The sequence below is a fragment of the Nicotiana tabacum genome, chromosome 11 (genome assembly GCF_000715075.1).
Source record: "Nicotiana tabacum cultivar K326 chromosome 11, ASM71507v2, whole genome shotgun sequence".
Classification (NCBI taxonomy): Eukaryota; Viridiplantae; Streptophyta; class Magnoliopsida; order Solanales; family Solanaceae; genus Nicotiana; species Nicotiana tabacum.
In genome coordinates, this window is record NC_134090.1 from 168,747,133 (window position 1) to 168,819,221 (window position 72,089).

Here is a 72,089-nt window from a genome sequence, read left to right on the forward strand (position 1 = left end):
GTAACATATTCCTCAGCCATTCTGCTTCTTTTCCAGCAGCTGCTAATGCAATAAATTCAGATTCCATAGTAGAATGGGAAATACATGTTTGTTTCTTGGATGCCCAACTAATGGCTCCACCGCCTAGAGTAAATATCCATCCTGATGTGGATTTATTATCATTAACACTTGTAATATAACTTGCATCAGAATATCCCTCTAATACCTTAGGAAAACCATTATAGCAAATGCCTAAATACTTTGTATATTTTAAATATCCAAGTACTCTACTTATTGCTTTCCAATGATCATTACCTGGATTACTGGTAAACCTTGAAAGTTTACAAACAGCAAATGCAATGTCGGGTCAAGTGCAATGCATTGCATACATCATACTACCTATCGCACTTGCATATTCCAACTGTGTTACTGCTCTTCCAGTATTTGCAGTTAGCTTAATACTACAATCATAAGGAGTATTATACCCCTTTATTCCTAAATGACTAAATTTAGTAAGGATTTTATCTATATAGTGTGCTTGTGACAAAGTCACTTGCTTGTTATCTCTTTTGACCTTGATTCCCAAAATAGTATCAGCTTCATTTAAATCCTTCATTTTAAAAACTGAGGTTAGATACTTCTTGGTCTCAGTAATTCCTTGTAGATTCGTACCAAAAATCAGCATGTCATTAACATATAAACAAATTATTACTCCATATTCTTTTGTAAATTTAGAGTAAATGCACTTGTCTGCATTATTATGTACGAATACGGTTGATAGTATTACACTATCAAATCTTTCATGCCACTGTTTAGGCGCTTGTTTAAGACCATAAAGAGACTTTATCAATTTACAAACTTTCTTCTCGTTTCCCGGAAGAACAAAACCTTCAGGTTGTTGCATATATATTTCTTCACTAAGGTTCCCATTTAAAAAGGTTGTTTTAACATCCATTTGATGTACGTAAAGATCATAGATAGAGGCCAAGGATAAAAGGACTCTAATGGATGTTATTCTTGCAACAGGAGCATATGTATCAAAATAGTCTATGCCTTCCTTTTGAGTGAAACCTTTTGCAACTAATCTTGCTTTGAAGGTTTGGACAGAACCATCTGTATTGTACTTTCTCCTAAAGACCCACTTACAACCTATAGGTTTTGATCCAAGAGGAAGATCAACCAAAACCCAAGTGTTGTTGGATATAATTGAGTCCATTTCATCATTAATGGCCTCTTTCCAAAAAGCAGCGTCTCTAGAAGACATTGCTTCTTGAAACGTCTTTGGGTCTTCTTCAACATTTAATACAATTGGAATTTGATTACAAACGTTTGTCCTATCTCCTTCAACAAGAAATACTATAGATTGTGAAGAAATAAAATCAGAACCAAGATGTTTTTCTTTTCTTATTCTTTGGCTTTTCCTTGGTTCTATCTGCATATCATCACTTCTTTCCTTAGTTTTAATAATTTCAGAAAGCGACAATTTATTAGCATCAATACGTTTTCCATTTATTTCAGTCATTTCATCAACATTGTCATTTATAAATCTATTTTCAATAAATTCAACATGTATAGATTCTATAATGACATTAGATTCTAGATCTAGCAGTCTATAAGCTTTGGAGTGTTGTGCATATCCTACAAAAATACTTTTAATTCCTCTAGGACCCAATTTTGTTCTTTGATGGTCAGATACTCTATAATAGGATATACACCCCCCACACTTTAAAATAATTTAAATTTGGTTTTCTACCATTCCAAAGCTCATAAGGCGAAATATGCATACTTTTTGAAGGTACTCTATTTAAAATATAACATGCAGTTAGTAGTGCTTCACCCCAAAAATTATGTGGCAGATGTGCATTAAGTAACATAGCATTAACCATATCCACCAAAGTTCTATTTTTTCTTTCCGCTAACCCATTTTGTTGAGGAGTATAAGGGGCACTCATTTGATGTATTAGGTCATGCTCTTCACAGAACTTATTAAATTCGTTAGGAAAATATTCTCCGCCTCTATCACTTCGAATAATTTTAATTTTCCTACTCCTTTGATTTTCCACAACAGACTTGTATTCTTTAAACTTTTGAAAAGCTTTGTCCTTAGTTCTAAGTAGGTAAACATATGTAAATCTAGAGAAAGTCGTCTATAAAAGTAATAAAATATCTTTTGCCTCCTCTAGTTAATTCTCCATTTAATTCACACAAGTCTGAATGTATTAAATCTAATAGTTCTGTGGATCTTTCAACTTTACGAAATGGTTTCTTAGTCATCTTTGCTTGTATGCAAATTTCACATTTTATATGTTGAGTTTTACATGAGATATAACCATTTTTGGACATATAATTCAAGGAGCCAAAATTTAAATGTCTTAGTCTAGCATGCCATAAACAAGAATCAGACTCAACGATGTAAGCAGAAACATAATTTATTTATTAATACTCAATTTGAACATGTCGTTACAGTTATAGCCTTTTCCAACAAAAACTCCATTCTTAGACACTATTACATGATCAGACTCAATAACTATCTTGAAGCCTTTATTTGACAGCAAAGCAGCGGACATTAAGTTTTTCTTCATATCAGGAACATGATACACATTCAGTAACGTCAACTTCTGGCCAGATGTGAAGTTAATCTCAATACTTCCTTTTCCAGCAACATCTGCCGCAACATGGTTTCCCATCAAGACTTGTTCAGAATCCTGCACTTCTGCATATGTCTTGAACATCTTCTTGTCATAACAGACATGAATAGTAGCACCCGAATCCAGCCACTAGTCTTGAGTATTTGTAGCAGCGGTAGCCACATTCAACTCTGTGACCATACCAATTTGCATTACGGAAACCATGGCAACCAGTCCTTGGGCAGAATTTTCCACTACGTTTGTCTTTTCAGAATTTCCAGATTTTTTAATCTTTCCAGACTTTTCGGTATTGCCTACATTGAAATTTATTCCTGCCTTTCTATATCTGCAGTCCCGAATCATATGGCCTTTCTTTCCACAATGATGACAACTAAAGTTCTTTCTCTTTTTAAAAGAAGACTTTTTGGAAACTTTCAAACGTTTGTTCCCACTTCCTGAATCATTCTGACTGACAAAATTGACTGCGGAACTCGAAGGCTGACTAATAGCATCACGAGCACGAGTCTCACTTTCAATTTGAATGTGAGTACGAAATTGTTCCACATCCATTTTATCCATAGAATGTAGGATTTTCTTTCTATAATCATTCCAAGAGGAAGGCAATTTCGAAAGAATAGCACCTATTTGAAGTGCATCAGGAATTTTAACTTCAAGATCACTTAGTTTTGATACTAAGATTTGCAGTTCATGAATCTGATCCATTATAGGCCTAGTATCAAATATTCTAAATTCAAAGTACTGCAGAGCCAAGAATTTGTCAATACCTCGTTTTTCATTCTGGTATGCAGTTTGTAGAGCAGTCCAAATCTCTCTTGGCGACTTCAGATTGCAGTAAAGATCATAGAGTCGATCTGTCAAAGTATTCAGTATATGGCCGCGACACAACAGTTCATCATGTTCTCGTTTCTTCCTTTCTTCCTTGACTACGTCAGAATCTTCTGCTGTGGGCTCAGGCATCGGAGGCAAGGCAGAATCAAGAACATAGTAGATATTGAGAGCGGACAACAAGAATATCATCTTGTCTCTCCAACGGGTAAAGTTCGTTCCATCAAAGCGATCAAGATTGATGAACTCCTTCGGATTCTCAATAACAGACATCAATTTCTCCATAGCAGAATAACTCTTTAAGATTGTTAGAAAATAATAAACAAAATTGGCTTTGAGGCGTGAAAATCGACTGTCCTTAAAGAGTTATCGCCTGTATACTAATTTAGGGAAAATACAAAACGATTCTCTTCAGGATACAACAAAGCCTGCAATAACACTTGTGATTTTCTATTCCATTTCGTTGGAATTCTTGTGTATTTATAGGCAACCAACAGACCCTTTCAGAAAAGATGTCTTGTTTCACAAACAGACACGACTATTTATTCGAATTTTGAATTTAAAATTCAAATAAATTTGATTTTATTGTTAAAAAATAATTAACTTTAGGATCTCGTGCCTGTTGAGTCAATCTCGTGCCTGTTGAGTCAGTCTCGTGCCTATTGAGTCAATCTCGTGCCTGTTGAGTCAGTCTCGTGCCTATTGAGTCAATCTCGTGCCTGTTGAGTCAGTCTCGTGCCTATTGAGTCAATCTCGTGCCTGTTATGCGCTATTTCATAATGATCAGTTCCGAGGTTAACAGACACGGTACGAGAAAGAAACGTCCCACTTCCAACTTGCCAATAACAAACTATCTTGCATCATTTTATGAGTAGCCTATACCGGTAGAATGGCTGAGAGTTGTACAGTTGGATGCAAAGAGGATGAGTCATATATTTACATACGCATAAAATTTATAAACAACCTCTAAAAGTTATTTATAGAGGTTTTTATTTCTCTTAATTGAATTTCTTTAAAGAATCTAACCATAAAGTCTTCGATACCAACAATATCACATATGGCATTCATGGCATAACCAATGGTTAGCCCCCTATATTGGCATTAAGTTGCTAGCAATGACTAAAGTAAATCATGATTGATTTTCTACATCACTAGCTTCAGAAATTATTTCATCTTCATTAGCCGATCTCGACATATTAGAAATAAATGTGTCACTATTACCAACAATGACATCTCATTCAATGAGATTCAAGAAGAATTGTTGGATATTAGGCTATTTTTTCTTTCAAAAGTACTTTTCTCTTTTATTTATGTTAGAAATTTTATGAATGTACATTCTTACCTTTTTTTATTTACATTTGGAATTGTAGGAATGTAGTTTTCCTCTTTATATTTTTTTTTGCAAAGTGTTAGATTTATTTAACTTCAAGCGAATGAATCATCTTTACTTCTTTAAAGAAATTCTCAATAGTATATTCCTTTAAATTTCAAAGTTAAGTAATATTCTTTCATATAAGTTAATTTAAAAGTATATGTGTCTCATTATTTTATCTTCTTGATTTTATATTAGCTGACATAAAATATATGCGCAATGCATCGGCATTTTTTTATGCACGTACAATGTATGTGCATTTTATGCATGTACCTGCGTATGTGCATTTTATGCATGTACTTGCGTATGTGCATCTTTTTATGCATGTGTGCCTATATTTATAAAGACTAGTATTTGTATAAGCATTAGACCTTCAATGAGATAAAAATTTTGAAAAAAATTATTTACATTATAAAATCAAAGAAGGACCCCTCAAGAAAATAATACTATTCGATACACTTTGGTGCATTTTCGATATAGATCTCATGCAATATTACGTGAATCACCATGACATAGGAATGCCAGGCTACATCCAATGATTGCTAGGCCTGTTGATGCCACCACATTATTTGGAAACTTAAGGATACTTCCAACTAGGTGAAGTATCGATCCAAGAACAGGTACTGATTTCTGCTCCAAGATTACATCCACCCATGAGTGGCCTATACATATGGAATGGCCGAAGCTGCACGGAGGATGCAAAGAGGATGAGTTATACATTTATATAGGCAGAAAAGTTATTTGTAGAGGCTTTTATTTCTCCTAAGTGAATTTTTTTTAGAGAATCAAACGATGAAACCTTCAATGCCAATAGTACCACCTGTGACATTTAAGGCATAACCCATGGTTAGCCCCCTAAATATTAATATTAAGCTGCTAACATAAGTAAATCGTAATTGACTCTCTACATCACTAGCTTCAAAACTATTGTCACGCTCCGAACCTGGGCCTGGATGTAATATAACATCCGGTGCCTTTACTAGCTCTGCTGAAATTGCTAATTTACTGTTTCTACTCAAAACTTACTTATTATTCTTCTACTAACCATATGCTTATATCATGTTTTCTTGTTCTACTTTGAATAACTAAAGTAAAGCATAAGGTTATTCCTAACTTCCCTCACCATCTGACCCTATTCTACAGTTGCATACTATCCATTTTTCTTTTTTATGTACATCGTTCACACTTAGGAAAATTTCATCTATCTTAAATAAAATTAGAATATCTAACCCCAAACTTTTTATACGATGCAAAATCATATCAGACTATAAACATCCGGGGTACACACTTAGGTTATATAATCTAAGGGGGAACTGCCATATATTTTATCTTACATCAATAGTTGCTTCTTATATTACTTACTAACGTGGTACTTCTACTTCTGATTTGAATAAATATGAACAACTTAAAATCATTCCTTGAAATTCAATATCGGTTGCTCTTGGTTTTCATTTCGTATATCATATCTTCTTAGTCATATGCATGAGTCGTACGAAAAATACATCTCTGATAATAACAATCGTTCCAGACTCCTAGGTATTTTGCCCTTAGCCTCTTTTCTGTCCAAAATATAGTGACCAATATTAGGGTCTGACATCTAAACTATCATCATTCAACTTTTGGCTCCATTTCCAAGAATTAAATGATATTGTTCTAGGAGGTAAAATACATACGAATACACTACCATGCACAAACGTATCCTTCAAAGTATACCATCAACTGATAAATCACTTCCTGCGCCATCCGGTGAGTCTTGATCTTAATCCAGACCTAAAATATGCGAAGATTTCGCTATAATTTCTGTTACTTTTATTTTTTTTTTAGCACCCATAGGCATCACTGTATACTCACCAGTCACCAGAATTTCGATACACTAAAAATTGAAGATTTAGTAACTGAATAACTGATAACCGGTATACTGAATAACCATAAACTTGCTAATTGAAAGATTGTATAACTAGTAACTGAGGTAAACTGATAACCATAAAATATAATAATTGCTTTAATACTTTCTAGTAAGGTTATGCTCTGATATGTACTACTATCCATTGCATCCCACTTCCAACATCCTTTCACGTCTCATTTATTACCATCTTACACTCCATAACTATACCCCAATAGGCGATCATATCCTCTAGGACCTTGGGTTTTTCCTGCTTGTTGCTTAGGCATTCGATAATATGGAATTTGATAGGAGCAGAAGGTTAACTATTACTCTAAGCTTCATAGCACAATCTAGAGTAGAAAGAACGTGAGACAATCCTGAATGTCTTGGTGGTTAATCATTTATATGAGTGGCTGGCACAGACATATAAAGGAAACTCCACTGGACACAGCTTCATAAACTCCCGAGGACTCTTGAACCTAGTGTTCTGATACCAAGCTTTGTCATGCCCCAAACCTGGGAATGGACGTAACACGGCACCCGTTGCCTGACTACATATGACCGAGAGAACGAACTGGCTAACTAAATCAGCACGTGATATCATAACATACTGAATGCGGAAGATAAACTTACACATGTTGATATACTGAAAGTCTAAATGATATAAATCAAGGTGCGGAAATACTAATACAATTTTAAACCATATTTGTAGCAAACATAGCTTAACATGAAAAGCGTGTGATTCTGTATAACTTTTACTCTAGTCTATGAAGCCTCTAGTGAAGTATTGAAAATGCTGAATGTCTAAAAATACTGAAGACTATAAGGTAATGATAATACCCCGAAAGAACTGGAATCACCAACTAGTTGATACGAGAATCCTAGCACTCTGAATCGTCAACCTGTAAATCATTACATGCATCGTGAGATGCAGACCCCGGACAAAAAGGACGTCAGTACATTTGAATTACATTGGTATGTAAAGCAATTGAAAGAAAGAAATATAAATGTTGAAACTGATACTGAGCTGATAACTAAGAATTGATAATTGATAACTGAAATGATAATTGTTGAAACTAGGACTGAAATAATAATTGATAACTGATAACTGAAATGATAACTGATAATTGAACTGAACAAAGGAAGTAAGGATATGAATACTCCCTCTTCTGAATGATGAACAACCTGTTTTCTGAATAAATAAGTTGTGGCCTCAGGACCAATATATATATATGTGCACAAACTGCGGCCTCAAGCCCAAAGATGCATAAAACATAAATTGCGGCCTCAGGCCCAAAGATGTATAAAGCATTAACTGCGGCCTCAGGCCCAAATACAAGTGTTCAACATTCAGGTATTTAAACTGAGAATCATAGTGTAATACATGATACTAAAATACTGAACCATACTGAGTTACATGATACTTGAATGTTGAATAGAACTGATTTGAGACATATATCCATGGTAATCTAGAGTGAGACTCATGGGAATTAAACACAAGTCTATATTGATTACGTACTGAGCTCACAAGGTTTGGAATGAAAGTCATGAACGAATTATGAAGCTAGAGAATAGAAGTTGTGCAACTGTTTTGGAAAATTAGGCTTAATTATATTTCTGAGGCAATTAGTAACGTCATAAAAGAAACATAGTGTAGGGAGAATCATTAACATTCCCGAACATAGAGAGTTAGCCTCGCATACTTTAACTTCCTGCTCTTGGGCGTAATACAATATTCGCCAACCCTTTCATCTTTAATCTATATCAGTACAAGTCAAAAGGATTCCATATTAGCAAAAATAGTTATGTTTTGGTCACTTAGGCATTTTATCAAATACTTGGTGGGTATAAAACTTCATAGCTAAAACTAATGATGTTTCTTCACCAAAAACTCATTCTCTGGCTCCTAGATAAATTCTAAAATCTCAAATTGCTATAATCAATAGTATTCTTTATCATCCATAAGATAAACGATATCCTTAATCAATAATCAACAACCCAAGTATTTAACCGTTCATGCTTTTCTATCAAATTCATCAACTCATATCTCGTAAACTTAGAGTCTATAATCATTAATCCAAAGCTATAATCAATTAGAGGGTGAAGATATTACCTTTTTGACGTTCAATCATCTTGAATACGAGTTCTAGGGTTTCGTCTCTCAAATTTATGTCCTAATCGAATATCTAATGATTTGAAGGGTTTACTCATGTTAATAAGGTGTTGAAGAATTGAAATTAACTTAGAATCACCATTAGAACTCACCTTGGATGGTAGAGGGACCTTGGAGGAGGTTAGGTTCTTGAGAGCTTCCCTTTCTAGAGCAAGTTTTTGTGTTTTGGGGTGTAGGGGACGAAATAGGGCTTTAAAAATGACCCCCGAGTGCGCCCCTGCGCACCTGAAGGCCCGACGCACACCTGAACATGCAGAATGGCAGTAGTACTGCCACAAGTGCGCGGCCGCGCACGGAACCATCCGGGCGCGCACCTGGGCGCGCATATTACGCATTGCTCTATAAAATGCACATATCTTTTTGCACAGATATCCGTTCGGTCTTTACAATATATTGTTGGAAAGCTATTTCAAAGACCTACAACCTTTGTGTTTTGAGTTTTATCAATTTCCCAGTGTACATTTACGAAATCTTTCTAGAAGATAGACCTTTCTTAAACTGAGTAGTTTTTATCGAATCTCATGCACCTCACTCTCCGTCTTGATTCCAAAACAACTATTTTCACCCATATTCATCCCGCTAGGACTTCATATGTTTAAAATATCAAATTAATACTCATTTTACATATCCACACTTAATCCGAATATACGGGGTGTTACATTCATTTTCACTGGTTGGTCTCGGCATATCAGAAATAAATGTGCCACTACTACCTGCGTTGACATCTCATTCAATGAGATGCAAGAAGAATTGTTGGATATTGTGTTATTCTTTCTTCCAAAAGTATTTTCTCTTTTATTTATGTTAGAAATGTATTTTTAGTCTTATTTTATTTACGTTTGGAATTGTAGGAATGTAATTTCTATCTTTATAATTTAATTTTTTTCTGTGAAGTGTTAGGTTTGTTTAACTTCATGTAGCAAATGTATCATCTTTATTTCTTTATAAAAATTCTCCATCTGTATTTCCCTCTAAATTTCAAGATAAAGTAATTTTCTTTTATATAAGTTAATTTTTAAAGTATATGTGTTTCCTTATTTTATCTTCTTTGATTTTATATTAACTAACATGAAATGTACGTGTAATGCGTGTGCATTTTTTATGCACGTACAACGTATGTGTATTTTTTATGTTTGTATATACGTAGGTGCATCTTTTAATACACGTGCAATGTACATATATAGGGACTAGTATTTATATAAGTGTTAGATCTTCAACGAAATGATATTTTTAAGGAGTTTTATTTAAGATTATAAAATCAAAAAAGGATTTCTCTAAAGAAAATAATGATATTCGATCCCTGATTGGTTATGGAGGGGTTTCAAAGATGAAGACGGAAGCCATGAACGAAGAAACCAACTTCATTTGCATTTCTTGGCGGAATGTTAATCCATATTATATTGAAAATGAAAGGCATGATGTCAATCTTCAATAAAGGACCCAAAAATGTTGATGTAAGAATTCTTAAACTGATGATGTGTATTCTCTATCTTCACCACATTTTTGAAAATCAAGGCAAACCAGCTTTGAAAGATGAGGAACAAGCACGAGTTTATACAGTCAAACCTCTCTATAACAGATAACAGTCATGTTTGTTCCGAATATTTTTGGATATTATAGCAAAGTGCTTTTATAGAGAACATATATTATAACATAACATGAAATTTGATTCCGAAAAAGCTTGACTTTTATAGTAAAGTGTTATAGGGATATTTTTATAGAGAGGTTGTAGTATATTTGAGAAGCCATTGACAGCACAATTTAATGTTGTTTCATAATTCACTCCAAATGGAAGAGAGTATTAGAATAGTTTGCTGAAGAAGTTCTTGCTCAAGTTCCTCGGGGAAAAAAAGAAAAGACAATTTTGTTATAAATATATTATATTATGGATGTTCATTTAGTACTCCGTTGTAAATAAGCTTTCTGAAGAAGCTTATCCATATGGGACTCCACCGTAAATATGTTTATCTATTTAAGTACTCTATTGAAAATAAGCTTCCTGAAGAAGCTTATCACTTCGATACCCGATTATGGATAAACATTACCCCCAGTAGAAGATTATCCATACCGGGTATAATAAGCTTATCCTTTCAGTACCCAGTTATGGATAAATATTATCCCCGGTAGAAGATTATCCATACCGGGTATAATAAGCTTATCCTTTCAGTATCCAGTTATGGATAAATATTACCCCCGGTAGAAGATTATCCATACCGGGTATAATAAGCTTATCCTTTCAGTACCCAGTTATGGATAAACATTACCCCCTTTAAAAGATTATCCATATCGGGTATAATAAGCTTATCCTTTCAGTACTCCGTTATGGATAAATATTGCTCTCAGTAGAAGATTATCCATATCTGGTATAGTAGCAGCTTACACAGCAGCTTCCTTTCTTCTATAAATAGAAGAGATTTCAGTTCATTATGTACATCAGTTTAAATTCGAATAATATATCAGTTTCTCTCTATACTTGTCTTTACTTTATAGTCTTTATTTTATAACACGTTATCAGCACGAGACTCTGCCATCTCGAGCAAATATTTTGAAAGTATCTGAGGTAAGAACTTTCTTTTCCTAAATAATGTCAAATCTTTCTAAAATTGAATTTGTAGCCCTGGATATATCGGGCAAAAGCTACATGTCTTGGGTGTTTGATGCTGAAATTCATCTTGATGCGATGGGTCTGGCAGACACCATCAAAGACAAAAATCAGGCATCAAACCAAGACCGTGCCAAAGCAATGATATTCTTACGCCATCACCTTGATGAGGGCCTGAAAATGGAATATCTTACTGTTAAAGATCCAGTCATACTGTGGAATAATTTGAAAGATAGATATGACTACCTGAAGATGGTCGTTCTTCCACAGGCACGATATGACTGGACTCATCTAAGGCTACGAGATTTTAAATCTATCAGTGAGTATAATTCTGCTATGTTCAGAATTATTTTCCAATTGAAGTAATGTGATGATAATATTACTGATCATGATATGTGGAGAACACTTTCACCACTTTTCATGCCTCGAATATGCTCCTGCAGCAGCAATATCGAGAGATGGGATTTAAACTATTTAAATAAAATAAGGCACCTTTTTCTTTAAAGCTTCTTTCGTACTATATGATATTGTTAGTTTGTTGTATGCTCCTATTTCAATTATATTAATTTTAAAAAAATATTAGTGCTTAATTAGATTTATGATAGTAATTATTAAGTTATCAAAATAGCATTAGATCATTAATTATGCATATTCAAACTGAATACAATTAGTGATCAATGTAAATAGATACAAGCACAAAGTTAATATTTATTTAAATTATATTAGAAAATCACAAGTAATACTTTGTTTAGTATATGAATTATGATATATTAATTATATTTTTTATAAACTCCTTTATCAACCATATTAAATTATCAGTGTTTTGAAATAGAACCAAATAATATTAAAATTATTTAAGTTTATAAAATATCGAATAATAGTCGTAAAAGAGACATGACCCCTTCTTGTACATGAATTATATTAAATTCTTAATTATTTGATTCGGTGTATAATAAATAATTTATTGTACAATATAATTGGTATACGATTATATTTGTTTAAATTCGATGTTATAATTAGGCATGCACACAATAATGGTATATAGTTTCATTATTTTGTAATTATGATTAAAACTTATAGGTAAGACTTGTTTAATAATAATTATAAAATAAGAGTTTTTTATCGACTTAGATTTCAACCATATTAAACTCTTAATTCTTAGTCTAATTAGATATAAGAAAATTAAACACTTATAAACTATCACGACCCGAATTTCCCACCATCGGGTGTCGTGATGGTGCCTACTATCGGAGCTAGGCAAGCCAAATATTTAAAACACCTTTCTTGCTTTCTTTCAAACAATATAATAAACGGGACAAAATTTAAGAGGAAGACTTTAAATCTAAAGCGACTGAAAACTAAAAGTGCGGAAGTTTAATACACATTACTACCCAAGATCTGGTGTCACTAGCTCACGGACTGCTACAGAATACTACAAACAATGTCTGAAAGGAAATACATCATGTTTGTCTGATACAAGATGAACAAACAAAAAAAAATATGGAAAGGGACTTCGGCCTGCGAATGCCAGCTAGGCTACCTCGAGAGTCCCTGGACTGAAGATAGCTCCCAGAAGTCCTACTGCTGTGGTCCGTAAGCTGCTCCCTGATCTGTGCACAAAAATGCACAGAGTGTAGCATCAGCACAACCGACCCCATGTGCTGGTAAGTGCCTGGCCTAACCCCGACGAAGTAGTGACGAGGCTAGACAGTACCTACCACAATTAACCTGTACAGATATATATACAACAAGTGCAAGAAAACAATAACAAGATAATACAAAGTAAAACTGGGAGGGGACATGCTATCGGGGAGTAACAGATAAAAATGAAATATCGGAAATAAATAAAAGAAACTCCGGTTTCCATGATATATATGTATATATATATATGTGGACGGCGTGCCACACGATCCCATAATATCATATATAAGTGGACGGCGTGCCACACGATCCCAAATAATATAATATATAAGTGGACGGCGTGCCACACGATCCCTTTTAACAATATATAGGTGGACGGCGTGCCACACGATCCCTATTTCTATATACCACGTGGTAGGCGTACCACTCATTCTCATTTCATCTTTATTACAGTGCACAATATGTCACCGGCAATGGAGGCCAATAACCAAGTGGATGGCGTGTCACACGATCCCAATTCATATCATATATAAGTGGACAGCGTGCCACACGATCCCATAATATAGTGTATAAGTGGACGGCGTTGTCGCACCTCCTTTTTCAGGGAGTTTTCTCCAATTAAAGGACAGTCAAAACGGGATTTGTTTATTTGTTTCAGAGTCACCACCTGGGAATTTTAAGGCGTCCCAAGTCACCGGTTTTAATCCCTGAATCGAGGAGAATATGACTCTGATTGTTATTCTGCGAACCAGAAATCCTGAGTAAGGAATTCTGTTAATTCGGGAGAAGGTGTTAGGCATTCCCGAATTCCGTCGTTCTAGCACGGTCGCTTAACCATTTTTATATTTGGCTTAATTATCTTGATTTACTAAATACCTTTTTCTTGTTGCTTGATTTTATTACCGCTTTTTGTTTAGATTGTTTACAATTATATAAACGAATCACGCGTACGTATATTCGTATTATGTACCTTTTATAAATGTAGAGCATCGTGCCATGCATACGTGTACACAATAGGGTTGACAATATATTTTCTTATATTTTTATTATAAAAATCATATGTTTGAAATCGTGCTTAGAATAAAATTAAGAACGTTTGTCGCTCTTGTATTGATTAAATAGTGAACCGCACATCTCGGGTTTTTATGAAATTAATTTGATATTCTCCGAAAAATCCCTTTTTATTAAACGTTCACTCGAAGTTGCGCGAACGCATAATCCGAATTGCTTTTAGAAATATAATCAGGTCACGCGAATGTATCCCTAATCACAAAAAGTATTCTTGATGGTAGTATAAAAATTTTTTTTTTCACAAATTGTTTATTACATCCATATATTTTATGTGAAAGTCATGGTAAATCACTATTTGAGACGCCTCTAAATTACTCGAAAATGATTCACAATTTATTGAGTGTTGACCACAAATTATATTTTTTTTCGCGTATAAATTATATTCCTCCAAGCCATTTAAACTTAAAGAGTAAAATAAACAAAGTGTGATTAATACTACCATTTTTTTCGTATATGTGTACTCAAAATGTGAATGGCGTATGAAACTAAAAAAATCGATTCTTGAAAGGAAGTGATATTTTCGAAGAATTCTCATTATTCTATTTGCAACGAATGTTATTTTTGCACTCTTAAAATTGTTACACATTATAAATCTAATCTACTTCTACATCGTTTGTTCTTAATCTAATAGGCGAAATTATTTTGATTAATTCTGCTTATGATTGAGTTTGGGATATATATATATATATATATATATATATGGGATATATATATATATATATAATCAAACCAATTTGATTCTCAATCTATGTGAACTATTGCTAAACACTAACTTTCGCATTGTATAAATTCCTAGGTCATTTGTTATTAAGAAAGAGAACAAATCTACCTGTTGACTTAATAAGATGATATTACATATAACATTATTCACCATATTTCAACATTATGAACATAACGGCGGATTGTACTAATGCATCTTTCAACTATTGATTATAAACATAACCATTATTATGCCATATATGAACAAAATAAAACTAACATCATTTGATCTACAACTAAATCGGATGGTTGACAAAATAGGCTAGCGATATAGTTTTTGCCATTTCCATACTATTCTTTACTTAACTAACAATGCCACAAGACTTAATTAATGGCCAACTTTATGCCATATTTCCTATTTCTTGATAATTCAATCACAACTATACATAATGAAATTCTGAAATATATAACACTATTACAACACTTATGCGAACTTCAAATGGGAACGATTAACTATAGTCGTTATGTCAAGCATATTACCATGTTAAATAACTAAAACAAAACTGAAATTTAAACTAATAGATTTAAACGAGTAAAAGACATAATCATAATCCCAAACTTCATTTTTTCTTCCAATGTTCTTTTCACAACATGAGTCTTAAAAAATATGTACCTGAAAATGAGGGCAGAAGGGGTAAATTTCAGCAGTAGCAGCAGTAACAAAATCAGCAGAAAGCGCCAAATAACTCAGCAGATTTGAGCAACAAATGGGACCCGTGAAACCCAGATACACAATAGCAGTATTTTTTTTTTTAGAAATTTCAGATTTTTAACTGAACAATAGGATCACATAAATCCGAACAAATTCAATGAAAAACAATATTTCTGATTTTTGAGACTTAGGACAAAGCAGACTGAAAAAAAAACTTTCAATTTCAAAACACAGAATCAGCTTCAATACTAGTTTCTGATGTAGAATTCTGTTTTACTATTTCTGCTTTCCTTTCTTTCTATCTTCCTCTTATTTCAGATTTCTTTCTATATGGTTGTTCTGTTCTCTATCTCTCTCTTACAGGTCTGCCTTTTTTCTCCTTTTAAAATCAGTCCCAACTCCTCTCTTATATAACTCATTCCCCTAATGCTGCCCGGACCCCTTCTTTCTTTTAAAATCAGAAAATCCCACTGAAATTCTGTTTTTATTACTTTAAGTTCCATTAAGTAAAACTTTTCCTGATTTTCAGCACTCCCATTACCCTTTGTTTCCCATTATCTCATTAAGTAATAGCCATTATCACTCCACTATCAGCACACTACTATTATCACATTACCCTACTGTTTCTATCCCAGAAATACCCTTGAAAATCCCTTAATATTACTGTTATTACTGCCCCAGACCAAAGACTGCCTAAACCTTAACAGATTTATCTGAATTAAACTATTTAGCAGCTAATAACCAATTCCTAAATCAAACAAACATTATGTCCTTACAGATTATGCTAAATAGGGAAATGCAATAGTTAATGTACAAAAGCTAAATTCAGATTGAACACTGAACTTGCATACAAACATATTAACAAATAACAACTTAACAGAACAAAATTTGAATCGAGATTGAAGTTGGCATGAATGCAGGGGCATTGTCAGTATTGGCATTACCTGAAACTAACTGCCCAGAAATCAATATACACACAACATCCATTTGACGGACTTATTGATTTACAAACAAGCATGATTTAAAAGACTAATCAACTGACTATCTATAACAATTGTCAACAAACAATAGGTAAACAGATTGTTTCAATCAGTATTATCATAAACGGGAATCCATAATATAACTAATCGACGAACCTAATCGAGTCGATTACACACATTGTAAACAAACATAACATACAGAGACAAATGCCATTATTTGATCACAGGAACGGGTATGAGACAGAATCACAAAACTAAATAAACAAATATGAAAAGCACACAGGCTATTGAAACAGGCAACAATATACACATAAAATACAGAAAGAAATAAGAAAATACCTCTGAATCTTCAAATGAATACGGACCCAAGCTTAACTTTGAATTCGGACCTTTTTGAGGCTAAACAGACTTTATTCGAAGTATTCTCAATTGAGAATACTTCGATTAAAGTCTCTTAGACCTCAATCCCTCACTTGAATTGAACAGATTCCATGACTGGAAATTTTTAGGGTTTCAAATTCTTCGATCTCAAATCCGAACATTTCTAGGTATATTCGAATCAAAGCAATGGTGTTCTAGGCACGAGGGGGTGAGGTGGATAACTGGTGTGAGTTTGAGGTAGGTTGGGATAGGGTCAGGTTTCACTCGAATCTTCAAATGAAGATTCGAGCAGTTCCAGGCGGATTCGAACCATGCCACTAACAGATCCGTGATGAGGATGGACAAGGGAGACTGTGGTGTTAATTTGGAAGCCATCGGAGAAGGTTGGTTTTTCAGACCAACTTTCAATCGAAGATTCGAGACTATGTGATCTGATTCGAAGGAAACTAATATTAGATCCGTAAAGAGGGGGTTGTGAGGAGTCGAGGGTGTTTAGGAGGTGACCGGCGGCGTTGTTGCCGCCGGGTTTCAGGCAATGGGGAATTAGGGCGGCTAGGGTTAGGGGTGTGTTTCGGAGATGACGATGAACAGGAGAGGAGGGGGGTGTTTAGTTAGGGGGCCGGGGTAGGGATTTGGATTTATATAGGATTGGGGTGGATGGATCAGGGCCGTCGGATTAGCCGAGATCAAAGGCCTGGATTAATTGGTATGAGAGGAACGGTGTCATTTGAATTAAATTGGGGTATGGGTTGGCCCGGGTACTGGATCAGGTAGGGATCACGGGTTAGGTCAAAATCCTGGGAGCCCTTGGATCAGAAATAATGAACGGCCATGATCTATTTCAACCATACGACGCCGTATGGTTTGCATTTGTAATTAAATGACCGAGCATCATCAAACGGCGTAGTATTTGCCCTATACTACGTCGTTTGATGGTCTTTGGGTTGACTGACCTGGGCTGGGTAAAATGCATTGTTTTGGGCCTGAATTTTTTGTCAAAATAATGGCCCAGTCCGTTTTTCTTTACATTTTAATCAACTCTATTCCTTTTCTAATTTTGTTCCTTAATTATTAAATTCCTAATTTTAATTATAAAAACAAAATTACCCTTACAAAAAATACTAATTATCTTTTAACAATTATTAACACATAGACAAAACATTAATCACACAATGACATAATTAAATGACCAAAATAAGGTAAATGCATATTTTTTGTGATTTTCTTTTAATTATCTTTTAAATGCATAATTAAATCCTAGATATGCATGCAACATGTATTTTTTGTTTTATTTATTATTATTTAACTATAACAAAGTAAACATTTACGGACAAAACACAAATAATTAATAAACGCCACATAAATTCTAAAAACTGCATACTAAGAGAATTTTTGTTTTATTTTTTGATTTATTTTAGAGTAGTTTTCGTGAGGCAAAAATCACGTGCTCACAGGCGTGCCACACGATCCCTTTTAACAATATATAGGTGGACGGCGTGCCACACGATCCCTATTTCCATATACCACGTGGGACGGCGTGCCACACGATCCCATAATATCATATATAAGTGGACGGCGTGCCACACGATCCCATAATATCATATATAAGTGGACGGCGTGCCACACGATCCCATAATATCATATATAAGTGGACGGCGTGCCACACGATCCCATAATATCATATATAAGTGGACGGCGTGCCACACGATCCCATAATATCATATATAAGTGGACGGCGTGCCACACGATCCCATAATATAGTTCATAATATCTGACTTCATATAGTAGACCCCTTCAGGGGAGAATAACAACTCAATACCTTTAACCCGGCAAGGGTACAACTAACAGCCCAAAATATCCCGACAAGGGAGAATATATATATCAGTCTACACATCCCGGCAAGGGAGTATTCACAACACATTCTCCTTTTTAAATCCATTCTTCCTCAACTAACACATTCATGTTCGAGCTAACGCTCCAAAAGTACACCAATCACATTATTCGAATTAAAAGCAATCAGGACTCACGGTCATGCTAGACTCCGGTGCATAGATAACCGTCACCATGCCTATACACCATACTCCACATTAGCAAGTAGCAAATATCATCCTAATCCTATTCCCTCAAGCCAAAGTTAGAACAAACACTTACCTCGAATGCTCCAAACTCAACTCACGCTTCTAGTATAGCTTTACCTCTTGATTCCACCACCAATCCGCTCGAATCTAGTCATAAGTTACTTAATCACATTAATAATTACTAAATGAATCACTCCCCATGCATGAAAATAAATTTTACAAGGTTTTTTCCAAAAAGGTCAAAAATACCCCCGAACCCACGTGGTCGAAACTCGAGGTTCGGACCAAAACCCGGTTACCCATTCTCCCACGAATCCAAATATATGATTTGTTTTGAAATCGGACCCCAAATTGAGGTCCAACTTTCCAATTTGTAGAAAACCTAGGTTCTACCCAAAACACCCAATTTCCCCAATGAAAATATTTGATTTGAAGTTGAAATCATGTTAAAAGATGTTAAGAAGTGAAGAAATTAAGTTAGAAATCACTTACCAATCGTTTTGGAGAAGAAAAGTTGTTTGGAAAATCGCCTCTTAGGTTTGGGTTTTTGAAAAATGGAAAAATGACTGAAAATCCAGAATTTATATACTTTTGTTGGAGGCTGGCGCGAACTGCGCAGAAATGCACTGCGGCCGCGCCGAGGGAGGGAAAAAGTGGGCTTCCTCTGAACCCACCCAGCGCGGACCGCACTGATTTGGTGCGCGGCCGCGTTGGTCGACCTGGCTACCCCCCTCTGAACCCCACCACGCGGACCGCACAGAAAAGTACCACGGTCAAGTGGCTGCCAGCGCGGACCGCGCGGAAATGGCTGCGGGCGCGCTGGGCCTGCAACACCTAAACCTGCATTTTTTTTTAAATCTAAGACCTCTCGGGCCCCACTCAAAACTCACCCGAGCCCTCGGGGCTCCAAACCAAACATACATATGATCTCGAAAACACCTTACGGACTTACTCGTGCAATGAAATCGCCAAATAACATCATATACATAGAATCAAGCCTCAAAACACATGATTTTTTCTCAACTTTCATAAAACTCAAATTCCCCATTTTAAGTCCGAAACACGTCATATGACGTCCGTTTTTAGCCAAACTTTACAGATAGTGCTTAAAACATATTTAAGACTCGTACCGGGCGTCGTAACCAAAATACGAGCCCGATACCATAGTTTTCCGATCAATTTTCTTCTTCATTTTCCTTAATTAATTTCAGAAAATTATTTCACACAAAAATTCATTTCTCGGGCTTGGGACCTCAGAATTTAATTCCGGGCACACGCCCAAGTCCCATATTTTCCTACGGACCCTCCGGGACTATTACATCACGGGTCCGGGTCCGTTTACCCAAAAAGTTGACCGAAGTCAACTTTAACAATATAAATATCAAAATTCATCAAATTTTCCATATAATTCGCATATTTCAACATAAAAGCTTTCCGGCTACGCGCCGGACAGCGCACGCAAATCGAGGCAACCCTAAATGAGGTTTCCAAGGCCTCAGAGACACAGCACTAGGAAGAATTACAGTGATGACCCTTTGGGTCGTCACATAAACTTTATATATTATGAAAATCTAACGATTACAACTCTTATGACTCATAAATTAAAACATGAAAGTTATGAGGTATATCCATAACTAAGTATATTAAAACATACTTATTACAAGAAAAATTAAATTATAAATAAAAACCTTTTATGTATTTACTTTCATGAAATTTGACAAAGAAAATAAATATTTTTGTTGAAAACTTGTATTCACCCAATTAACTAAGGAATATAATAAATATATTTTGAAACATATATCATTCAAGACTCATAATACGAAAATCTCATTTTTGTTTTAGTTTGTTTGTTTATTCATCTGCTTCAAAGTTATTTTAAATTTACTTAGTTGGATGAAATTCACTTGTGCAATATTTTTATTATATAGGAGGTTTAAATATTTCTAGAAAAATAGGAATAACATCATTACAAATAAGAGCTTTGACAGATAAACCTACTATAAAAAATACACAAAAATTCTAGTCTTATAAATAAAAATTTGTATTAATTTTCTATTTAAGAGTTTCAAGAGATACATATTTTAAAAAATAATTATTAATTTCTAATCAATGACGTGAATAAAGATTTTCAACAAAAATATTTTTTCTCTTCTCAAAATATCATAAAAATAAGTACATAAAAAAATATTTACAATTGTAATTTATCATTTAACATTATATTTTAAAAAATTAATTACAGATATACATCATAGAGGGTGTAAGTATAGAATTCAATAATATATGGGATATAAGTTTAAATTTAAAATACAATGGATGTATTTGAAACTGATTAATACTATATGAGTATTTTGTGTAATAACCGAAAAAACTAATATGAATAATAGTGTTTTCAGCAGAAATTTTTATTTCTAATTTTTTTGCTATTAGTTAGCATAAAAACCAACGATAAATTTTGTTTTTCATTGCAAAATCGTTGCTATTTTACTATACTTTTTTTTCATTATAGTTTTATACTGTTTAGATTCAATTTTAATACAGAATATTATTTTTCATCCATTTTAATGTTTGTTAATTTCAATTTTAAGATTGAAGATATTTTTTGCATTTTAATTTTTGGTATTTGAAATTTAATTAATTTTTTAATTATATATATATATATATATATATATATATATATATATATATATATATATATATATATATATATATATATATATATATATATATATATATTATCTTATTTGTCTATGAAATTAATTTTTCATAACCGAATATTTCTAGACCAAGTGTTGTCATGAATTTCATACTCGAAGCAAAAAATTCATCTTTAAAATTTTTTGACCTTACAATGGTGACCTCAAAAGTGAGATAATATAATTATAGTCAACTATAAAAGTTTATTGATAATTTGAATCAATCACTATTCATTTTTTTCTTGATAAATAATTGTAACTATTAAGCCAACTATTTGGCATTTCTTTCTAACTTGAAGAAAAATTATTCATTAACTACATGATTGTGTCTCAACTAATTTAATAGTCGTAAAATATTATTATTGCTACAATAAGTTTCAATTCGTGGTAAAACTTATAAATAGCTATGAATTTTTTTCATAGTGATAAATCTGTGGTTTATCTCATTTATGACAAATAATTGTTAAGCCAAATATAGCAATAGTTTATTTAGAACTTAAAGCTAAATTATTTATTCAGATATAATATTTTATTTTAAATAATTTATTGTGATTAAAAATTAGTTTTGCTTCAGTAAGTTTTAGCATGTAGCAAAAACTAATGATTAGCTACAAAATTTTATCATATCAAAAGATCTGTAGCTATATCATGTCTTCATGTCAAATAATCATAGCTTTTAAATCAACTATTGCCACGATATTTTATAATTAGAAGCAAAAATATTTATTTTAGCTACAATAGTTTGTTTCAAAAAATTTATTGTAGCTAAAAGATTATTGTCGCTATAATAACTTTTAATGCGTGGCAAAAACTTATGATTAGCTACGAAATTATACCGTAGCAATAAATTTATAGCTATTTAGGTAATTGTTGCCACAATAATTAGCAACCATAGCAAAAAGGAGGAATTAGCTTCGCCAATTTAATTTTTGTGGCTAAAATTTTTTACGAATTTGTAAAAAGCCACGCAACTCTAATTTTTGTGGCTATTGTAAGGTACTAGCCACGGAATTTAGATTTGTAGCTGAGATTTCGTAGCTATAAATGCATTATGTTGTAGTGCAGGCTAAACGTGAAAAATATCGTGGCCCCGGTCGTGGTCATGGTCGTGGTCGGGAAAGAAACTCTAATCATGGTAATAATAATGCACCAAAGAACACTCCTCACCACCAGCAGTGGAAAAGGAAGGAACAAAAGCATGAAGCGGTGCAAGCACCAAATGCAGAAAATGCATGCTATAGATGTGGAGAAAAAGGGCACTGGTCACGTACCTGTCGTATGCCAAAGCACCTGGTTGAGCTTTATCAAGCCTCCCTAAAGAAGACAGAGAAAAATGTTGAAGCAAATTTTATTTCTGAAGATAATTTAGACTTCATGCATTTGGATGTAACTGATTACCTTACACTCCCAGAAGGAGAAACAAGTCATGTAATCGGTGGTGAATCTGTAGAAATGTAAATATTTTAATTTTTGTTATTTGTAATAGATAGTATGGTTATGTAATTGTTGTACATAAAGAAAAATTATGATTTGATAATGATGTTTACTATAATATATCTTGTTTATGTCATTTTGAAGAATATGGATAACATTATTAGATCAACTTAAACTCTAGCAGAGTTTGCAAGAAATATACAACCACAAGAAGTGGTTATATTTCGTATATCTCATTTTAACTATATTTTGTTAACTACCAGAAGTGGTATATGCCTATGATCACCAGAAGTGATAATTTAGGCTTTCTATGGTTACAATTGAAGATAAGCTACATAAATATTAGCTATATTAAATGCACGCCTCGATTTGCTCCTGAAGTAGTAAATATTTTAAAAGAGGTAGAGGCATCACAATTTGATGTGATTAATGCGCATTCAGATAATTATGTTCGATTTCCTGAAGGATGAGAACTTTTGATAATATTAATCCATTCCTTGAAGTGAATGTGACAATACTAATAAGTCGGGTAAATATGAACGCGCTCTTGATGTGAATACATTACAATTCACCTCCAGATGAGTTAATATAATTGAGAGAATATATACTCAATATTTCGTATTTTAAATTTGCTCCTGAAGAAGTAACACAATTGAAATTGCCTCCTGAAGTGGAAAAATATTATGAATAGGAGTTTTCGTGTGCTTAAACAATTGTTTTACATTGTTTATTTGATTGTGATTTTCTCTCATGACACTAGCAGTGTCTGAGCAATATTTGATAGTACAAAATGTATCAACAACTCCCGAAGAGCTAAATGTTTGCCTAAAGAATACATGACACCAGTAGTGCCAGATAAATATTAGATTGTGGATAATAAATAAAGGCTCTCGAAGAGCTTATATACAAATATCTCATTCATATTATATGATTATGGTCAAAACATATGTTGTAGTAAACCTGAAGTTTACTAATACAAATGACTATCATATTGAGACTACAAATGATTGGAAGATTGATAATCTTCATGTTTCCACAATCATAGGGGTAAAATAATATGTATGTGAGAAGTTACCCGCCTTATTCTTTAATTTGTACTATATCATGTATCATAGTAAACCAGAAGTTTACTAAAGCAAAAGTTTATGCCATAGTAAACCAGAAGTTTACTAAGAGATAGTGCATGACATGATAAACTTGAAGTTTTCATTTGTCATTTTTAAATGAGCTATTTGAGAATTCAGATAAGCATATACTAAAGAACTAGAAGATTCTTCAGAAATTCTCATGTGTTGCTTGTTCTCATAATGAATTGATTATACCAGCTAAAGTTGGGACTAAGACCCCTGATTCTGAAATATATGAAAGGTGAATATGGGCCCGTTCACCTATCATGTAAACCACTTATAGGTGCATATGTGAGATGGTTACATGTGTAATTATTGTCAACCTACAGTTTGGCATTTGGAATTGCTTTTCTCGATTAAGAGCATAATTTTCAGATTATGAAATCAAGACAGTTCATCTTGATAATGCTGGTTTATATCCAAGCTGGTTTAGCATTGAATACCTCCTATTAATGGTTAAACCATTGCTTATGAGAACAAAGCTTCATGTGTTGGTCTAAGATTTTCTAAATTACATATAGCAGAACTTGTATGCATCAGATCAACAATATATGATAAGTCCTCCCTTCACAATTGGTTTAGGATCAGAAACCAAATATTTTTACTATCTTTTGTTGCGTGGTATATGATTAATTTCTCTACCATAATACACAAAGATATGTTTCCCAAAGATGATTGGGGATATATGTTAGTTTTTCTAACATTTGGGGGATGGAATAAACAGTTGAAAAATATGCTATATGAATCGAATTATCATGATCCTCACTTAGAAGATAATTCAAGTCGAATGCCAGAAGCATTTGCTGATCCAAAATTAAATATCATATTTCAGCTGCAAATGCTCCTATTAAAATTAAAGTCCCTGAAGGATAGAGTTTACTGTACGCATGAAGCGTGGTAGACCAATCGGTTCCAAAGGTAACAATCCTTGAAAAATAGTAGGAGCTAATGATCAAAATGATCATAATGAGGAGGAAATAAGCTCTAGAAGAGCCCACAACATAACATTTCATGAAACTCCCGAAAAAGTTCAGGTACTTGAAAATAAAGAAAGTGATGAGATCTCAACAAGTTATGTCGCTTCGGAATTGACACAAAATGATCGTCGATGATATATTTAATACAATATAGTGCACAATATTGTAAAAGATTCTGAGGATCGGACTAGCAGTCCAGACACTTGAAGATGTCATACCATTTAGATGCAAGTCTTAACCTATATGACTTATTTGGCTAAATCTATATGAAGATCCTTGAAGGATTGAAAATGCCCGAAGCATATAATTCAAAGTCTTGAGAAATGTACTCGATCAAATTATAAAGATCTTTGTACGGTTTAAAGCAATCTGTGCGCGTGTGGTATAATCGCCTCAGTAAATATTTGCTGAAAGAAAGTTACATAAATTATGTTATTTATCCATGTATTTTTATAAAGAAAATGTCATCAAAATTTGTTACACTTGCTGTTTATGTTGGTGACATAAATCTTATTGGAACTCCGGAAGAGCTCCAAGAGGGTCTTAAAAATACTTTTACATGGACAAAGTGTACCCATTAAGTACACCAATGAATATTCAATCACTTGAAGTGAATAAGGATCCGTTCCAACCTCTAGAAGAGGATGAGGAGCTCCTTGGTCCTGAAATACTCTATCTCGGTGTAGATGGTGCACTTATTTATCTTGCTAATGCTAACAAAAGTGGTGCAGATCGTATTGGTAATGCAGATGCAGGTTATTTATCCGATACTCATAAAGCTCGATTTCAAACCGGCAAGCAGAGAGTGCATATGATTGAGATCAGTGATTCATTCGAGAAACATGTGGGTTGGAATGTGATAAAAGACCCACAATATTATACGGAGACAATGTTTCATGCATAGCACTATTAAAGGGAGGATTTATAAAAGGAGATAGAACGAAGAACATTTCACCAGAATTATTCTACATACATGATCTTCAGGAAAATTGTGACATTGATGTGCATCAAATTAGTTCAAGTGACAATTCAACAGATTGTCTTTACCAACATCAATTTTGAGAATATGGTATACAAGATTGGAATGCGGAGACTCAAATATTTGAAATAAGGTTTTCTTCAGGGGGAATAAAATGCGCGATGTACTCTTTTTCCCTTACTAAGGTTTTTCCTACAGGGTTTTCCTTATAAGGTTTTTAATGAGGCAGCCAGCAATGCGTATTACTAAATATGTGTACTTTTTTTCCTTCACTAGGATTTGCCCACGTGGTTTTTCCTAGTAAGGTTTTAATGAGACACCTTATCTTTTGATGAACATCCAAGGGGGAGTGTTATAATTATATTATATTATGGATGTTCATTTAGTACTCCATTGTAATAAGCTTCCTGAAGAAGCTTATCCATATGGGACTCCACCGTAAATATGTTTATCTATTTAAGTACTCTATTGGAAATAAGCTTCCTGAAGAAGCTTATCACTTCGATACCCGATTATGGATAAACATTACCCCCGGTAGAAGATTATCCATACCGGGTATAATAAGCTTATCCCTTCAGCACCCAGTTATGGATAAATATTATCCCCGGTAGAATATCCACGGTAGAAGATTATCCATACCGGGTATAATAAGCTTATCCTTTCAGTACCCAGTTATGGATAAACATTACCCCCGGTAGAAGATTATCCATATCGGGTATAATAAGCTTATCCTTTCAGTACTCTGTTATGGATAAACATTGCTCTCAGTAGAAAGATTATCCATATCTGGTATAGTAGCAGCTTACACAGCAACTTCCTTTCTTCTATAAATAGAAGAGATTTCAGTTCATTATGTACATCAGTTTGAATTCGAGTAATATATCAGTTTCTCTCTATACTTGTCTTTACTTTATAGTCTTTATTTTATAACAAATTTCGTATTTTCACTAATATTCTTGAGAAATATTTATTTGGTGATTTAATTAGTTATATCATCTTTGAATATTGAATTTGTTGAACAATTTGATTAACAATCGTGTTCTATTTAAGTTACAAAATTTATATTTGTTGGAGGTTGGTGAAGAATGTCATTTAACAGCTCCTTTCCTAGACAGTTAAATATCATTATCCTCTTTGATTTTATCATTAACAAGCAGAGGATAAACAAATATCACCAGAGACCGTATAATCATTGTAAATGCTTTTATTACTGTGCAAGAATCTCTATGTTCTACCATTATCAGCAATTGAGGGACTTATCCAGATTAAAATCCAAATTAAGAAGCAATTACCATATACAACTTATACTCTCACTTTTTTCAGAACTGATAATGAAATACAATGGTCACACGCCCATGACTCCTTCAACTACTTGATTTATTCCTTCATAATGTAACGAATGAGCTCGTATAACTTCCATTAGAAACATTAGCCATCAACAGTTTGACAGTCATTTCTAGGATTTATGTTGTGGCACAAAAAAGCAAAGCAACCTTAGATTTGCACCTAGATTACTGAAACTCAAAGAACAGTGGATTTCATGTTTCACGCCTGCGCATTCAGCAATTTCTTATAATTTCAGTGAGGGTAAGCCTGAATCTCTACAATGAATTGCGGCACAGTTGCATGAGCATGGTTGGTTTTGATATTGTTTTCTTTGCGTCTAACTTCCCTCTTTATCAGCTTTTGTGTTTTCCAATAAGGTGAACATGAAGTTGCCCGAAAAGACAGCATCTTTATCTACGCAAACAAAAGCAACATCATCAGAACGATAGCTCTGGAGATTATATCTTATTCAGTCTTAACACAGAAATACAACAAACAACAACAACCCAATGAAATTCCACAAGTGGGATCTAGGGAGAATAGCGTGTACGCAGACCTTTGTTTTTGATAGATCCTCGGTTCAAGAATACGAAAAGAGACAATAGATAAGTAGCAGCAACAGAAAGCAGAAAATAATAACAGCATCGTAAGAGCCCGAAATATAAGCATGAATTGTTGAATACCTTCATCTCCTTTCCCAGTTTTAGTTAAGTGAAGCTTTCAACAGGAATGGTTGAAATACAATACAAAGTTTCCTCAAGTAGCAAAAGCCTCATGGATAATGTTTGCTCTAATGGAACCTTAAATCAAAGACTTCTTTCATACTTATTGAACATTGGCCATTAGATTTATTTCTTATTATTATTTTTAAGACGAAGTAACTTCAGTTAAATTAAGTTCAATGCATAAAAGACAAAGCAACAGTCAAATCAAGCTTTCTAATAACTCCGCCACTATTTAGCTCCAGATGAATACTTGGGAACATCTAGAATTCACAATAAATACCTCATGGGGAGTATGATAAGGTATTTAAGCTAAAACGTATTTTGTTACCCTCAAAAGTAAGTATCTAATACTGAGTCAATACCAACAACAGGATGACGATTCTTAGCCTAAAGAGGGAATTCGAAGCCAGCAAGTGATCCTGTAAATAATTTTTCTTCATCTACTTCTTGAGGACTGGCTTGAAGATACGCAACAAGTAGATCACAATAACAGAAAAGAGAAAAAGGCGCCTAGTTCAACTTTAAGGTTTTTCTCCTTTTCTATGGAGAGAGAGCAAGAGTACAGAAACCCTTAGGAGTTATAGGTGCATACATGCTTTTCACATGAACTGATTTAATACAAATTAGTTGGGACACAATTCGTACCTGTCAATGACAGACAGTTGGATTCCCTGCGAACATACCTACACATAGCCTGCAATGACAAAATCAAACAAATAAGCATGGTGTGCAGACCATTGCCTTTGACACAATCTGGTACAAATGTCCAACATCCTAATACAGAAACACAAAAAGCAACAAAAATACAAGGAACAATACTAGACGATATGCACCAAAATTGTAACATAGTCAATACCAAGTCAAAGCTGCAAGAACATATATGAAGAACTTCAGGAGAAATAATACCAAATTCTATGTACCACACAAGAGTTAAAAGAACTAAAAATTTGCTTTATAAGGCCGGATTTTTCAAAGAACTATAACTTGTGGAAGTGTTATAATTCTCTTTTGTGCAAATATTGGACATTTTTTCACTAATAAAAGCACCCGAAGTATCTGAAAAAAAAAAAGAAGAAAAAGCACCCTAAGTATATGTATGTATACTTGCCTGGACTGGAAGTAGGGCTGCATCATTTGGTAAAGATGTACCATCATCAGAGAAGACATTCCTACAACATAGAATATCAGAAGGTTAATCAAACAAAGGCATATAGAGTCTCTTCAGTAAACTAAAAGGAAATCACCAGTTTAAATTTTAATTGTCATTTGCCATTAATAAGAAACTCCATCTTTTTCAAATTACCAAAACTAGAAATCAGATCTTCCCTTATAGTCCTCTCCCCAAGTCAAAATCCTAGTTCGTGATAATACCACAGTAATATCAACTAAAAAGCATTCACCTTTGATTACTACCATCATCTTGTTCTCAGCTCAAGAACAAGAAAACTTTCATTTTTGGTGAACTCCAAAAAAAAAAAAAAAAAAAAAATAGGTATGCTCAATGAACGAAGGGCAATCATGGCATGCCAAAAAACCAGATATAGAAAAATAAATAAGAGTAAATGAGGCAAAGCAGACTCTGATGGGCGACTGCAATATAGTTGCCTTCAAATTCTCTAATCCTCTTCTACGGATAAAATCATAAAAACAGATTCTAAAATTAACGACAGTAAGGCATATGCTTTTGTGACAGTTTTTTTATTTTTTCCTGTTACTTCAGCAAAGAACTTCTCTTTTCCTCTTATTTATTTTCTTCTCAAACTTTGATGCAGCACTCATTCAAAATGAGGGAGAAGCAATTCAGTAAGAACATAAAAGCAATTCAGTAAAGCTACATTAATAGTGATGCATTTGAAGATGTACTATCATTCCGTTAAGGAAAAATCAGACAATAAGGACAATGGTACTTCATCTAGATTGAAGTGAATTCAAGGTCCAAGTGATTTTAATTTATATAAAAGTAAAGTGTCTGGCTTGAAAGAAACAGCAGAAATTTTTGAAGCAAAAGAAGAAATATACAGTGCCTTAAACTTATCTGCATTTTTTTTTATAAGGTAAATTGTATTAATCAAAAGGGAGAGAACTCCCGTATACAAGAAGTATATCAAAAAGTAGAGAATTTACATCAGAACATGATTCTCTACAAAAAAAAGCCCAATCTTCTATACAAATAGGGGCTATATGAGTGCACCAAAAAGCGATCAAAGATAAAAGACTATTCTTAAGATGTGAAAAAGGAGACTCAATCCCCTCAAAAGCTCTCCTATTTCTCTCTCCCCAAACTATCCACATGAGAGCTAACGGGGCGAACTTCCACGCCTTTTGCTTTCTTCTTCTACGGAAACCGGCCCGGCTATATAGCATTTCCTTTAGCGTGCTTGGCATCACCCATTGAACACCAAAAAGGTTCAGGATCGCCCTCCACAAAGCCGAGGACATAGGACAATGCAACAAAAGATGATCAACTTCTTCCTCTGAGCTTTTATACATATAGCACCAACTAACAAGTGTAATTCCCCTCTTTCGCAGATTCTCAGCAGTCAAAATCACTCCCCTCGCCGCTAACCATGGAAAAAAGCACACCTTCGTGGATGCCTTAGGAATCCAGATCGAGGAGTATGGAAAAGAGGCATCCTCTCTCACCAACATACTCTGGTAAAAGGACTTTACGGTGAACAGACCATCGTCAGGCAATCCCCATCTCCAAGAATCACAAGATGGATGAGGCCTGTCTTGCCCATATAGCAGTGTCAATAAATCTTGGAGCTCCGAAATCTCTCAATCTTGCATGTTCCTTCTAAATGAGAAGTCCTGAAGGTGTTGGTTTATGTTTAGTCAACAATGACATGTCAATTGGAAGAGTTGGTGGAAAAAGTTGGTATGGATGCTAGGAGGAAGCTTCCTCCTTTGATGTCACCCATGACATCAAGAGGAGGTAGTTTGATGTCACCAATGACATCAAGAGGAGGTCTTTACCTCTATAAATAGATGCACTCCTTCATTTGTAGAAACCATCCCAAAAATAATACAACACATTGTAGTGAGTAGAGAGTTAGAGAGAAATTCTCTTAAGTGTAATTGGGAACTCTCCCTTTCCTTTGTAAATATTAAAAAGGCAACTGTTCTCTGGTGGATGTAGGATTATTTTGATCCGAACCACGTTAAATCTTGTGTTCTTTTTTTTACGTTTCCGCTAACAAGTCCCATACTACCCCCGCTACATGCTCCTTACGAATTTGTTGGATCATCAATTCCTTCTGGTTTGAAACTCTGAAAACGTGGGGAAGGAGACTCTCAGAGTATCCTCTCCACACCACCTATGATTCCAAAAGCTGATTCTCCTTCCATCTCCCACCCTGTAAGAGATGTTGCCACTGAAGGATTCTCAATTCTTCATGATGCTCCTCCACATGCCACACCTGAAAGGCGTTGTGATTGCCTTGGTCCGGGGACCCCCTCTCATGGAATCATACTTTTCTACTATGACCTCCCTCCATAGAGCATGCTCTTTTACCCCGAATCTCCACAGTCATTTCCCCAACAAAGCTCTGTTGAATACCCTAAGATCTTTTACTCCAAGTCCACCCCACTTCTTTGGGAAAGTGACCGTCTGCCAATTCACAAGATGATACTTTCTAGTTCCATCCGCTGCATCCCAAAGAAAATTCCTTTGAAGTCGCTCCAGTTTTTCTGTGATGCTCACAGGAGCTTGCAACAGGGACAAGTAATAGGTGGGCATACTCGATAAAGTGCTTTTAATGAGCACTTCATTTCCGCCTTTTGACAAGTACCGTTTCTGCCAGCCTGCTAATCTTTTTTCAACCCTTTCGATCACTGGATTCCAAACCGTAGTATCCTTATGCGAAGCGCCCAATGGGAGACCCAAGTAAGTAGTGGGAAAGGAGCCCACCTTACATCTGAGAACATAAGACAAAGCATCAATGTTAGCAACCTCACCCACCGGGAAAATCTCACACTTGCCGAGGTTGATTTTGAGACCTGATACTATCTAAAACCACTGCAGGACCTGCTTCATGTAGGTCAATTGATCCATATCGGCATCACAAAAAACCAGGATGTCATCCGCCAAAAGCAAATGAGAGACTCTTCGGGCACTAGGCACCCCGATCGGAGCTGAGAATCCTCGCAAGAAACCTCCGCCCGCCTCTCGATCCATCACTAGAATGAATAGCATGGGGGATAGAGGGTCTCCTTGCCTGAGACCCCTGGAGCTGCTAAAGAAACCACACGGGCTACCATTAACCAGGATAGAGAATCTGACTGAGGAAATGCAGAACTTGATCCATCCCCTCCATCTTGCCCCAAACCCCATCCGCATCATAATGAAATCCAGGAACTCCCAATTGACATGGTCGAAAGCCTTCTCAAGGTCCAACTTGCATAGTAAGCCGAGATCTCTATTTTTCCTTTTGGAGTCTACAAGTTCATTTGCCACCAAAGCGGCATCCAGGATCTGCCTACCTTCCACAAACGCATTCTGGGAGTACGAAACAGACACGTCAAGAACCTTCTTGAGTCTATTGGAAAGCACTTTAGAAATAATCTTGTAAATGCTCTCCACGAGACTAATAGGCCTGTAGTCACTGATAGAAGATGCACCTTCTTTCTTAGGCACAATAGTAATAAAAGAAGCAGTGATACTTCTCTCAAAAACACCATTCACATGGAAGTATTCAATGGCTTCCATCAACTCCTCCTTGATGGTGTCCCAACAGAGCTGGAAGAAGGCCGAGGAGAAACCATCAGGGCCGGGGGCCTTATCACCAGCACAACTCGACACAGCCTCGTGCACCTCCTCCTCCTCGAAAGCCCTTTCTAGCCACTCACTGTCTCCCTCCCCTATGTGGTTGAACTCTATTCCCCCCAAAGTCGGCCTCCAACTAACTTCCTCTTTGTATAAATTCTCATAAAACTCCACTATCGCCCCTTTTACCTCCTCCTCTCCCTCAATCCTCACCCCATCCACAACTACGGACTCTATGAAGTTTCTCCTTCGATTTGCAACCGCCACCATGTGGAAAAATTTGGTATTCGAATCCCCTTCCTTTAACCATAACGCCCTCGATTTTTGCCGCCAACTAGTCTCCTGAGCTATTGCTAACTCGACTATTTCCCTCTTAACCTCCCTCGATCTCTCTTTCTCAGATTCATCTAACTCCCTCGCCCCTTACCCTCTCTCTAGATCCCCCAATTTATGCATAAGCTCCCTCATTTTAACCTCTACCCTCCCAAAAACCTCCTTATTCCACCAAATAATATCTCCCTTGAGCAATTTAAGTTTCTTCGAAAGACGGAATGAAGGTGTCCCTGATACCTCGTAGCTTGTCCACCATTCTTTCACCTTCTCACCAAATTCTGACACCTTCAACCACATGTTCTCGAATCGGAAGGGAGCACGCACCCCCCTCCCTCTGCATCCATCTAGCAAGATAGGAAAATGATCCGAAGTCAACCTAGGTAAAGGAATCTGCAGCACATTCGGCACCAACTCATCCCAGGAGGACGATATTAGAAATTTATCAAGTCTAGACCTTGAGTTGGAATCCTCCGCCCTGGCCCAAGTAAACCTTTCCCCTGACAGAGGAAGATCAATGAGAAAGTGATCATTGATGAAGTCAGAAAACTCCTCCATGGCCCTCGAAAACATACTACACCCTAACCTCTCCTCCCAGAACCCATGGAATGCCTCATTTCCTATCATATTGGCCAGTTCCTCCCAGAAAAACACCTAGGACCCTTCTCCTACCGGTCCGTACACTCCCCCAAATCCCTACTCCACCTCACTCACTCTATCTTTGACAAGAGCTGCTAAAGAAAAAACTCCCTTCTTAATCTCCTTTACCTCCAAGCTTCTATCATCCCACATTAGAAGAATGCCCCCGTCACTGGCTTAGTGCAAACTAGTTTTTGTTACAGATATAGATGATATTTTAGACGCAATTGCTGATTTACACAGCCTGCAATTACGCCTGTTGCACTGGCTTAGTGCAAATATTTATATAATATATTATTTACCCATAAAAAAAAAGAGTCATAAGGCAACCAAAACAATTTATTCAAGAACTAATTGCCTTGTAAACTCTTCTCAGATCTCATCTCAAAGCAATGTTACACTTTAGAACCCACACTTCTTATCGTTTGAAGACATTTCAACCCACTGATAGCAATTTAGCAAAAAGCTAAAGCTTCTCAAAACAAGGAACTGCAACAAAGGCTTCTTCCAGAATTGCACGATCAGCAGGTACACACACACAAGACACTTCTCCACATTTCCCATCAACCAAAACCCTCAAAATTAGGAATATAAAAGCTTTTCGAAGAAGGGCATCAAGAGATTCCCTCATGCCTCTTTATATATATATATATATATATATACACACACATGCACACACACACATATATCTTTATATATATATATATATAAAGATTTCTCATGCCTTGGCTTTTCCCCAGTTCTGCTGCTTTAAGCCAAATGTTATAACCCCAGAACCCATGGAATGTCCCATTCCCCATCATATTGGCCAGTTCCTCCCAGAAAAACACCTTGGACCCTTCTCCTACCGGTCTGTACACTCCCCAAATCCCCACTCTACCTCACTCACTCTATCTTTGACAAGAGCTGCTAAAGAAAAAACTCTCTTCTTCTCCTTTACCTCCAAGCTTCTATCATCCCACATTAGAAGAATGCCCCGGCACTGGCTTAGTGCAAACTAGTTTTTGTTACAGATATAGATGATATTTTAGACGCAATTGCTGATTTACACAATCTGCAATTACGCCTGGTGCACTGGCTTAGTGCAAATATTTATATAATATATTATTTACCCATAAAAAAAAGAGTCATAAGGCAACCAAAACAATTTATTCAAGAACTAATTGCCTTGTAAACTCTTCTCAGATCTCATCTCAAATCAATGTCATACTTTAGAACCCACACTTCTAATCTTTTGAAGACATTTCAACCCACTGATAGCAATTTAGCAAAAAGCTAAAGCTTCTCAAAACCAGGAACTGCAGCAAAGGCTTCTTCCAGAATTGCACGATCAGCAGGTACACACACACACAAGACACTTCTCCACATTTCCCATCAACCAAAACCCTCAAAATTAGGAATATAAAAGCTTTTCGAAGAAGGGCATCAAGAGATTCCCTCATGCCTCTTTTTATATATATATATACACACACGCACACATACATATATCTTTATATATATATATATATATATATATATATATATATATATATATATATATATATATATATATATATAAAGATTTCCTCATGCCTTGGCTTTTCTCCAGTTCTGCTGCTTTAAGCCAAATGTTAGAAAACAAGTCTGAGAACTGCTTTCCAGTGTGGGTAATGGATCAGCCAACCAAATGCTCATTCTCAATCTGATAAATATCCAGCTCAAATTTTTACAACCTTCATCCACCGAGAGCTTAGAGCTAATTTTTTGACAACTGCAAGCATATGAGGACTGAACAGTGCATTCAAAATAAGGTCTTGAAGCTTTTCTTAGCTAAGGTCTATAAACTTCTTGTGCTTATTTTCTGATAATTATTCATTTTAATTCATGCAACTGTGCGCTGCTCGTAATAGTAATAATCTGCTAAGTGGAAATTCTGACAAATACGCGGAGCTTTACATAAGTAGAATAGTGACAAAAAATTAAGCTGAGTGGATGTTCATGAAATAGCACATTAGTTCCCTATAATGACCATGGAAGCATGTTTGAACATAATGATCATTATTCATCAAAACAAAGCAAAAGGAAACATACAAAACTAAAACAATATTATGGATCCTGAACCAATGTATTTACCTCCAAATTACATTTTGCAGCTCATCCTGCTCAGCTTCAGGAAGCATAGCAGCATCATAAGCAACAATGTTACCGTAAAATATCTTCTCCAAATCCTTCATCCATTTAGTCAACAATAAATTAACCTGCGATTTAAAAATTGACATTTTATATGAATAGATAAGTTTAAATTTTCTATTTCTTGTCATGAACAATAGAATCTGAGATGCCAGTATCATTCCACAGAGAAGACAAATAAACCGAGTCACCATTATGGAGCTGCAAACTAAATTGTGTAATTTTTTCCTCCATCGTGCTTTGGAGGTGAGAATAAATTGTCCAAAAAAGAAATGAATGAAGCAGAAAAGGGGTAGCATTACACCAAATTTCCCAAAATAAGTTGTAAACCAATGCAAAAACGTACAATAACTTAAACAAATCACTTGTTGATAGTCAATATTAAAACAAGGATGGGGATGAGCCTGAAAGTCAAACCCCATAAAACCTCTGGAAAAAGAGATCTTCTGTAGCAACATATGAAAACGAAAAATGAAAATAGTAATGATGCAAAAGAACCTATTCGAGCTGATTGATGCTCTTCCACCAAGGTAAGTGACAAGTCTGATAACCATCCCAAATTTTATTTATTTTATAAGGTAAACATTAAAAGAGGGAAGTTTAGGATGACCATAATTGTTGATGTAAGAAATATAATAACATAAACTTTTGTATTGAAAGATTTTAGATATCACTAGCTTAGACTTACTATATACCTGCCTGTAACCACGCTATTTCGTTTTGCTCTACAGCTCCAACTTTTCCTTCCGATTTTTTCCATTTCCTTCCATTTCTTCTAAAGATTTCTTTTTTTTTTTTGGAGGGCCCGACATCATTAATCAGGCTCTTTTTTTAGACAGGTAACAGTATATTAATCATCAGCACGAAGGCTGTGCTAGAGCCATATTAACAGATTGCAAAAGCAAAAGTGTGGCCATGTCCTTCTTACCATTAGTCATGCTTTTATATACTTTACCAACGGTTGCACCAAAAATTTCTCTTAAAACCAAACATAAGAGTAGTTGAAACTTTACAGCCATTCTAGCTTGGTTGTCAATTTAACAACATAGAAAAGATCAAAAGATATTCAACAAGATGGCCGTTCCACTACAAATAGCACTGCCACTTGAATTTACTTTCCAAAATGAACGCCAAGGAGAAGAATTATTTGCGATATTGAATTGAGTTTTCAATACAAGAGTTTAATAACTTACCCCAGCTTTAGAAACTCTCAACTCCAGGTCATGATTATATATCTCATATAGATATTGCCCCAACTCGACACCTTCCTTTCCCTCCTGCTTCAAGCGTCGCAAGCATAGCCACATATGGATAACAAGTAAAGCAAATGTGGTCTTAAATGTTTTCTCCAAGCTAAATACTGCATGCAACACATACAAGCAGATCAAATAACTAAGGCAAACACAGATTAGCATAGCTACTTTGTGAAGAAACAGATCACTTAATTAAACGAAAAAGGCAATTATGCTTAAAGATTGAATGAACATTCAACTCACTTGGGCTCTTGAATTAACATGAGCAATAATGCTTGTCAAAGATTTGCAACAATTGGGTTAGAGATATAGCTGCCAGTGCCTAAATAATTAAAAGATGAGGTAGATAATGTGAAAAGAATGCAGATCAGGAACGTGTATAAAGATTGCAGATCAAGAACACCGGTGAAGGAGGTGTGAGAGATTGGCCCTGGAGGGTCTAAGGAGAGGTAGAGGCAGGCCGAAGAAGTATTGGGGAGAGGTTTTTAAGCAAGATATGGCGTTGCTCCAGCTTACCGAGGACATGACCATGGATAGGAACGTGTGGAGGTTGAGAATAAAGGTAAAGGGTTAGGATAGGTAGCCGAGCGTTGTCCTTGTCTATAACAGTAGCTTTAGTACATGATTTAGTGTTATTTGTGTATTTTCGTATTCCTTGACTGTAATTACTTGTTGTTGCTTTCATTTCTACTTTCTGATTGCAGTACCTAGTATTAGTTTTGTATTTTTGTTTCCGTTTTCTAATTGGTGTGCTTGTTGTTGCCCTTCCTTTTACCTGTCCTAAGCCGAGGGTCTACCGGAAACAACCTCTCTGTCTTCTTGAAGGTAGGGGTAATGTCTGCGTACACACTACCCTCCTCAGACCCCACTTGTGGAATTACATTGAGTTGTTATTGTTGTTGTTGTTGTTGAACGCATATAAAGAGGTTTTAGTCGGTCTACAAATTCACAACACCAGAGTACGGAAGAAAATGACTAAAGAATTTGCAGGGGAATAAGAGCCATAGACTTTAGTCAAGAAACATCTACAGATAGTTCTTAAATACAACTTTGTAAAATGCATCTTTTGTTACACATATCAGCTGCTTGAATGCCCAATCAGAATCATACGCAATCCAAATGAACAGACTCAAGAAGAACAACATTCTTTTTCTCTTTTTTAAACAAACAAATAAAAGAGAGGTTTCACATAACAATCCATAAGCACATAGGAAAATGGCTGAAGAGAGTGTGGTCAATGAGCTGAAGAGCAAAGAGACTCACCATCATAGATAGCAGGTCTATCAATTTGGTGAATAACACGGAGATAGATAACATTAGCTCCTCGAATGGACGTGCTTTGCTTACTATAGAACAACATCAATTTGAGGAACAAACGCTGGATGCCCTCATATTGTGGCTCTTCAATTCGTAACGGTGAATCAGGGGCCAATGCCAATGATTGAGGCTTAGACCAGAACATCTTATTCAAATTTACCTGCTCAAATAACAGGAGTTCAATTATTAGTCCTTTGCAAATCGGACACCATTGCATGCAACAAATCTATGTTCCACTAAGCATAGACACCAGCAACTTAATTAAGAGAAAGGTATCTTCTTTCATTTGGCACAATTTCATTACAGAAAAAAGTATAGAGAAATAAACATGCGATTTCAAAACCTTGATAATCACCGAAAGATAAAAATGCACAGTAGGGTGGACACTGTAGTAGTGTCAATGTCAGCTGCTAGTGTGCTAGCATCCCTTCAGCTCAAAAAGTTGCACCATTGAAAATTTATTAAACTTCGTACGAACTATTGTTGCATAGTCGAAAGACTCTACATAAGGAGTATATATTTATAGGTATGCAGTCGACACCAAGGGTGTATCCTAGAGGTCAATGAAGTTGGAATGAAAACCATGGGAGACCAAAGTTCTAAATTGCAGTAGAGACTAAAAAGCTAAGTGACTTCTTTCTCACTAGCCTAAATCGAGTTGCACAGAGTTACCCAACACCTATACTAGTAGAGAAAGCCGCTACACAATTGAATAGTCGAGGTGTGTAAACTCATTCGAACGCCACCTTCAAGAAGAAAAAGAAAGTCCACACACATTGTCACAATGAAGTAGTCGGTGCAGTCGTATTACACACCCACTTATTTGAAATTTTATGTTTACCTTTGAATGGACATCAAGTACTCAAAATAGCATCTTAAACTAGGATAAATAAGCAAATTGATCAGCAGATATAATGCAATAAATGAACCAGAACAAAGTCCTAGGGCATCACCTTACTAACATCTAATTACCACCAGAGGCGGAGCCACGATTTGACATTAAGGGTTCGGGCCTTTAAGTAACTGAGTTCTAAATTAATAATCTGCACATATTCAATAGACAAATACATGGTTTGGACCAAAGTTACTGGCTTTGGCACAAAATGATAGCTCCACCCCTGATTACCACAAAAGAAAAAATCTGAAATTTTCAAACCTGGAGTTTGCTATTATAGTCTTTCTCAGTGGAATGGTCTACAGACGGCGCAACCGCGGAATAATCTCGACATGAAAAAGAACACAAGCGTCTTCCAATTTCTGCGTTCCTTTTTGTATAAGCCCTAGAAAACTGTGAAATGGCCCTGCTCCATCTCGGCAACATTCTCCCTCTGTATGGCGAAAGCGAGTGAACAATGAAAGGAGAAAACTACTGAAGAACGGCCTTAAAATGGACACCACCAAGAAGGCAAAATACCTTATTAAAGCCTTGCTACGTAGATTTTTGTGTACAGGTGACATTTTTTTTGCAAAATAAAATATATTTTTACCTTTTTAAGTATGTTACTTTTTTAGATAATCTTTTTCGAATACAATTTATAATAAAACTTGAATAGAATTATATTATTTAGGCTAAAAATAATAAAGTTTTAGTTAATCTTTTTTTGAATTTGACCTGAAAATAAAGATTTATACAATTGAAATAAATAGTCAAGATATCTAAAAAGTTATAAAAATACATAATTTGAAATTAATTATTTTGGCTATAATTTTTTATATAGCTCTAAATTATGGTGCTCTAAAAATATACTTTTTACATATTTTACTTGAAAGGGTAAAAATACACAGTTGAAATAAATAGTCATTACATCAAAAGAAGAAATAAAAAGAGTGAACAATTTCAAGAAATAACTTATTATTTCTAACATACTTATTGCTCTTAAAAATACTTATTGCATAAATGTAGGGTAAGGCTACGTACGATAGACTTTTGTGGTCCGGCCCTTCCCCAGACCCCGCGCATAGCGGGAGCTTAGTGTACCGGGCTGCCCTTTTTTTTATTGCTCTAAAAATGTATCCATAGAGTAAGTTATTTTTTGTAATTGTACACTCTTTTTATTTCTTCCTTTGATACAATGACTATTTATTTCAACTATGTATTTTTATTTTTTTCAGGTAAAATTTGTGTGTATATATATTGAGCACCATAATTTAGAGCTATATAAAAAATTATAACCAAAATAATTAATTTCAAACTATGTATTTTTATAACTTTTTAGATCATTGACTATTTATTTCAATTGTATAAATCTTTATTTTCAGGTCAAATTCAAAAAAAGATTAACTAAAACCTTATTAATTTTAGTCATATAAAATAATTAGCCTAAATAATGTAGTTCTATCCAAGTTTTATTATAAATTTTATTCGAAAAAAATTATATAAAAAAGTAACATACTTAAAAAGGTAAAAACTATATTTTATTTTTCAAAAAAATGCCACATATACAGAAAAATTTACATGGCAGCCGAGTGCACCCACAGAATTTGCCACATCAACATTCGGGGGGTAATAGCTCTCAAAAGACCTAGTTGAAAGGGGTAATTAAGACCACGAATAATTTAAGGTTGTAACTAATAATTGGTGACAAGTTTAAGGGGCAGTAAGGTATTTTGCCCTACCAAGAATTGGGTGAGTTTTGAGTTGTTGCAATTTTTCGATGATCAGAGTTTTAGCTTAAGAAAATGGAGAAAAAGCCAAAATAGTCCTCTCTCTTTATATTTTGGTTCAAAATGATCCTATTTTTTAGTTCTTTTAACAAACTACTGCACTTTCAAGACCATGTAAGGCGATAAGACTTATTTACGTATTTGGTAAAAACCCAAAAATACTTATAAACCAAGTCAAGTATTTATAAGTTAAAATTATCCATAAATCATAAGTTAGTTATGGCTTTTCAGTTTATAAGTACTTTTAATTTTGACTAAGATTTTTACTAGTTTATCCTTAATAATATTTTTATTTCACATATGTTTTCCAAAATAAATTTTCTAACCTTCTCTTCGTTCCGTATCGGTTATACATCCTTTTCTTTATAAAAATAATTTTAACTTATAAAGTTTTAAGGATATTTTAGTTATCTTAATAAAAAACAGCTTATTATTAGCACTTTTCTATCAAATATATCAATTACTTATTATGAGTTTCAGCGTATTCATCCAAATACGTAAATATTTATAAATCAATTTCAACCCTTAAAAATACTTTTCAATCACTTCAGAATAGTCTGTGAATTAAAAAAATATTATTTAGGATAAAAGAACATTTTATAAACACTTTTCTACCAAATATATAAACTGTTATTATCAGTTTCAACATATTTATCCAAATACCTAAATACTTAAAAGCTTAAAAAAAATCACTAACGGAGACAAAACGTCATGTGCCCTTCACGTGAAACAGAAATGGTAGCCAATGTCTGCATCTCCAAAATCTTGGTAGGCTAATGAGTGGCTACAAACAACGAAATCCAATTCCAATTCCAATTCCAATTCCAAATCCAGTTCCAATTCTGAGGTTGAACAGAGGAGCATGCTTTACTCTTGACTCGAGTTCTATATCAGCAACCCATAAATAAGTTGCCGATCACCGAAAAAGCAAAGGGTCCATTATTGTTTTTCACTTAATTTGTGATTGCGATGCTATAGAAATGGGTCTTGTGACAATTTAGCAATGATAGGTGTGAATTTTCAGCCGTCCATTTATATATTTGCAAAATCTGTTCTGTCTCAAAATCCAGCAGCAAACTACAACTTCTTCCATTTTCCTCTGCAGAAGTTACCCGTTTGTAGAATCGGGTATGGGTCGGGATTGGGCTTCTCACCTAGTCCAGGTGGCGGCGGCTACTATGGCGGTTACTATAATAAGCAGAAGAGGAGAAAATACAAAGCTATTGCATTGGTTAAGGCAAGTCGAAAAGAGTGTCCATATGAAGTTTTAGGGGTGTCTTCATCGGCGACGGCAGACCAAATCAAACGGGCATATCGCAAACTTGCTCTTAAGTATCATCCTGATGTTAACAAAGAGGTAGTGTAGCCTTTTGAATTTATTAGTTTTAACTTGATAATTTGGATTATCTAATAAATATGCTTATGCGTTAAGTGCTAAAGTTTATAAAATGATTTCAGTTAACTTAATAACACAGTTGGCATTGTTGCTTATAGCTGTAGTGGTACGGGCAAAAGCTATTGGGTTCACGTAATCCCGTACTTGCTTTCCATTTTACTTGTTCACCTAGGATTAGCACTAGAAATAGCAAAATGTGCACACAAGCAGAGGATCCATGATCTGAAGTTTATGGATTTCTGCCATGGTCTCGAATTAATACTACAATAATAACTAGGTTCACAATTGTAACAACCTAGTCCACTAGTAATAATGTCTGCTTTGAGCCTGGCCCACACGGCATTAAAACGCGTCACCAGGGTCTAAGGCTTTTTTACTATATACCCAGCAATTTTCCTGTGTTTTGTCGATGTGAGATTCACATGGGTTGTCACAACAATCAAATATTTATAGATATTTAGTGGATTTCTTAGTATATATACATCATCCGGGCTAAAGCTAATGGGTTCACATGATCCCATACCAACACACTAGATCCATCCCCGCGCACATAAATCTAGCAAGAGAAATTCCAAATATGGTACAACACTATTTATTTTACTTTAGGGAATCAAGGCATTATTTGTCAAATTACCTTTTCCTTTTTAACTTTTTGCATGGTCCTTGTCGACGGCAGGAAAAGAAGAAAAACAGATTGCCTGAAGTTAAAACGGGAAATAGGAACTAAAACTTTCTCTTCCTTCCCGGTGATTAAATATGGTTTTATTGAAGGACATCTCCCTTTTTGTTAATGCCTTCCTGTACAGCCCGATGCTCAAGAAAAGTTTATGAGGATTAAGCATGCTTACAACACACTATTGAACTCCAAAACAAGGAAGAGATATGATTCGGGAAGTGACACATCAAGTTATTCATATTATAGTGGAGCAGGAAAAAATAAAAGTACTGCAGATGAAGAAGACTTCTATAGCTTTGGTAAAACACCTTTGCTAATTGTGATATTTGCTGCTCACTTGTACTGAAGTTCTGTTAGTATGCATGTTTGTTTATAATCTTAATTCTCTACTAATTGCCCTCGGCAAAGCCTCGTAGTAATAAAGCAACAGCTCTTTTACCTTGCATCTCGTGGTCAGGAGCTGGGTTCAAAACCTCTATCATTTTTGTCTTCAATGAGAACTAGAAAATTGAAATAAGAATTTAAACATGAAAATGGTAAAAGCATCTGTGTTCCATTAATAAAAAATAGAGTTATACAAATATTGTAAATTTTGAGAGATATTCTGTGAAAAACTTACATGAATATTGTAGAATTCAATCTTTCATTCTCCAAGATGGACATTATTCTTTCATTGTCATCTAAGTTACTCGGACTCGGGTGCGGGTATGCGATACGGGGACGGATTCGAGTATCGGATTCGGCAAAATTTAAATTTTAAGATTCGGGGGTGCGGATCCGGATATGGATATGGGTGCGGGGATTCGGCTATTAAAAAATAGAGTTATACAAATATTGTAAATTTTGAGAGATATTCTGTGAAAAACTTACATGAATATTGTAGAATTCAATCTTTCATTCTCCAAGATGGACATTATTCTTTCATTGTCATCTAAGTTACTCGGACTCGGGTGCGGGTATGCGATACGGGGACGGATTCGAGTATCGGATTCGGCAAAATTTAAATTTTAAGATTCGGGGGTGCGGATCCGGATATGGATATGGGTGCGGGGATTCGGCTAATAAAAAATAGAGTTATACAAATATTGTAAATTTTGAGAGATATTCTGTGAAAAACTTACATGAATATTGTAGAATTCAATCTTTCATTCTCCAAGATGGACATTATTCTTTCATTGTCCTAAATCTATTTTATTTTTTATTTTGAGAAATCAAAATCTCAATTTTTCTCCTAATTAGATGGACTCCGGTCAAAGTGTCCGAAGTCAGTTGACCGAATTCAGGACGTATCCCATCCCCGTCTCGTATCGGAATGGGGACGACACCAAAATCGAAGAGTCCGCACAACTTAGGTTGACATAGAGCAAAGGGGAGCTCCATTGAACTGGTTCGATCGTGGATGGCAAATCTCACCACAAAACCTGATTACTTGGTTGCTCAATAGAGTTAGATGTTTGAACCTCATAGTGACACTGAAAATTGTTTGTGATACCTCAAAATAGACACTACACCAACATTCTGAATAAAGCAATACTTCCACCCTAAGTTGCTCCGACACGGCAATTTAGGTGTTGCACCTGTGTCGACACGACACTAATACGGGTGTGGGTATAGGATCCGCACCGGATCTGGTCAAATAATTTTGTGTACTTTGACCACGACAGACGGAAAAATTCGAGACGAGATACAATTTGATTCCCAAAATCAGAACCAAAACTAAGGTAAATTTGAAGAAAATAGCATAGCTAATCTAGGAAATCAATCATTTACATATCTACAACTTGAGAATAAAAAAGAAATTCACACTTTACAAGTTATACGTAAGTATTCCTCAAAATTTCTTACTATAATTTAGAGATAATTTTAATTTTTTATTTTTTTGAATTATTTTTAGTCGGATCTTCGCACCCGTATCCGTACTAGGATCCGTATCCCCGAATCTTAGAACTTACATCTCGAAGGATCCGACCTCTAGATCCGCACCCGTGTCGGACACCCACGCCCGTATCCGAGTAACTTAGCTTCCACCATCCAGCATCCAATCATGAGGTCTTTAATTTCAGTGTTCCAGATGTTTCACCTATGATATCCATAGGTAACAAACTGTATGCTTTTATTAAACAAAATGAAAGCTAAAAAACAGAAACGAAAACACAAGAAAAACAAAACAGAACTCTACGTTAATCTGTTCAACAATCCAAAAAAAAAAAATATGCGTTAATCTGTCAGTGAGGCAGTTCTTATCTCTTTTTGGCTTTACATTCTTATGTTTAACCCCTTCATGCTGCAGGTAGCTTTTTCAAGGATGTTCAAATAACAATAGGTAGATTTGCACATGGCAGTTAAAGAAATACTATCCATTATCTTCGACTGTGCTAGGACCTTTTTCATATATTGCGTGTCTTGCGGTTAAAGAGTCATCTGGATTTCAAGTCTAATTTCTTTCTGCAGAGGACTTCTTTAAGGATCTCCAAGAAGAATTTCGGAATTGGGAGTCAAGTGTCGCTTCGGAGGGAAAACCAAAGAGTTTGTGGGAAGAATTGGCGGTAAGAAGTTGATAAATTCAATTTGTGAGAAATAAAAGCACAATTAAGAAATGTATAAACAGTAAATTGCTATTTTTTTTTATCATTTTAATCATTTGCCTCTTACCACCTATTTTCCCTGTGAGGTGCCTCTGGCTTAGATACCCCTTGGTCCAGGGGGTTGAGAAGGTTTCCTTGGATGTGAAAATCATTTAACTGTTAGAGTTGGAAGAGAGTGCAGTACTTTTATTTGCACGCGACAAGAAAGAATTAGAGTTTCTCTCACTATACAATTTGATTGTTGACAGGAAATCGGGGAAGAATTTGTTGAGTTCTTAGAGAAGGAGCTTAATATAACTGATGCAGAGGTAGAAGAAGAAAGCGACAAGGAAAGGCCCCAGAAGGGCAATACACAATCTGAAACAAATAGAACTGGTAATGCAAAACAAAACAGGACAGAGAAAGATAGCAGTATTGAAGAAAATATCGATGAGATTGAAGCAACCCTTGCCCAATTGAAAAAGGAATTAGGTCTCTGATGGGATTGAATTGATACTCCCTAAAAAGAAGAGCAACAATGTATTGAAGCACATCTTCTTGATGTTTTTGGTTGTGTCTTCCGGCAAACTCAAATGGTTCACCCCCTTTGAACATGTACCAACTGAAAATCACAAATGGTGTCCTTTATTCATTTCCTTGTACAGCTGCTATGATTCACAAAGTTTTTGCTGTAGTCATGGAGAACTGGCTGCTACATCTTCTGATGTTTTAGATATAGCTTGTATCAAAAGGTTTCATGTGTATTACTATTATGTAGAAATGGGAGTTGGGTTGTATGGGTAGGGGTATTATAGGAATTACTGTTGTTTGTCATGTGTATTTGGTATTTTGCTCTTCAATTTCAGTCATTTCATGAATTCATGTTCCTCTTTTAATGGTGAAACGTGTTAAGCCAACCGGGTTCCACTTCTGCTTCTACCTTCTTTGTTCATTTGCATTCTCCATCGGTGTTACTGGGTATGGAGTACCACCTTCTTTCTGCCATGTTTCTTTCATTTGTTTCTTTTTCTCTTCTGTTTCTTCTTTATTAACTGATTTTTCTGCTGTTGGTGTTGTTTCTTTCTTGCCTCTGTTTCCTTCTGTTATCTTCAATTTGCTTTCTCTTCTGTTTTTTGCCTTTACTTGGAAGAATTTGCTAGAAGCTGTACATGCATGCGATAATATCTGTCTCATCTGCTCACGCACGTGGCTTTTCTTACTTTGTTATCTTTTGGGCAATACAGAGATGTATACTTGAGAGAAACTGATCTTTAGGAACTTTGTCTAGCATTTGGGAAAACATCTACTGGCGCCTCCTGTTAAAGAGTTGATTGGATTAATTTCGGCTGGCTTACAAATCTAAAGGTATGATGGCCACTGCATTCTTTTTGGGTATTTTTGTGTCATTAGGTAAAACTTTATGTGCCATAGGTGTTTGTTAAGATAAATACATGTTATGTTGAAATGTGAAGTGAGAGCTTTCAAATAAAAGTCATGGTTCTACTCCAGGAGATGATAAGGTGAAAGCTCATTAGCAGAGTAATTACTTCTTCTTAACTCCCACTCTCTTATTCCCTTCTTCTCTTCAAATTGTGATCATTTTACCGTAATTACTTCTTCGATTTAAAAAAAACTATTTTATTAGATATTTTGGGACAATAAGGAGATGGCAATAAGAGGTCATTGCTACAGGGGAATACTACATTACCTTGAAGTTCTCTTTTCCAGACCAGAATTTCATATGGCATCTAACTCGGGTTTCCAAGCCAAATAAAAGACATGAGAGGAAAGACTTGTGCGAACTTGCAGCAATCAGAGGCACTTATGCTGCGCGCTGGGTGACATGTGGAGACTTTAATACAACCAGGTTTGCATCAGAAAGAAGAACCAGCAGCAGTTTTACAGCAGATATGGCTGATTTTGCTAACTGTATTGAAGAACTCAAACTCATTGATCCTCCTCTAACTGGCGGTAGTTTCACCTGGATTTAAAGCGACACTCATGTAGCTACTACAAGACTGGGCAGATTCTTATTTTCGGCTGAGTGGGATGATGAATTTAAGGCAATCAATCAGACTGTTCTTCCAAGAGTATTCTCTGATCATGTTCGTTTGCTTCTTCAAAGACCATTTGAAGAAATGGAGGTCATTGATGTGATAAAACAGTGTGCAAGTGACAAGGCACCTTGTCCAAATGGCTACTCAATGTGTTTTTAAAAAAAATGCTGTTCTTTCATCAAAGAGAACATCATGAAGGCTATGGAGGTATTCTTTGAGCTTTAATGCCACATACATTTCCCTGATACCTAAAAAGAATGACATTGCGGAGTTGAGGGACTTCAGACCCATAAGTTTGATTGGCAGCTTCTAAAAAAGTCATTTCTAAGTTGTGGACAGAGAGATTGAAAAAAGTAATACACAAATCACAGATGGCCTTTATTAGAGGTAGGTAGATCATGGAAAGATGCTCTTCTTGCTAATGAATGCGTGGACGCAATGAAGGGCAGGTGCTCGGAAATTCTTTGCAAGCTTGACATAGAGAAAGCATTTGACCATGTCAATTGGGGCTTCCATAACCACCATCGAGTGACATTGATGCAACAATCAATTGGGTGTCCGAAAATTCTATTTCCCAAAAAAGAATCTTGAACAACATTGATAGCACTGTTAAAAATGTTGCACACACTCAGAATAAAATGCTTAGCAGGGTGGAAAATATTGAGAAGAAGGTGGAACAGGTTGTAGAGAAGTCTTCTCAGCATGCAAGACTCATCAAAGCCATCCATAGCATGATTCTGAACACTCTATGTAACCTGATAGTGAAGAGTTGCTTGAATGACATCCTTAGCAAGCGGTGCTCCAAGGATCTGGACTTGAATCTTCAATGCCTCCGTGAGATATGGATCATATATATAGAGACATATTGAAATTCGGGAACACAGTCACAAAGACTGTTCCTGTATTCAGTGTAACATCAGTTTTGCCAAGATTAGCATGTCGGTATTCAAGATACCTGGTATCAAGGAGAGAAATCCTTACAACAACTGGTTGTCCTTTTCTTAATGCTATCCGGACAGCTCCAAAGTGTATGTGAGTGAAACCATGACTCTTCCTTTGCTTTGGAAACTCTTCGGGGATCTGCAAAGTGATGAATTGTTCTCCTTGTGTTGCAGTAATGGGATGCTGGTCAAGTTTAGAAGCAGCAACATATTCTTTAACACCTTTGGGCTTTTGTTGGACCAAAAAACGGAATAAAGATTTATGAGTTGCAAATAGGTAGATGAATTTTTTTTATTTTCGTCTAAGACTTCTACTTGTGCTCAAGTTATTCATCTGAAATCTTGCTCTTTATTTGGTTATACAAAAATTGAAATATCATATATGCTGCTTAATAGAGCCATTTAGTAATAATTTGTTTGCATTATTTCCTGAAGTTAGTTGTGGGTCATTAGCTTAAGTTGTTATCAACTACACCTTATTGTTGTGCTTCTCTTATTTTGGCTTCTAATTCTTGAAAGTATTGTTCATATTGAATCGTTAGCACATTTGAACCATCTCATCTAAAATCTAAAATATATGTTATTAGAGAGGACGCATTTGTATTAATTTAGTATAGGTCTATACGTTGCCTCACGTGTGGGCATTGTCCTTTTTCTTAACCAAGTACAACAACCCGGTATAATCTCACTTAGTAGGGTATGGGGAGGGTAGTGTGTACGCAGACCTTATCCCTACCCTGGGGTAGAGAGGCTGTTTCCAAATAGACCCCCGACATCCTTCCCTCCAAGAACTTCCCACCTTGCTTTTGGGGAGATTCGAACTCACAACCTCTTGGTTGGAAGCGGAGGTCTCTTAGCAAGTACGTGAAAATATTTTGTTATCAAGCTAAACTACATCGATATGTTTTTCGTGTGTTTAAAAGTCAAAAACGTGCAGTTTCTTCTGACTGAAATATGCAAAGGCTGAATAATCAACACCTTGGCCTTTCTGTTTTTGATAAGGAAATGTATTATGTTCAAATATTGGAATGACGTATTTTGATTGACTAAGCAATATCACATGTATTATGCTTGGGGAATGGATTACACTACCTTAGACAGAAATCTTAATATTATATTGCATTCAATTATTTTATTAGTATCAATATATCAGCCTTGTTAGACGAAGATATATTATCAGCCTTGTTATTTAGTGCTCCTATTTATTTATTTTTAATGGCGTTAGATTTCAGGATGTTATCTCAAAATTTTATTAGCAATTTCAAATGCATCTTTGTAATTTAAAAATATTTTGATTAATTAGGGAAAAAATCATGCTGCTTTCCTATAAATTATTCAACTTTTACATTATTTCTTTCCTCAACAAATGGAAAAATATTGTTGATTTTTAACAAAAGAAAAGAAGTACTAGCAAGAAATATTATTTAGTTCCTAAAGCTATGAGGGAAGTCTTTGTATTTTTGCCAAACACCAAAAAAAGAAGAAGAATGTTTGTGCATTTTATACACGTAATCTTCTTTAAGAGAATAATAAAATATTATATCACAGAAACCAAAAAAAAAAAAAAATTAAAGACTTCACTAGTAGGGGAAATTTGGTAAATACTATTCAAGCCACGGGGATACATGGTCATGGATTTGATGTTTTCTCTCACAAGCTAAGGTCAACATGTTACTCAAACTTCTTTTTTAAGAAAAAAAAAGGACAAAGATTACTTTAAGCCTGCGATCGAAATTACTTACTTTCGATAACCGTAAAATTATATAAAATTTATATATTTTTTTGTATATAACATACAGAAATGTATATATATACAAAAAAATATATACATATTTTTGACTATTATTTTAAGAGCGGCTATATAATATCATTTTCCCGTAAGGGTGGACATATGGGCTCAATATTGAAACTAAATACTAGCACTTTCAATCATTTTTTCGGGGGTTAAATGCTGATTAGAGAAATTGAAGAAGTAGAAGTAAGTGGAAAAAATGTTGCTGAAATGATAATTTAAACTGATCAAGAAGTTACAATTTGAATTTTAGTGTCACGAGTTTCAATTTCAATAATTTACATGTCATCATATCAAGCAGAGGCGAATCTATAATTTCTAATACATGAGTGCACTATTAAAAAAGGAGACAAAAATTTATATAGTGGGAATTGATCCATATACCTCTTGTTAATAACTGAACCTTCAACCAAGTGCACCATTCAATCTTCCTAGAGCATGGGTGCCGACATTTAATATTATACCAAATTTAAAAAATATATACATAAAATGTCTAATTTTACGAAAAAACTATGGTTCACGTGCCTAATAATTAAACTGTCACGACCCAAGTTCTTCCTCCGTGAACTGTCGTGACGGCATCTAGTCTCTATGACTAGGTAAGCCTAACAATTTGCGAAAAAAGGAAATAAAGATACAAAACTAGCAATTTACGGGTAACATAATAGAGAAGTTTAAAATGTCGTTCGGCATATACAATATTACTCTCTCAAACTGAACAGAAAATACTCCCAAAACCCGGAATCTCATGAAATCACAAGCTGCAGAAGTACATAGTGTATCTAATCTCCAGAAAGTCTAACAACGAAGAAAAATACATAAAGTTTGTAACTAAATGAGGAATAGAGAGGGACTCCTAGGTCTGAGGACGCGGCAGATATACCTCGAAGTCTTTGGATCGCCTCGCCTCACTAGAAGAATGGCTGAGAAGTAGAACCTGGATCTGCGCACGAAAAACATGTGCAGGAAAGGGCATGAGTACACCACAGTGGTACCTAGTAAGTGTCAAGCTTAACCTCGGTTGAGTAGTGACGAGGAAGGTCAGGTCCCTACTAGTTATATATAAAAACAAGGTAAAACAGTATGAAATGTGACAGTATAGTTAAAATACTAACAGTCGAATAAGAATAAAATCACAAAAAGAATATAACTCAGTACACAGAGATAGCAATAGGGGATCTCCCAGGTTATCGTCCCGTAGTCCTAAACGTAAATATGCAGAGGATCTCCCGGGATATCGTCTCGTAGTTCAAATCGTAAATATGCAGGAAATCTCCCAGAATACCGATCTGTAGTCCCAAAGTAAATATTCAGTACAGAGGGGTCTCCCCGATATCATCCCATAGTCCCAATTATAAATGTGCAGGGGGATTTCCTGGAGTACCGATCCGTATGTCACGACCCAACCGATGGGCCGCGATGGGCACCCGGTACCTTACTCAACTGAGTACCTACATAACGTATCTTTTCATGTCATACTATCATAGATAACTGAGTCAGAAGGCTGCCGTGAGATAAGTATAATTCAACATGTGATACCAACTTATACACAAGACATACAGGCCTATAAGACCAAAAGAGCCACTTGTACACTGAACATAGGCCGACAAGGCCATACAACCTTTTACGTACATGACATCTGTCTACATGCCTTTAAGAATACATAATTTTCATAAAGGTCGGGACAGAGTCTCGCCATACCAAACAATACACATCTAAATTATACTAACCAAACAAGCAACTCCGAAGCAAATGGAGCGCACCAACATCTTCCGCTGAGCTGATGGCCTACTTGGAGGGCTCTCGACCTGTCTATCGGGACATGCGGGCATGAAATGCAGTGTCCCCAGGAAAAAGGAATGTGAGTACGAATAATGTACTGAGTATGTAAAGCACATAAATAAGTACATAACAAACATGGAAGAAATATAGAGTAAATGACTCAATCTGTAAGTCTGGATAACTCTGTAAATCATGAAATACTTATAGTGTCATGCATATGCGTATGAATGTCATGTCGTGCGTAGTTACATGTGTTCATAACATCATCAAGCCTCTGAGGGCATCCCATCATATCATCTCAACCATTGTGGGCAAATTATCAACGTATACCAGCTGATCAGGTGGCGGTGCGTATATAACGTCGTAACCTTTTTTCATATCCCATATACATATAATATACATATATACGCGTATATAACGGCATCTGGTCATGGGTCAATGTACATGTATAAATGCATGAGATGCATAAGAAATATGTTAATAAGATTTTTTCGGATTGCCATAAAAATCAATATGCCTTTCGAGTAAACTTTATCAAATACGTATTTTTCTAAGACCCATTAACAGAACATATAATAATAGTTCACATGGGGAATCAAGAATATAGACACCCCTAGGATTTCTATGGATAAAGTCATTTATGAAAGTTGTGCATTTGCTCGTTTCATTTATTTCTTATGGATCATGCCAAAAAGAAAGAATGGATAGTCTTAACATACCTGAACCGATCCTCTAGACAATCCTTCTAACGCACGCCAATTGCGACGAAACACGTAACAACGAGATCTAAATAGGGAATAATTCGTATGAAATTCCCGAAGCAATAACGTTGCTATGCAAAGATAATCTTGGCTGAAGCTTTTCCGTAAGAACTTAGCAGTAACGTTTGGTTTTTATTTAGAAAATGATATTTGATTAAACTCTTTTCTTAAGAGAATAGAGATGACATTAGAAAGGATGAGGAATCTTGGATGACTCTCCTAGACAGAACGTTATTATTTTCCTGTTTTAAGAGAATTGAAGATAAATTGTGAATTTGGAAAGTCATGCTTAATTATTATGTGGCCCCCACATGTCTAGCTTGGTGTCACACTTCTTTCTCAAAGTGTGACACCTTGCAACTTTAATACTTAGTCATTACATGTAAATGGATAACTGCCACATTGGGGGAGGGGTGTAATCTTATCCCAAGATTATTAATTAACTAGGTAATGACCTGTTACCCGATAATTAATTAATTTTCTACGTAATTAAAAATTATCTCAAATTACTTAGAATACTACTCACTTAATACACATTATATACCTTACTATCATGGCCATGTGGTACCTTGTATGGTACTAGTCCATAAATACCAGGTATTTAGCTCGGCCCAAATTTTATCCCAACATGCCAAACTTGGACGAAAATTCCTTTTCTTTGACTTGCTTCCCCTCTCGCCTTCACGAATTTACTCATCACTTGTTTGAAATAGCTTAATCCTTATAATCTCTAAAAAATCTTTTTTCCTTGGACTGATGTCAATTACTTTACGAGAAATTCAACGTACAATACTACATGATACAACATCGTCGTAATTTAATACTGCGAAGCGTAACATCATCGTAATGTAGTACTGCAAGGTATAACATCATCGTAATATAATACTGCGGGATGTAATATCGATGTAATATTGAAGATGGTATGAACATCATTCTCCCCTTTGGAACATTCGTCCTCGAATGTTGACTGATGCTCTTATCATTTTCATAACTTATAGCTCTTGTGAATACCTTAATACTCTCTTTGCCATTTAGGCAGTTGTTCTGTGAATAAATCCAAAGGTCAGGGCATTCCCCCTGTAGGCCTCTTTCCCACGCCATGACTTGTGATCGAATTCCTTCCAATCTCGTAACTGTTGCTACCTTCCATCATGAAGCTTCTACGATACTGACCTTGTAAGTGTGCCTATGCGACCCTCCTCTCCTTTTTCCTCCATCTTTTAGCCAATCCTGAAGTTCTTCGCTTGGTATTTTGTCAAACTTACGAATATTGCTATATCTTATTTTATAGACCTGGTTATTCATTCGTATGACTTTACTGCATCTATGTAGGTCATATTATACCATAACTCTTACCTCGATTTCTTGTTACTAAGGTCTGCTACCAAATTCCAGGTTACTTTCATTGCTTATCCCATACGTATAAATCTATGTCCTCTAATGCTTCCACATTAATGTTTATCTTAAGAATGATGGCCTAATCTCCTCTCAAACTTTATAACTTTTATCCATCGATTGTTGTTTCACCTTAATTTTGATCCATAATCCACCCCTGATAACTTAACCTTTCATGTAATACTGCCGCTAGGATTCACGTTTTATTGGGGAACATCTAAAATGATCACCTAGGGCGATATCATGCTTTCATAATCGTATCTCACAGCACCCCAATGTGATTCACCTTGCGTGGGTATTTTAATCCTGTCTAATTCATGAACTCATTACTCAATAGAAGGCCCAAACGTCATCCTTTATTTATCACAATTACACCCTTATTCTACTACCAGGGCAACATTCCATTTCTTCTAAATGCTATTAGTCTTAGACTCTTTTGAGTTCGTTTCGGCTATGTTGAGCTTTCAATAACTTATAGAAACCATCAGCTTCTTTGTTTTCACAGGCTTAGTTCCGAGGACTTATCCATTTTCGTCACCTTCTCACTTGCCTTCTTCTTATCCCTACTCTTGTCTTTCTAAAACCTTGTCGTTCTATTATACTTTAGCTTGCGATCGATTCCCTTATGATCTTCTGGAACATCGAGACATCACATCATCTCTAACTCTTCTTTTACTCTTTAATTATACCTTTCAGTACTTAGAGACCATAGGTTGGAAGGTATGCCACTGACGATGCTTCTATCATTCCTGGATACCGAATCCCCGCGCTTCTAGCCTCTTATCCGCAGTATGGACTATTCATAACCTTCTACATTTGAGTATCTTGTACGTTGTTCACCTTTTCCTTACTTACCTTAAAATATTGCCTCGCATTCTTCTATCTCTTTCATAACCTCCCTTCCACATAGGTATAATCCATAGCCATAACTTGAAGCTCTTATTATAACACTATGCATACACAATCCGATGGGAGCTTCGTACTGACTTCTTATGAGGCCTGTACTTTTCCAACTGGCTTTATCGTAGGGCTATTATATAATATGGTTGTTGTACATCTGATATGAAGAATGATCCTGCAATGTTCTCAATCACGATTTCTACAATTTCTGGGTCCAATCAGATTCCTGGTTTACTTCGTTGATGTAACTCTTTAGTTTCCTCCTTCTTTTGATCGGCCTTTATGTTGGCTTAAGTTATCTTCCAGTCTGCGGCTCATAGTATTAGTTATTACTTTAGCCCTCATTGGACACTATGGAATATCCATGATACAATCTTCTAACAATTCATTCCTTTGTCTATAACCTGGGCTCAATTCTTTCTTTTAACATATACTGAAATCTTCTATGGTTGTATGATTGTCAACATATATGTTGCATGGATAATACTCTGAACTTTTAAGTGCGTTCATAACGTACCAACTCTGGATCATTGATCGAATAATTCTTTCATTCCTTCTCAATTTTCTTTAAACGCAAGCCATTACCTTTCCTGGTCTTTCTTCCCCCTTGTTGGGTGCATACTTAGCTTATCTTAGCTCTCACGCATGCCGGAATTTTCATACAACTCATAAGATTTTTGAATATTTCTTTTGATTTTACTTCCCGTTCACTAGCCACGGTAGGTTCCTCTTTCTTATGGAGGATGTACAAATGTTGCTGCGAAACTATTATTACAAGACCATTTCCTCATTAGGTCATTGTGCTTAGGTTGAACCTTCTTCCTCATTTCCTCAGCTAGTCTTTCACTGTAGTACTTAGGGAGGACCCTCTGACTCTTGTAAAGCTGCGAGCTTATTACATTGTATACCCAATAAAATTTTTGATGTCCTTCCTCGCCTACAATTATCCGTAGTTACGTACCTTCACACCCTTGTACTTGTAGGGTTGCTTCTGAACTGATATTTTACTATCTTCCCAATGGCACTCTCTTTTATTCCCGTAAGATTCATAAGGTACCTGTTTACTGTGAAAATGGTAACAAAAATTAAATTTGTTGATGGGACTCTAAAAATACGTGATCTATTTTTATGCTAGTTGTTAAGCAGTTGATGTTATGTGTGTGAGACTTAGAAGCAAAATAAGAGTTAAGGATAGAGTGATAATCAAACCGATAGGCTGACAATCGGGGCCTCGAGATGGTCAATTTGGGGGCCTCGAGGTCGATTCCAGAGCTCGGTTGTGAACTATCGAGGGTAATCGGGGTAAGGCTAATAGTTATAGATAAATCAACGAAGGCTCTTTACAGATGATAAGCAATAAATGATGAACAACAATGAAGATAATAAATGATAGCGATAATATCAAAAGAGTATGTTAGAGAGTAAACGTGATGTTCTTATATATTTTGTGTGGAGCAACTGAAGCAACATGGGGTGTACAAAATTACAAGGATCCCCTTTATATAGGAGGGGAATTCCAACATAGTATAAATATATATTAATTACAAAGATAAAGGGATGGGACAGCTATATGACACCATGATTCAGGGCTAGGGTACCACTAGGCTTTGTCAGTCCTGGCTATCCCTTGGGAACTCCCTATTTATACCATAGCCGTGATCAACATTATCCTAAGGTCGGCCGTCGACGAACCTAGAGAGAGCAAAACTTGACCATGACCTTATAGCCTCGAGACTTTGAAATAGTCTACTGAGGTGCCTCGATGATGAGAAATTAGACCCCCTGATTTCATCGTATACAGATAGTCTTCGCGTTTCTTAGAGATGAGCGATAAGAAACGATCTTGACATCCGACTCTTCGGACTTCCCATGATGACATCATACCGATGACACAAGCCTCCGTGATTACCGAAATGTCCCGTTGTTTCGCTTCTCCAGGATAATTCAAAGCATTGCGGTTTCTCATTCTTCAAAGCCATAATGTCGTCACCGATTCAGCTCCCAAGAATGCATTAAATGTGTCTGTCGTTATGTCTTTCGAGGGCGATAATGGCGCCGTCGGTTACGTGCCTCCTTTCCTATAAATGGGAGCCTCCTAGGATAAACCTTTCATCCAAGTATCTTCCCGTATCTATTCATTCTTTCCTTCTCACTATCCTTATTCATTGTCGTTTACCATGTTTGAGGCCTATGGCCTCAAGATTGTATGGCGGTACTTCTATCAGTCATGCTATGGTCTATCTCCTGGACCTTCTTTGGTCGAACGAAATTACGCTGTTTTGTTGTTGTTGTCATCGTTAGCTTGGGACGATGAAGCAGATGGCCGATTTCTTCTGACCCAAGGAAATATTTGGACTCTACACCGTTGCTCAAGAGGGAGCTCGGACTATACACCGCTGTTCACCTCCCCCGATTACCCGGTGCGGTGCCTCACTCCCTTTGCTTTCCATGGAGTGAGGTGGTACTACCTACTAACTGTTGCATCCCACACCGGGGCAACTTCCCAAGAAGTGGCTTTACAATAGTATCCTGGCGAAATCTATACTAGCCAGATTTTTCACCCAGCCACTTCTTCGTTCCTTCCTGCCCCTTCCACGTCACTTTGCTCTTCTCCATCGCTTTCCTCTTCGTCGTCTCCCCTTTTGAATATTCCATTCTGGAGGATCGAGATAAGACTCTATAGGAGATTGTGCTTGGAAGATATTATCTTTGAGGACGTACGCCCGAGGAGATGATGCACGAAGATATTGTTGCCGAGGATGCAACTTTGAGAGTAGGCTAGGATCTTAGGCTTTTACTATATGTACACCTTCTTGCTTTTTTGTTTCTGTGTAAGGACCCATTGTGGGCTTTTGTAATCATATTTAAGGACCCCTCGTGGGCTTTTGTAATCGAACCTTTGTGGATACGAAGATGTTTCTTCAATTTTGTCTTCGATTCTTGCTGTATTCCCCTTTTGTTTATGTTTGTGGAGATTTTGAATGCATGAATCTATCGGTTGGCGCCAATGTCGAGCCCAGATGTGAATTTTTTTTCCTGATTTTTGATTGATTAGTACAATCTCCTGCGAAACCCTTCGTTGTTCCTTGGATCGAGCCTGGATTGAACCGATAAACTCCGATTATCGAGAACCTTATTTTGAGTCGTATGAGAGTAACTCTTCGGACCTTGAAACCATGATTTATCACCTAGGATCCGCAGTAACCTTTGAGGGGAAGTTTGTTCGGAGGCCCGTGGTTTAGGGACTGCATTTGAGCTTTCAAGGGTAGTCCCCGACTGGACGTTCGTTCAAATCTGAACCACCTGGAAACTTGCTTTGAATTTAGTGTAGATAGCCTTAAGGCGTTGTAGATAGATCCTGAAAGAGGGTTTGTCCGATCTCAGACGGTACCCCAGGGCCGAGCCCATACGGGTGGAGATTAAGTGTTTATTTCCTTAGAGCCTAACTTCTTTTTGATGGAGATCCTCGAGGTCGGGTACCACCTAGGGATTGGCAATGACGTCGTTGGCCTTTTAGAGCCTAACTTCTCTCTGATGGAGATCCTCGAGGTCGGGTACCACCAAGGGACTGGCGATAATGTTATTGGCTTCCTAGAGCCTGACTTCTCTCTAATGAAGGTCCTCGAGGTCGGGGTACCACCTCGGGGCTGGCGATGATGTTATTGGCTTCCTAGAGCCTAACTTCTCTTTTCCAGAGGTCCTCGAGGTCGGGTACCATCTCGTGACTAGCGGTGATGCCGTTGTTTTTTAGGCAAGTGGAACGTTGCCGTTTTTTCCATATATAAATAGGGTTGTTTCTGCTCTTTCGGAGATCCCACCATTTTAAGTAGTTACCCTTATTTTTATGCGTTACGTCTTCCATTACTTCAGTACTAACGTACTTGCGTAGATTCCTGCTTTAGTTCTCTAACTTTTCCATAGCCATGGCTGCTACGTCGGGGCCTGTCCGATAGGGAGGAGAGAGCTCCACCTCCGGCATTAAGGACCAATAAGAGTATATCTTGGAGACTACTTCTTTGATAGGAGAAGAGCATCTTGAGTTAGTGAGAAAAGACTGCGGATGGGGAGAGAAAGTGGTGTTACAGATATTTTCCCTGGATGAGGGAATCACGGATCGTGTTGATGGATTTTTAAATATGTGCACTTATCCTTTCATATTGGGCCCCCTTGATAGGGTTGCGCTTGACTTCTGTCTAAAGTATCGGGTTACCTAGGCGTCGATCAACCCGTCATTTTGGCAAACAGTGCTGATGATGAAATTTTTCACGAAGAAGGCGGGGCTTGAACTCACGCTCAATCATCTTCTTAGGTTGTACCGGGCCTTTCACCACCGAGGTATGCTAACCTTACGATGTCGATCGACCACGCCCTTTGTCATTGATGATGAGGAAGATGGAGATCGGGAGTGGGTGAGTCGCTTCGTTCGAGTACGAACCGCTAATATTATCCCTGTGGAGATTATGCCATTCCCTGAGGAATGGAACTATACACGTAAGTGGTGCATTTCGTGCCTTCCCAGTTTTGCCTATGGCAAAAACTGGTTTCGTAACTATGCCTCTTTTCTTTTTCTACAACGGTTTCATGGGCGTCGGGTGACGTTCTTGGTTTGCTGGATTGGGTTCGAAAGTTGGTGACCCACTCGACCTGTGATGAGCACAAGTGGCGAACTTTGTCCCTGGACAGATGGGAAGCAAAACATCATGGTGAGTGTTGTGCTATTCTTTCCTCTCCCTTTCTTTATTTGGAGAGGCATTTTCCCTTTATGCGTATTAAACCTGTTGTTGTAGGCATCAAAGAGCCTTTCGAGGCTATGTCGTGCTCCTCTAGAGAGGGGGAAGGGTTGCTATCCCCCGGGCTAAAGAATGACAACAATAAGCGAGAGATGCTTTTACAAAGCGATGGCGCCCAAAGCAAGGCAAAACGGAATCGGGGCTTCGAAGCGAAAGTATCGTCCGAGAGTACCGCGTCCGTGGTTCCTGGTTTTGGAAAGAGGGTTTCTCCATTGTTGTTGCCTTCTTTTTCTGTCGACAATACTTCGGGAGATACTAGAAACCCGGAGTCGCATATACAGAGCGACCATGCCTCAACTGGAGTCGACTCTTTCAAAGCTGAGGGAACTGTGGTAGGTGTGCGCCAGCCTTCAAGGAAGCCCGACAGCTTCACTTTGTGGTGAGTTTTTGGCACAGGCCTTTTGAGCTTCGTGCCTTCCCTTCCTTATTGGGTTTCCTTTTACAGGCCTTCGACAAGCTTAAGTCCGGGCTGCTTCGTCATGAAACCAGGCTACGGAAAACTCTGGATGAGGAGAAATCCCTTAGGCTCCTTTGTGATGAAAAGGAGCTCAAGTTGGTATATGTGAGGTATGAGGTGGATCAGAGCTTGAATTATGAGAGCTACTTGAAGGAGCAGGTAATTTTCTATTACGGGTGAGCGTGCATTCCGCCTTCTATCTTCCGAGGCTAACGCTTCATTTATTTTAGTTGCAAAAAAAGACAGAGGCCCTGGAGCGCCTTCGAGATGAAGCTGGCCGGGTTAGGCATGAGCATAATGAGCTAAAAGCTCGGGCAGAGGTTCAGGCTTCAGAGGAGAAAGGTGCCTTGGCTAAAGTTCCTGCCTTCGAGGTTCAACTCCGCTTAGCTCGCGACAATGCTTTAGTTCAAACGGATATGATCACGAAGCTCGAATCTGAGCTTTCAAAAGTCAGGGTTGAGATCGTTGATGCCCGGGCTGGAGCCGTATTGAGCCGAACTAAGGCTGAACAGGAGATGGCGATTTATTTAAAGGACACTACCGATGCTCAAGCTGAGTTGAGAAGGATCCTCGATCGCGAAGAAAGGATCGAAGAATATGCTCGTTGCAAGTCTCGAAGGAAGACTCTCGAGGAGATCCGTACTGGGGGTTTTATTCTCTCGAAAGAGTTGGCGCGAGCGAGGGTGGATGCTCGATTATTTCTGTCCGACACCGAGGAAAGCAAAGATGAGGTAGGCAGGTCGTAGCTCCCAGGGGGAGGGCATATATTTTTCCATCTTGTATATAGCATTTTCAACGCATGTTTGTAGATGGAGGTTGTGCTTTTTCACATATGTGTATAAAAGAAAACCTTGTGGCTTCACTTCTCTTGTACCCCTTTCTGTCTCGAATTTGGCCAGGTGAACTGGTTTCGGAGTTGGTGGGAATCCTTAGATTCATGATATAGCCCTGAGGCTCATTAGGCTGGCCCATAGGCTCTTACGCGCTTGGTCGATGTGACCTTTAGTATAAGCTGGCGCTTGAGCTCTTATGCTTTTGTTCAACTGCTTTGGGTTTAGTCTCCGAATTGGGTTACGACTCGAGCTCATTCGACCCTCAAGTTTTGTATTTGTGCGGGCTGGCAACAATGGCTTTTACGCCTTTAATCGAAGCGATCTTTTATGGCCCTGAGGCTCATTAGGCTGGCGACAATGGCTCTTACGCTTTGCCCTTTGGCGTATTTAGTTAACTATTTTGGGTTCAGTCTCCGAATCAGGTTACGACTCGAGCTCCTTCGACCCTCAAGTTTTGTATTTGTGCGGGCTGGCGACAATAGCTCTTATGCCTCGGGCCAACTCTGCCTTTTATATATGTGGGCTGGCGACAATGGATCTTACACCTTAGGTTGAATCGACCTTTTATGTGGGCTTTATTTTTTCCTCGATAAGGATTTTTTGAAATAGGTTTGCCTGACTCTTCGATGGCTTAATAAAAAACCTCGATTGTGAGTCATTATATGGCAATGATCGAGCACCTCGGGAGGTTTGGCTCAGAGGCTGAGTATTTCGAAGCCGATGTTTAGGAGCTGACATGGTCGAAGCTCTTTTACCTGTATCGAGGGTAGCATGTTTTAACCAGCTCTTTTCGAAGTAGATTCGAAGTAATTGAAGGACTGTGATTTTGTAGCAATGGTCGGGCGTCCCTGACTCGAGTTAGTTTGGCTGGTACAGCCTTGTGACCAGAATCATTTATGTTCGACCGGAGCCTTTGAGTCCCGAGTGAGGTAGTTTCGGCATCTATATCAAGGGTATGCCTTTTTAGGGGTCTTACAAATTCGATATATAGCCGAAACGGAGATCGAGTTTATGCCTTTAGTAAGGTCTTACAAGTTTTAGATACTTGATACAAGTATGGTTCATGCCTTGCTTGAGGTCTTACAGATATTGTCACTTGGTACAAGTATGGTTCATGCCTTGCTTGAGGTCTTACAGATATAGTTGTTGCTTTATGTAGGTCTTACGAGACTGAGTCTATCCGCTCGGGGTCTTATGGCCTCGGGTTTTTTTAATGAATGACGTTTGGCGACACTCCCCGAGTCATCTAGGGTATCTTGGCTTGGAAGCCATTACTTGCAAACTTTGTATTGCCTCATTGAGGGCTTATGATTTTGGAGATCCCGACCCTGAAATCGCACATTTTTTGATATTTTGATGCCAATCCCGAGTATTCGAGGCACTTTCGGCCTTGGAGAACTTTCGACCTTGGAGTCCCGACCCGGAGGTCATTCGGGAGTTGAATTATTGACGCCAGTCCCTGAGTGTTCGGGACATTTTCGGCGGAGAAGTTGTTTTTGTAAAGGTGTCGAGCTTCCTTTAGAGTGTGAGATACTTTGATAAAAGACATTCTTTAATTATTTCGTACAAGTATACATGCTTTTGCCGTTGGGGGCCCGGCTATATGGACACAGTTCGTTCGACCGTTTGGCCTGGTACATCATTTTCCTACTGGGACCCCGTTTGGCGTTTCTTGGATTTTCTGAGTGGATGGCCTCCCTAAGGGGATACCCTCCCGTGTTTGAGGTTGATTGCAAAAGAAGCCTAGAATAATTGTCGAGTCTTCCTTAGGTAGCATGTGGATATTGCCTCCTTAAAACCTTGCCGGTAAAACCTTTTTCGGGGATAAAAACTCGGTCGAAGGAAAAGAGTGCAACAGATGCTTTAAAACCTTAAGGTCTTCGGGTTGGGTTAGCGCTTTGACTACTTCGGCCATGCACCTACATGAGGGTCAGTGTGAAATATAAAATGAAAAGGGAGATGATTATACCTTAGCGCGGGATGTCCCGGCGATGTTTTCGAGGTCTGATATGTCTTTGTCGCTTGTAATGAGGACGTGGTATGGTCCTCTACTATGTTTAATTGGGTTAACCGAAGATGTAGTTTGATTACCCTTTAGCTCTTTCGTGAGTGGAGGTATTGGTAGTGCCACATCGTGCACCGTGAACATTTCCCTCGACACATGCTGTTCCTCATAGACGGTTTTGATCCCATCCTTTGTCGGGAATTTCATTATTTGGTGGAGGGTAGATGGTACTGCTCTCATGCAGTGTATCCACGGCCGTCTGAACAAGGTGTTGTACTTCATGTCTCATTCGATGACATGGAATTTGACATTTTGGGTCGTGCCAGCCACGCTGACTGGGAGGGTAATTTCTCCTTTCGTTGTTTCACTCGCCGTGTTGAATCCGTTGAGGACTCGAGTGACGGGCACGATTTGGGCAAGCAGTTCGAGTTGCTCTATTACCCTCGACCTAATAATGTTGGCCGAGCTACCTGGGTCCATGAGTACACGTTTTATTTGAAATGTATTCACGAGGAAAGAGATTACCAGTGCATCGTTATGAGGTTGAGACAAGGTCTCAGTGTCATCTTCGATGAACGTAAGGTCATCCTCGGGTATGTACCCCCAGATTCGCTTTTCTCTGGTGATGGATATTTTCGTCCTTCTCAATATGGGTTTCTATGGGGGTATCAAAGCCTCCCAAGATCATATGGATGACATGTTGTGGCTAATTTGTTTCGTTCTTCCTAGTCGCCTCTCTTTCTCGGAACTGATTTTTGGCTCGGTCATTGAGGAATTCCCGGAGGTGACCTTTGTTAAGTAGTCGGGCTACCTCTTCTCGGAGTTGGTGGCAATCCTCGGTCCTATGGCCGTGTGTGTTGTGAAACTCACACACTAAGTTATGATTCCTTTGCGAAGGATCTGATTGTACGGGCTTGGGCCATCTAGCGTCTGTAATTTTAATAATGGCGAATAAGATGTCCGATACATCGACATTGAAGTTGTATTCTGATAAGCATCGTTGGCCCTGCGTTTCCATCGAATTCGGATCTGTTGATGAGTCCCCGAGGATTCTGTCCTCGGTTTATCAGTTCGATCATTGCGAGGTGGGTTGCGCCTCTAGGCGTTCCTTCTGTCTTCGTTGTATGGCTAATATCTTTCTTTATTTGTCTTTGGCTCCTTCGCCAGAAGCCTACTTGGGTATAGTGAGCCCGAGGGGGCTCGCAACTGGTTATCTTCGACCCTGATTTTCGACTGGTACCGATTATGGACGTCCGACCAGGTCACTACGGGATATTCGACCAGGTTCTCTTTCAGCTGCTTCAAAGCCACCGAGCTTCGCTCATTCAGACCTTAAGTGAAGGCATGCACCGCCTAGTCGTCAGATACTAGCGGTAGTTCCATTCGTTCCACTTGGAAGCGAGATACGAACTCTCGCAGCATTTCGTGCTCCCTCTGCTTGATCTTGAACACGTCTGATTTCCTTGTTGCTACTTTGATGGCACCGGCGTGTGCCATTATGAAGGAGTCTGCCAGCACGACAAATGAGTCTATGGAGTTAGGAGCTATATTGTGATACCACATCATGGCCCCCTTCGAGAGCGTTTCCCCGAACTTCTTTAGTAAGACGGAGTCGATCTCATCGTCCTTTATGTCATTGCTTTTCACTGCGCAAATGTAAGCAGTAACGTGCTCATTGGGGTCTGAGGTCCCGTTGTATTTTGGGAGTTCTGGCATTCTGAAATTCTTTGGAATGGATTTCGGGGCCGCTTCCTCTGGGAACGACCTTTGCATGAACTTCTTCGAATCCACACCTTTCAGGATGGGGGGGGGGAGCGCCCAGAATTTGGTCAACCCTGGAGTTGTAGGTATCGACCTTCTTGTGGTTGGCTTCTATCATTTTCTCGCCCGATTCGATCCTTCTGGTGAGGTCTCGAGCATTTTTACGATGACGGGATCGGTCATCGACCCGTTATTGCTCGATCTCTCCGGTACCTATTCGATTGGGGGAGCTATACCCGGTGCTGCCATGCTAGGAGTTTTCCGGTGACTTTGTAGCTGAGCAATAGCAAACTGTTGTGCCTGTAACATTTCAAAAATGACGTGAAGGCTAACCCCTCATTCTTCCCTAGTTGTGGTCTTTTGATCTTCTTGTTGATCTCCTTGGTGCACACTCCTTTTCCTTCAATTGACTGTAGACTCTGTAATACTGTGATCTTTTCAATCTATCGTTGTTATCCATGTATCATATCTTACTCATAATGCTTTATTAGCTTTTTTCTTATTTCCCGCTAACATTTATGTCAATCACTTTATTCTGAAAACTCGAACAAGACAAATTTTTTTGCCTTTAGCTCCCCTTGCTCCATCCAGTGGCTCTTGGGGTTGCTTAACGTTCTCGCTCTACTAGGGACACAAGCCACACTAAGGTAATATTTATCCCTTCCAGGCTTTCCATGCCTATCTTCTAATTCTTTTTCATGCTAATATCCATATCTAATTGTAATATTCTAGAGTTCACCATCTGAGTGCCTCACAAAGAGATCTATTAACACCTTTGTAATATCCTTCGGAAATGTCAACTAACATAAATAATCCATTTACCACTTTGGGTTACCCTAACCTCAGTCGGATCCTAATATCCTGTCCTTTTCTTAAACTACACATGTTAGCCCCCAATAAGGTATAACTGAGATGGGTGCGGCCAATTCTACATACATCTATTACTGTTGAAGGTAAGTCACAATGCTTATACTTTTCTGCCGGAGTTGAAAATACTGATAATCTTTATTAACTGGATACCTCGTACCCTTCTCATCTTGCTCCTTTTACTTGTTGAAGCTTGTATCTATCTTCTGAATCTCTTATTGCCTTTCACCATAGAGGTGGATAGATATTCTTTCCTTAAGGCTCCTTATCAAGAAGCTTACACGTAAGGTACACGCATGTTCTGATGAAGACCTCACATTTATCCATCATAGGAATGATGCAAACTCGAGTTCCTCTAACTCAACTCTTCCATAACTACATCTCTTACCAACCGTCTTTTTGGATGTACGCATCATTGTATTACGAATAAGATAGAATTTAGGAAATAGAGTTCTTACAACTGAGCTCTACCGTACGATCTAGAGTAAGAAGAAAGAGTGATAGTCCTAAATGCCCTATAGCCTCATGCTTATAAGTGTGGTGCATGACACACCCATAAACAAGACTCTACTAGACCCGGCTTGTAGACTCCCCAGGACAGAACTGCTCTGATACCACTTTTGTCACAACCCAACCGATGGGCTACGACGGGCACCCTGTACCTTACTCAACCGAGTACCTACATAACGTATCTTTTCATGTCATGCTATCATAGATAACTGAGCCGTAAGGTTGCCTTGATATAAGTAGAATTCAACATGTGATACCAACTTATACACAAGACATACGGGCCTATAAGACCAAAAGAGCCACTCATACGCTGAATATAGGCCGACAAGACCATACAATCTTTTATGTACATGGCATCTATCTACAAGCCTCTAAGAATACATAATTTTCATAAAGGTCGGGACAGAGTCCCGCCATACCAAACAATACACGTCTAAATCATACTAACCAAACAAGCAACTCCGAAGCAAATGGAGCGAACCAACATCTTCCGCTGAGCTGATGGCCTACTTGGAGGGCTCTCGACCTGTCTATCGGGACCTGTGGGCATGAAACGCAGCGTCCCCAGGAAAAAAAGGATGTTAGTATAAATAATGTACCGAGTATGTAAGGCACATAAATAAGTACATAACAGACATGAAAGAAATATAGAGTAAATGACTCGACCTGTAAGTCTGGATAGCTCTGCAAATCATGAAATGCTTATAGTGTCATGCATATGCGTATGAATGTCATGTTGTGCGTAGGTACATGTGTTCATAACATCATCAAGCCTCTGAGGGCATCCCATCATATTATCTCGGCCACTATGGGCAAATTATCAACGTATACTAGTTGATTAGGTGGTGGTGCGTATATAACTCCGTAACCTTTTCCCATATCCCATATACATATAATATACATATTTACGCGTATATAACTCCATCTGGTCATGGGTCAATGTACATGTATAAATGCATGAGATGCATAAGAAATACGTTAATAAGATTTTCTCGTATTGCCATAAAATCAATATGCCTTTCGGGTAAACTTTATCAAATACGTATTTTTCTGAGACCCATGAACAGAAGATATAATAATAATTCACATGGGGAATCAAGAATATAGACACCCCTAGGATTTCTATGGATAAAGTTATTTACGAAAGTTGTGCATTTGCTCGTTTCATTTATTTCATATGGATCATGCCAAAAAGAAAGAATGGATAGCCTTAATATACCTGAGTCAATCCTCTAGACAATCCTTCTAACGCACGCCAATTGCGATGAAACACGTAACAACGAGATCGAAATAGGGAACAATTCGTACGAAATACCCGAAGCAATAACGTTGATATGCAAAGATAATCTTGGCTGAAGCTTTTACGTAAGAATTTAGCAGTAACGTTTGGTTTTTGGAAAATGATATTTGATTAAACTCTTTTCTTAAGAGAATAGAGATGACATTAGAAAGGATGGAGAATCTTGGATGACTCTCCTAGACAGAATGTTATTATTTTTTTGTTTTAAGAGAATTGAAGATAAATTGTGAATTTGGAAAGTCATGCTTAATTATTATGTGGGCCCCACATGTCTAGCTTGGTGTCACACTTCTTTCTCAAAGTGTGACACCTTGCAACTTTAATACTTAGTCATTACATGTAAATAAATAATTGCCACATTGAGGGAGGGGTTTAATCTTATCCCAAGATTATTAATTAACTAGGTAATGACCTATTACCCGATAATTAACTAATTTTCTACGTAATTAAAAATTATCTCAAATTACTTAGAATACTACTTATTTTTAATACACATTATACACCTTACTATCATGGCCATATGGTACCTTGTATGGTACTAGTCCATAAATACCAAGTATTTTAGCTCGGCCCGAATTTTATCCCAACATGCCAAACTTGGACGAAAATTCCTTTTCTTTGACTTGCTTCCCCTCCCACCTTCACGAATTTACTCATCACTTGTTTGAAATAGCTTAATCCTTATAATCTCCAAATAATATTTTTTCCTTGGACTGATGTCAATTACCTTATGGCAAATTCAACGTACAATACTACATGGTACAACTTCGTCGTAATTTAATACTGCAAAGCGTAACATCATCGTAATGTAGTACTGCAAGGTATAACATCATCGTAATATAATATTGTGCGACGTAATATCGATGTAATATTGTGGGGCGTAACACCATAGTCCTCAGTAAACATGAAGGGGGATCTCCAGGAATACCGGTCCGTACTTCCAAAGTAAATACATAGCAGTCTCAAGAAAAAATCTTACAATTCTATTCAAGTTCGTATCAGAAAAAAGAATATTTCTACCCTAAACATGCTACACAAAAATCCAAGTAAGTAGTTTAAGCAGGTAAGACAGTTAAGTCACATAAACATGCTTTCCCAAGCTAAACAGAAGGTTTCACATACTAGTATTGTTCAATTAAATGAGAAACATAGATAAGTATTTAATGAAAATATGGTTTTTCAACAATTAGCACGTGTACGCATTCGTCACCTCACGTACATGGCATTCATATAACAACAGTACCAAAATCCTAAGGGGAGTCCCCCACATAAGTTTAGGCAAGTCACTTACCTCGAACCAACTCAAAAATCAATCCGAAATCACGCTCTTGCCACAAGTATCCAACTCCGAGTGGCCCAAATCTAATCAAATAAATTTCATAATGTAAATATAACTAAATATAACTACAAACAACGAGTTTAGCTAAAGGAATCGAAGCTAAGGCAAGAAAATAGAAAAACACCCAAAAATCCTCGCCGGGACCACGTCTCGGAATCGGGTAAAAGTCACAAATTATGAACACCCATTCACTCATGAGTCTAACCATACCAGAATCACTCAAATCCGATACCAAAATCCCAAAATTCGGCCTAAGAACTTTTCTTAATTTTCCCCAAATTGCTCACCCTAAATCCGAAATTAGATGATGAATTCATATTTAGATTAATGGGATATAATAAAAAAGGAGTTAGGAATCATTACCCACAAACTTCCTCTGAAAATTTCTCCAAATTTCACTTCCTACCGAGCTCTTAATCCAATTTTTGAGTTATGAACTCAAACCCTTGAAATTTCATATTTCTACCTAGCGATTACTGCACCTACGGTCATGGGGACGCACTAGCGGTCCCGCACCTGCGTAAAAAACATTGCAGGTGCGAAAATAACGTATCCAGGTTGGGACCGCATCTGCGGTCACTGGGCCGCATTTGCGGTTCCGCATCTTCGGTTACCCAGCCGCATCTGCGGTCCCTGAAGCACAAGACCAAATCCCGCTTCTGCGGTACACTCAGCCGCTTCTACGGCACCACACTTGTGGTCCAAGATCCGCAGGTGCGAAAACAGCAGGTTCAGCAACTTCAGTATTTGCCTAAGTCCAAATTCAAATCTGTTAAGCATCCGAAACTCACCCGAGGCCCCAGGGACCTCAACCAAACATACCAACCAATCCTAAGACATCATACTGACTCAATAAAACCCTCAAATCACATCAAACAACGGTAAAACTACGAATCACCCTCCAATTCAAGCCTAATGAACTTGAAATCTCAAGAATTCTACAATCGATGCTGAAACCAACCAAACCATGTCCGAGTGACCCCAAATTTTGCACACAAGTCACATTCAACACTACGGACTATTCCAGCTTTCGGAATCGGATTCCGACCCCGATATCAAAATTTCACTACCGATCCGGAAGCTTCAAAAATTTAACTTTCGGCATTTCAAGCCTAAATAAGCTACGGACCTCCAAAACACAATACGAACACGCCCCTAAGCCCGAAATCACCTAATGGAGCTAACAAAATCAACAGAATTTCATTCCGAAGCCGTGTTCACACTATTCCAATTACTGTCCAAATTCTAAAACTTAAGCTCTCATTTAGGGACTAAGTGTCCCAAAACACTCCAAAACTTAAAACAAATCTTTCCGACAAATCAAAATAGCAGAAACCAACATGGAAAAAGCAGCTAATAGGGCATCAGGGCATTAATTCTCAAAACGACTGGCCGAGTCGTTACATAAACCTATAAATCCGCCTCTGATATCAAGTTGTGACTTCCTACTCTTCTATTAACAATATGAAAAAGAGATTATTTAATATTTGAAAAAAGTTAAATAATAAAGTTGTGTAGACAGACGGGTCCATTGATATTAACAACAACAATAACGACCCAATGTATTCTCACAAGTGTGGTCTGGGAAGGGTAGGGTGTACGCAGCCTTACCCCTATCTTGGACAGGTAGACATGTTATTTCTGATAGACCTTCGGCTAAAGAAAAAATAAAAAAAATACTGATAGCAAGTAATAACTAGGGGTGTTCAAAACCGAACAGAAACCGAAGCTTAATGGCTTATTGGTATCGGGTTAACGGTTTAACGGACGGGGAACAAATTAAATTTTTTTTATTAACGACTTATCGGTTTGGGGGCAGATTATTCAATTTTCTTAACGGATAATCCGTTAACCCGTTAAGTGTGTGTATATATATATATATAATACATAGTATTTTTCTGCCAAATTCAGTCTCTTTGATGATCCTAGATTAAAGTCTAGAGCTATGAACTAATCATCATAACTCATTGGTGACATTCATAATCCCCATACTTCGGTATAACTTCTGCTGTATTTGCTTATTTTCTATTAAGTCTAACTGGATTTTATATTAAAATACACAACAATGGAAATATATAGTAGTGTTAACTTCTGAAGTAAGTATTATGAGGCTACTACAACTTGTCTTTCATGTACTGCATTTTTAGGATTAAATTAGAATTTATATGTGTCTCTAAGACTCTAATGGTGATGTATACAACACAATAAAATACTCATCTCTCTATTCTAGGCGTTAACAGTGGGCATATGTTAGGCGTTAACAGTAGGCGTTAATGTAGTCTGCTTTGAGATGCAATGCACTCAATATAGATTAATGCACACAATATAGATTGAATTAGGCCGATAAACCGTCCGATAACCGCCCAATAAGAGCTAAACCGATACCAATCCGCACGATCTTATCGAATGGCTAGCGGATTAATACATTTAAAAGCCGATAACCAACAAGCCAAACCGTTAAGAGTAAATAACCGCCCAATCCGCCCGATAAGCAGCCCTAGTAATAACAATACAAGATA

General features: G+C 37.0%; 3 protein-coding genes and 1 long non-coding RNA gene across 5 annotated transcripts; 1 reads left to right on the plus strand and 3 right to left on the minus strand.

Annotated features, from left to right (window-relative positions):
- Positions 1 to 2,756: 2,756 nt before the first annotated feature.
- Positions 2,757 to 3,584, minus strand: LOC142166125 (uncharacterized). Its single transcript, XM_075224547.1, has one exon. The coding sequence runs from the start codon at positions 3,582 to 3,584 to the stop codon at positions 2,757 to 2,759; it is 828 nt and encodes a 275-aa protein (XP_075080648.1).
- A 23,949-nt stretch (positions 3,585 to 27,533) lies between these two features.
- Positions 27,534 to 40,175, minus strand: LOC107820723 (uncharacterized). Its single transcript, XM_075225708.1, has 7 exons — positions 39,937 to 40,175; positions 38,727 to 38,940; positions 37,404 to 37,570; positions 36,154 to 36,278; positions 29,416 to 29,476; positions 28,953 to 29,001; positions 27,534 to 27,996 (listed from the first exon to the last, which is right to left on the minus strand). The coding sequence occupies exons 1-7, from the start codon at positions 40,099 to 40,101 to the stop codon at positions 27,920 to 27,922; spliced, it is 858 nt and encodes a 285-aa protein (XP_075081809.1). The 5' UTR covers positions 40,102 to 40,175; the 3' UTR covers positions 27,534 to 27,919.
- Positions 40,176 to 42,175: 2,000 nt separating this feature from the next.
- Positions 42,176 to 46,984, plus strand: LOC107820722 (uncharacterized). Of its 2 annotated transcripts, XM_016647058.2 has the most exons (5): positions 42,231 to 42,801; positions 43,647 to 43,815; positions 45,807 to 45,839; positions 45,968 to 46,062; positions 46,350 to 46,984. In XM_016647058.2, exons 1-5 carry the CDS (start codon positions 42,448 to 42,450, stop codon positions 46,578 to 46,580), a joined length of 882 nt encoding a protein of 293 aa, XP_016502544.1. In that variant the 5' UTR covers positions 42,231 to 42,447; the 3' UTR covers positions 46,581 to 46,984. The 2 variants fall into 2 exon arrangements, with proteins under 2 accessions (XP_016502545.1, XP_016502544.1); XM_016647059.2 differs by lacking the exon at positions 45,807 to 45,839 and having other exon boundaries at positions 42,176 to 42,801.
- Positions 46,985 to 51,539: 4,555 nt separating this feature from the next.
- LOC142166588 (uncharacterized) lies at positions 51,540 to 53,627 on the minus strand. Its single transcript, XR_012696997.1, has 2 exons — positions 52,601 to 53,627; positions 51,540 to 51,813 (listed from the first exon to the last, which is right to left on the minus strand). It is a non-coding gene; the product is annotated as an uncharacterized LOC142166588 (long non-coding RNA).
- Positions 53,628 to 72,089: the final 18,462 nt, after the last annotated feature.

What these genes read in the sequence shown, in the direction of transcription:
- LOC142166125 (XM_075224547.1), bottom strand. Translation starts at nt 3,584, where the DNA reads ATGCCTGAGCCCACAGCAGAAGATTCTGACGTAGTCAAGGAAGAAAGG.
- LOC107820723 (XM_075225708.1), bottom strand. Translation starts at nt 40,101, where the DNA reads ATGTTGCCGAGATGGAGCAGGGCCATTTCACAGTTTTCTAGGGCTTAT. An exon ending in TGAGAGTTTCTAAAGCTGGG is followed by an intron (nt 36,279 to 37,403) that starts GTAAGTTATTAA and finishes TTTAAATCGCAG; the next exon opens with GTTAATTTATTGTTGACTAA. An exon ending in CTGCAAAATGTAATTTGGAG is followed by an intron (nt 29,477 to 36,153) that starts GTAAATACATTG and finishes TCTATGTTGTAG; the next exon opens with GAATGTCTTCTCTGATGATG.
- LOC107820722 (XM_016647058.2), top strand. Translation starts at nt 42,448, where the DNA reads ATGATAGGTGTGAATTTTCAGCCGTCCATTTATATATTTGCAAAATCT. An exon ending in ATCCTGATGTTAACAAAGAG is followed by an intron (nt 42,802 to 43,646) that starts GTAGTGTAGCCT and finishes CTTCCTGTACAG; the next exon opens with CCCGATGCTCAAGAAAAGTT. An exon ending in AGAAGACTTCTATAGCTTTG is followed by an intron (nt 43,816 to 45,806) that starts GTAAAACACCTT and finishes TTCATGCTGCAG; the next exon opens with GTAGCTTTTTCAAGGATGTT.